This window comes from Talpa europaea (genome assembly GCF_964194135.1).
Source record: "Talpa europaea genome assembly, chromosome: 8".
Classification (NCBI taxonomy): domain Eukaryota; kingdom Metazoa; phylum Chordata; class Mammalia; order Eulipotyphla; family Talpidae; genus Talpa; species Talpa europaea.
In genome coordinates this window covers 86766469-86838557 of record NC_140075.1, presented here as the reverse complement: position 1 = coordinate 86838557, position 72089 = coordinate 86766469, and positions in this window count along the sequence as shown.

The following is a 72089-nucleotide window of genomic DNA, read 5'->3' as shown; positions in this document are numbered from 1 at the left end:
CTACAAAGGCATTTTGGCTCGCACAGTTATAGTTTCAAACTGATTGGACGGTTAGTGATTCTGTCCCATTTATGGATAGGACTGCCCTCATTGGCGGCTGGGGTGGTCTGCTTTTTCGTCACCAAGTGGAGTGAGGGTTGTGACTGTTGAAACTATCTCCAGAATGAAGCTGCACAAGGACTAACGTATCAAGGTGGAGGATATACAAAATGGCAAAACCTTGGCTAAGCTTGGTCCCACACTTGACATATTCTCCTGAGGGTAAAGCTTAGGGACTGTCCCCCACCCCAATTTAGAACTTATGCGTGCTTTTTAAAGAACCTAGTAACTACTGGAACAGAACTAGTGAATATTAAGATCGAATTATTTATTGATGACAACTAATATGGTAGTTTTATTAGTGACTGCTGAAATAGAATTTTTTTTCATGCATGTCAAAAGCCATAAATTGGGACTTAGGTCATATTTAAACTGCAGTGTGGCATAAAGGAGGGGCAGGGAGAGAGATGGAAAATGGCCTTAGAAAACCTGAGTTTTAATTATTAGGACTGCCTCTTACACATCACTTCATTGCTCAATTTTCCCATCTGTAAAGTAGGGAAACAATATTATTTACTCAAGATCATTGAAAGTTATATAAGAAGGTGTACATATGAAAATAGTTCACTTGTTTTAGAAGCATTTAGCAAATGCTAGTTGTTGGTCTTTCATAATGTTTTATGGACTAAGATTTAACACTGAGGCTAAGGCAGTGGTGACCTGAATTTGAGTCACACCTCCCTGTATTACTAAATATGGAAGCCCTTTAACTTCTCTGAACCTCAGTTTCCTCCACTGCAAGAAGGATAACATCAATTAGATGAGATTTTGTGAGGTTTAAATGAAATAAAATTTAAATGACACTTCAAAATAGCAATAAAAATCACCAAGTGCTGAATAAATTATTTGAATAAGTTAGTTCAAAAGGTAAGTTGACATTTGAAAAATGAAGGAAAGAGTATTTCACGTGGACAGAATAGTTTAAACAAAGAAAAGTAAAGTAAAACTGTCTATAAGGGCCTCCCCGGTGGCGCAGCGGTTGAGCGCTGGGTTGCAAAGCTGCCAGCAGCTTCTGCAGCGCCGGTTCGATCCCCGGCTGCTCCCCGGCCACCGGAGAAGGGTCCCACATGGTGCGCAGACCTCTCCTGCCGCCCACTGCTCCCCTCAGCAGTGTACTTCGGTCCTTCTGGCTGCTCTGCTCCCCGATCTGGCTCTGGTGAATTCTCTCACCCTCCCGTGCTTCTGACTGTACCCAGTGCTTGTATAAATAAATAATCTTTAAAAAAAAAACTGTCTATAAAATAATTGAAAATGGGTTAAAAATGTAGCTATAAGACAAATATATCTACATCTAAAAAAAAAGAACAATATGTAGCAAAAATCTATATGTAAAAAATGTCTGTACCTTGGGATTGTTTACTTTGCCAGTCTATAATAGAAACAAAAACAGAATGTAAAATGGAAGATAGTAAAGAAGAGGGATAGGAAAGGGAAAATATATTAGGAAATTATTGTACATGGTAAGGCAAAAGATTATCACGTTGCCATGAAATGATCATTAAGCAGACTTTGCAGAAACCTTGGGAAATGTGATGCCATGTTAAATGAACAAATCAAGAACTGCTCTGGCTCTCTACTACCATTTAAAAATAGGTCTGTATGCATATTAATGAAGACACCATTTACAAAGGCTATGATCAAAGGACTATGGGAAACCAACAAGGGAAGGTCAGAGCAACTGCTATGGTGTAGCGTCAAAGGCAACCTAGGGCCTCCCTCATGGCGCAAGGGGTTAAGCACAGCATGAGTTCTATCCCTGACTGGCTAGGGAGCTACCCACACGGCGCAGCAGACCTCTCTCTCCTGTCTCGCCCACTGCTCCCCTCAGCAGTGTTCTTCAGTCAGTCTGCCTATTCTGTTCCCCACTCTGTCTCTGGTGAATCCTCTCACACACACACTCCTCGTCCCCACCTCTGGCCTGTACCCCAGCTCTTGTACGCATAAATAAATCTTTTTAAAAAAAGGCAACCTGGGGAGCAAGAGAGGGAGCCATCTGGGAGCCTGGGAAGAGCTGTAGGTGGCAGAGCTCACCAGAAGCAGTGGCCTTGCATGGAGCCTGCAGCTGCTGCCTACCCATGGGTGGCAGGGAGGGCACTGGAGAGTGAATACACTGACAGCTCCCTCTTCAGACCCTGTGACCTCCTGCTGATGCCTCCTATAGACTTTGCCAGAAGAGAAGCTACTCAGCAAGCAAGCCTGAATAAGGTGGTCCACAAAGGCCAGCCTTTGCGTCCCTCCCAGGCACAAAACAGAAAAAGTAAGGAATGAACATGGAGGAATAACTATGTATGAGTATGTGTGTGGGTGTGTGTATTGTTTTATGGAAGGATGGGTACTATGAAGATAAGAAAATCAATTAGCAAGTCTGCAGCAAGGTCATATTTTAATAATTCAGGATACTGGGCATGTTTGCCTTTGTAGGATTCGATCCATTTTTTTTAATCGAAATTTTATTATACAAATGTATCAATATTATGAGGAAGAATACAATTCAAGTTGGATAATATCAATTTTCCCTCCTGACTATAAATGAAATTGAAATCCTTTCATGAGTCCCGGGAAACATCATGACACTAGGCACCATGCCCCCACTGTGCCTGCTGGACAAGAGAGTCCTGTACTGGAGAATAGCAGAATTCAATGGTGTCCCATTTCAAGGTCTGATAGAAAGGACACTTGAGATAATTTGTGAAGAGTTTATTTACAAAAATACAATTTATACTGGGGTGGAGGGTGTGGGAAATAAGATCACAGGTCCTGGGCAGTAACCTGAGGTTAGGAACACCAGCAAGTCCTTGCCTTGCCTAGGTCTGAAGGGAGGAGGAGAGGGGGCCGTAATGGCTGGAAAAAGCATTGTGAGCAGACCATGCCTCCGTCAGAAGGACAATGGCTTTGACTTGAAGGTCATAGTCATCCTGGGGTAACCATCTGGGGAGGAATACAGAATTAGAGCTATCTTGTCCTTACTCTCTTCCCTTCCTCCCCCTTGATTGAGCCCTTCCAGAAGTCAAGGCCAAGAGCATGCAGATGCCATCCTCCTGTGTTCATCGCCCATGGCATAGTGCTGTTGGGAGGGTGGAGCTGCAGGAGCAGTGGGAAGCTGTGTGAGAGATGACCAACCTCTCTGCTTGTGTTTGGACTTGACTCACCTGGAGGGCTTGTTAGCCACACCCTACCCCATCCCCAGTTTCTGATTTAGTAGGTCAGGAGTGGGATCCAAAAATTTGCCTGCCTAACAAGTCTCCAGGGGTGATGCTGATGCTGTTGATCTAAGGAGCACACTTTGAGAACCACTGTCCTAGAGTGTTCTTCATGGACTCTTCTGCCCTCAATGTTATGATTTGATCACTCTACCTACAAGCATTTAGAACAGGAGTCAGTAACATAGTAGGTGCTGAATAAATATGTGATGAATTAATAAATGAACAATGAACCTAAACAAAGCCTTAAGCAAACTCTCCCTGACTCACCTGAATCATCTATAAAGCTCCCAGCAATCTATGACACACAACAGAGCTGAGATTCTGACAGGCATCATCTTCTATGATTCTTTCCTGGGCCACCTCAAATCTTCTCACATGCCGCAGATGCCTATTTGCTATGTTAACATGATGCTTCAAATGTTTTATTCAGTGCGAACAGCATAGTGAACGACTCCATCATCAGTGTTTCCATAGTATATTATATATAATCATTCATCCATCAAAGATTAAGTTACAGAACTAAGGACCATTCGCAACACGAGTCCCTGGGGAAACAAAGATAAATGATTTCTGCCCCGAGAGCTCACAGTCTAATGGGGAAGACAGACATGTACACAGAAAAACTGTGGTAAATATTATCTTAGAAGAACGCCATGGTAAATACAGAAACTTAAAGGGTAGACGAGAGAGCTCAGTTAACAATACAAATGGTAAGCTAGGAGCAGGAAGGGGGTAGGAGGCGAGCCTGTCTAGGAGTTTCAGGGAAAGCTTCAAGGAAGTGAGCTTGGAGATGGATATTAATGGTGGTTTTCCAGGCTAGTAAGTGGGGGAAGAGTATCCAGACTGGAAGTTTAGCTTATGTAAATATGCAGGGCTTGAAAATTAATGAGGCTTGAATGTGAATAAGAAATGCAGGAGGGCTAGGTGGACACTGACAAGGGGTAAAGCAAGAGAGGTAGATTACACAGAGAGCCAGGTTACATGCAGACTCTGAGAAACATATATATATTTTTTTAATAGAGGCATGTTTTTATTTATTTATTTTTTTGTTTGTTTGTTTATACATGCACTGGGTACAGTCAGAAGCGCGGGAGGGTGAGGGAATTCACCAGAGCGGGGCGCAGAGCAGGCAGAAGGACCGAAGTACACTGCTGAGGGGAGCAGCGGGCGGCAGGAGAGGTCTGCGCACCATGTGGGACCCTCCTCCGGTGGCCAGGAAGCAGCCGGGGCTTGAACCGGCGCCGCAGAGGTTGCAGGCAGCTTCGCAACCCAGCACTCAACCGCTGCGCCACCTGGGAGGCCCTACATGCAGACTCTGAATGACACTGCAGAACCTACTCATGAGTCTCTTCCTCCAGGAAGCCTTCCAGAACCCCACAGGTAGGATGACCCACCACTGCTCTGGGCTCCCATAGGTTACTCTACATATCTTTATCATAGAAGTTGCTTCATTTGATTGAAATTATCTGTTCATGCTTCCAACTTTCCTACTCAACCATAAATTCATAAAGACAGAAATGCGCTTTTTTTTGTGCAGTAGCACCTGATCTGGTGCATGGTAAGCAATGAATACATGTGCTGATCTGAGGGAGCCTGGGAGGTCTTTCTATTATAAAATATTTAGTGAGGGTTTGCAGATGGCCTATTCAGCCTCACCTAAGGGCAGGTAGGTTCTTGACTTTTCTTTCTCCCTGTCTCTTTGTTCTCCTCCATCATTCCACCAGCTATCTGGGGCCTCATCTGCCATCCTGAGTGCTCTGAGTACCCCCAAGATTTTGAAAAGGGTATTGGTACATAGCAGATAAAAGGAATAGCTGTTGTTCTTCCATTTCTTTGGGAGTTTTGATATAGCAAAATGAAGCAGGAAAGCTAAATGCTTCTGTGGAATAGTGGAGGAGTTGAGTGCTAGGAGAATACCGAAGGCCTGAGTGGTGCACAGTTTGAATGCTAGTTAAGAATTAAGAAACTAAAGAAAAGGGAGGAAGGCATTCCCAGTTACAGATAAATACAATTCTCTACTCTCTCTGCTGTTCCTCCTGGGTTATTAGAGAATGCTAAAAATATATGTGCTCATTGTAGTGCCACATATAGTATGAGCATGGCACCTTTAAAACACAAATTCTAAATGTGTATTGAATTGGCAAGTTATAACTCAGCCCAGCTCGTCTCTTTTTTAGCTACCTGTTAAAGAAAAGACCCATTTATGCTCTTTCCTAAAAAAGATAAGCTATCAAATAATCAGGGACTGCAAACAATGAATTTGAAATTTATTTTTTCTTTAGAACTAGATATAACTACATCAACATGCACAATTAGAAGTGCTTTAAAAAACCGAGCTTGCTGAATTTACTCTTTTATAAGCTATCTAACACTGCTACTTTGCTTGATTATATTTGTGCTTGTATGGGTTGTTCTTATTCAAGGGCATCCTGGGGGCAACAAAAGGGGACTCAAATCCAGTTCAGTTCTTAAAATAAACCATGTGCCCATGCATCGCACACACCCAGGAGAGTCAGCCTGTTCTTGATCACCTTGCATGTGGGGGCAACAGTGATCCTCACTATGCTCTCCTTCTGTGCCCTATTCTCTTTTGAAAGGATGAACTGAAATCTTAGTGAGAATGCTACCATTATCACCCCCATCATATTCCTGATACCCTACTCTCTAGAAAACAGTCTAAAGGTAAATGCTATGATCTAAGACGTTATTGGGAAGTGTAGTCCCAGGGTATTAAAAGTGGAGGGCAAGAAGTGAGGCAGAGAAGGAAAAAAAGCAGATGAAACATGGTGCATAATTTGACCACAGTATCATATACTGTGAAGGGGGGCGGAGCAACATGGCGGCGAGGAGACGCTGCGAGTAAGATCTCCCATTAAAAAAAAGTTAATAGGGAGGAAAAGCGGCAGGTCCCAGTGAGAACTGGGACACGGAAGATAAACGGACGACTCCAGCAAACTGCCCAAAGAAGAAAGTTGCCATAAAAGAGGACCAGAAGGGAGGGAAGCGCAGAACCCTGCTCCCCTCCCCCGCCCACAGAGGCGGCACTCTCGGACCGGCAGAGAGGAGGGAAACAACAAACCAAAACGGCCAACAAGAACAAAGGACGCAGCAAGTGGGACTGTGAGTGGAAAGGAACTATTGCAGCCACCACACCCCGTGAACGGGAGCTGTGGAGAACCCTGCAGGATCCGCCGCGGAGGTGAGCTCCAGGCGCCATTAAAGAGAGCCCCGCCCCCCAGGAGGAGACCAGCACCAGCACACAGCCCCGGCCGCCCGGTAAGCTTGCGCGACCTAGGCTTGCGGGGAGACGACCCCCCTCCCTGAGTGAGCAGGAACAAGGCGCCCAGGCAGGGGAGCGGGATTCAAAAGGCGCCATTCCCGCGCCACTGATCTGGGCTACAGCCCGCGTCCTGGAACTGAGGGCTTTGGAACTGACACCCGGGGCATGAAATTAGGGGCGTGCGTTCCCCATGACGGTGGGGCACAAGGCAGACACAGCACCCCAAAGCCGTTGAGGTGTACCCTACCATCCCCGCTCTGCTCCCTGTCCCACGGGGTGGAAAATCAGCTCCCCAAGGGCTCTAGGAGAGATCTCTGGCGCCACCTAGCGACTTGAAGACAGAAGAGGCTCCTGAAGGAGCTAGTGGCCAGCTGGGGAGTTAGCCCACACCGGGCCCCTTCCGAACAAGTAGTCTGAGCCCACAGGGAGAGCGAGCACCCACAGCCGGGGCAGACCAGGCGCGCAGAAGAGTGTGCCTGAGACCAGACGCACAGGGAGTGTGTCCCACATCACCATTTTAGAACAGGGACATTTCTTCAGTAAAGACTGCCTGCAGAAGGCTTCCTCAGGAGCCAGACGTGAGCGGGGGAAGTTCGCCCACGCCAGACCCCCTCTGGCCTGCAGTCCAAGCCCAGAGGGGAGCAGGAACCCACCGCCAGGGCAGACCAGGCGCACAGGGGAGTGTGTCCCCACATCGGCATTTTAGAACAGGGACCTTTCTCCAGTAAAGACTGCTTAAAACTGACAGATGACTCCTGGAGGAACCAGAGGGGAACAGAGAAGCCCACCCAAGATGCCGGCCAGTCCCAACAACACAGTGTCCCAACGCATACGGCAAATTAGAAAACAGACAGTAGGGAGGAGAAGAACCACATGCAACCTAGCAACTCTCCAGAGAAAATTTGACCACAGTATCAAAATAAAACCCGGCCTGTCAATAAATGATGGGACATATTTCAGGCAGACTACATGGACCTCCCTGCTATTCCTTATCTCTCATTGGCTGAAGTTGGTCTTATGGGACTAACGCAGTTCTTGAATGTGTAACCCAGTGCTTATGGCCATCTTTCAGAAAATCCCATACTCCCAAATAACTCAATCAAAAATGGGCAGAAGAACTAAGCAGACACTTCTCCAAAGAAGACTTACAGAAGGCCAACAGACACATGAGAATAGGTTAATCATCAATTATCATCAGGGAAATGCAGTTTCATAGTGAGATACCACCTCACTCCAGTGAGAATGACTATATCAAAAAACCTAGATATAGGGCCTCTCTGGTGGCGTAGGTGTTAAATATCAGCGCTGTCATGTTATCACCTCAGCTGCCTGAGTTGGGGCCCAGCCAGGGAGCTAGCCCACATGGTGCAGCAGACCTCCCCATTTCATCCACCTACACCCCAGTTCTTCTATGCATAAATAAGTAAATATTAAAAAATACAACAACTAGAAATAACTAGTGTTGGTGAGGGTGTTTGTGAAACAAAAAGGCATCTTCATATACTCTTGGTGGGAATGTAGACAGTTCAGCCTTATCTAAAACAGAAAGGAAGTTTCTCAAAATATTAGTAACAGATCTACCATATGATCCAATCACCCCTCTTCTAAGTATCTACCCAAAGAATACAAAAACACTAATTTGAAGAGATATGTGCTCACCTATATCCATTGACCTACTGTTTATAATAGCCAAGCTGTGGAAATAAAAAAAGTACCCAATGACAGATGAGAAGATTTAGAAGATGTGTTGTATAAATACACAGTGGAATACTACTCAGCTATAAAGAAGGTGAAAGCTTGCCATTTGCAACAACATGAACGATACTGTAAGGGTAACACATGGTGAAGGAGATTGTGGGTGCTTTGGCAGAGGAAGGGCTGTGGTGACTACACCTGTGCAGGGGTCCTCTATACTTTCAAACACTAGCACTGATGTAAAATAGTGATACTTTAATAACAATAAAATAAATAAATACAATTTTTAAAGCAGTAAGTCAGGAGAAATGCAAATACCAGTTCATTTCACTCATACATAGAATATAGAAAACTAAGAAATAATTCAAAGCAAACTCTAGAAATCTGACTGCAGAACAAAGGGGAGAAGGATGGGTGCAAATGTGGGGCAGGGACGTCTATTCTATGGTGGAGGATTATTGGGCTTTGGTGGTGGGCCTGGTATGATAACATTTGTCTGCAGAGATATGACTATATACCCCTAAAATATATACAACATTGTAAATCAATATGACTTCAAAAAATAAACAAATAGGGCCTTCCCTGGTGGCGCAGCAGTTGAGCGCTGGGCTGTGAAGCTGCCTGCTGCCTCTGCAGCACCGGTTTGATCCCCAGCCACCGGCGAGGGTCCCACATGCACAACAGACCTGACTCACCCGCTGCTCCCCTCAGCAGTGTGTTTCGTCAGTCTGCCTGTTCCATTCCCCACTCTGGCTCTGGTGAATTCTCTCACCCCCCCACGCTTCTGACTGTACCCAGTGCTTGTATAAATAAATAAATAAATAAATAAATCTTTAAAAAAAAAAAAAAGAGGCAGGAGTTTCCTCCTCATTAAAAAAATAAAATAAAATAAAATAAACAAATAAAATACAATGCCAAGGATATTTGTCTCACAATCTAACATCCAAAAAATAATCATTGTTTTAGCACACATGTGTGTACATGCACACAATGGAACTATATAGAGGTGATGGATACATTAATTGTTGAATAAGTTGTGGTGACCTTTTCACAATATACACATTTATTAAACCATCATGTTGTAGGGCCTCCCCTGGTGGCGCTGTGGTTGAGCGCTGGGCTGCAAAGCTGCCCGAAGCCTCTGCAGCGCCGGTTCGATCCCCGGGCGCCGGCGAGGGTCCCACATAGCATGCAGACCTCTCCTGCCGTGCCCACTGCTCCCCTCAGCAGTGTACTTCATCACGCTGCCTGTTCTGTTCCCTGCTCTGGCTCTGGTGAATTCTCTCACCCTCCCGCACTTCTGACTGTACCCAGTGCTTGTAGAAAAATAAATAAATAAATCTTAAAAAAAAAAAAACCACCATCATGTTGTATACCTTAAATATATACATTTATATGTCAGTGATATCTCACTAAAACTGTTTAAATACAGCCTAAATGCCCCCCAAAACACATGATTGGATGATGAAGATGCGATATATATACACAATGGAATACTATTTGGCAATCAAAAATGATAAACAACAGCAACATTTGCACAACATGGATGGAGCTGGAAGGGATGATGCTAAACGAAATAAGTCAGAAGGAAAAAAAGATAAATATTGGATGGTTTCACTTACATGTGGAATATAGAAAAGCCAAGCAAAGGGTAAGACAAAGATGAACCTTGAAAGCTGACCACAGACACGAGGCATCCATGAGAACATGGGGATAGGGAGGGCTTGGGGAGGGGTGACAACAGTGGGGGAAGAGCAAAAGGGAATATGGTGATAGACAGTGGATGCTTTGATGATGGGAGAACTACGACAAATATACCTGAAGGGAGAAATCATATATTATCCAAATATTAAATTAAAAAAATATATATATAGTCATTTTGACACAACAAAAAAACCTGCTTAGATAATATAAATACATTTTTTAATTAAAAAAAAAACAATGGCTGTTGAATAGACATTTGCTATATATATTTTGATATTTGAACATAGGTGAGGCTAGGCCTGAGTAAGATAGTATAGTTAGGCTAACAATTTGTTATGATCACGCTTTACAAGATAAAAAATTTCTTTTTCCTATAAAGTCAAGGTACAAGCAATTTAGGTCTGGTGTGGCAGTTCCCTAACAACCTACACTATTCTTGCTTTCCTCTATGCCAGCTCCCATCTCAAGAGTGACTTTTTTTTTTTAAAGATTTATTTATTTTTTGCATACAACAGCTGGGGTACAGGCCAGAGATGCGGGGGGTGAGAAGATTCACCAGAGACAGAGTGGGGAACAGAACAGGCAGACTGACTGAAATACACTGCTGAGGGGAGCAGCGGGCGAGTCAGGAGAGGTCTACTGGGCCATGTGGGTTGCTCGCTAGCTGGCCAGGGATCACACTCATGCTGCAGAGGCTGTGGATTGCTTCATAGTGCTGTGCCCTTGCGCCACCAGGGAGGCCCTCAAGAGTGACTTTTGTCTGTACAGTCCAAGACGAGAACTGAGTCGTCACACCTACCTCTTAAGCAAATGGTTGGAGGAAAGCCCTGGAGGAGACAAGGGTCAAAGGGATACCCTTTCCTTTATATCAAGTCTTAGAAGCTGCACACAAGATTCCCTTCATGCCCCACTGTCCAAAACCTAGTCACATAACCACAAGCAGCTGTAAGGGACAATGGGAAATTTTGCGTTTTTCCTGGATAGTCTTTTGTCCAGATAAAAATCTGGGGCTATACTTACAGAACAGAATCTCAAAGGACAACTGGTTTTTGAGTCATATCATGGATTTCTTAATTGAAGATCACTCAAAGATCCCAAAAGCTAACAAACAAAAAGTGATAATTAGCAAACTTGTATCTTATAAAACTCATTTTGCTCACTGAGTAAGGAGGGTGAAAACAGTTTTTAAGTGTCTGGTCTATGACCAGCATTATCCAAAAATGAATAGCTAAACAAATGTGCATAATTGAGGGCAAACTCAAGATAACATACATCCACTTGACATGGCTGTGACAATGGTAAGACATGATGAAGTAGGAACCAATCAGTTAGTGGACTCGTGTTCTTCAACCTCAAAGAACCCTCCATTCACCTAACCCCTGGGATAATTCTCCAACAAGATCCTTGATGACTGGGTCTTTCCTATCCTTCAAATTAAGACTCAGATGTCATCTAGTAAGGGTGAAGTTACTACATTTAAAATAGAATTATTTTCAGGAACTCTCTAGTTTCTTACGGGCAGGACCCTTGTTGGTTTTATTTATCACTATTTCCTGGAAGCCTAGAATAGTGCCTGACACGTGGTAAGCATTCATTAATATTTGTTGAATGAGTGAACAAATATATGAATGAAGGAGTTCCCCTAGAGAAAATCCGACTGCATGCAGAGGACTGTGACCATAAAGATTGTTTTCAATTCCAGCTAGCTTCTCAATTTTAATCCTTTTTATTCATCTTCAGGAGCATCCCCCTTCCAGTTCTCTCAGAAGCAATTCCAAACCATTTTTCTCCTTGAATCCCCCAGACCAAATACAGAGAAAAAGAGAGAGAGAGAGAGAGAGAGAGAGAGAGAGAGAGAGAGAGAGAGAGAGAGAGAGAGGAGGGAGGGAGGGAGAGGCAGAGAAAGAAGGGAGACCAGCATCTGGAACCCCCTCCTCTTTCCCTTCTGGGTTGTTCCACTATATTTCTCTCCATGGTCATTTCCAAACTCAAAACTTAGACAAAAAACAAACAAGACTATCCTCACATCCTCCAGGCCTGAGACTTCATTCTGATTCACACCGTCCACATGCCAGTCAAAAACCCCCAGGGAGGCTCCGGTGTCGGGCTTGCCCTCTACTTACAGGACCTCTTGAGTAGCCGGTCGTTCCCTCTCCCCTGACTTACAGCAGCACTGGCTCCTCGTTCTCCTTCCTTTCCTTCTCCTCAGTCTCCTTTTCCTTTGTTTCTCCTCAGTGTCCTTTGTTGATTCTCCCTTCTTTGTGGTGTTACCCAGTTTTGTTCTCAACCATCTTCTAGTCTTATTCTACAGAGAATAAGTGAAAGCAGAATCTCATCCGCTTACATGTTATTAGCAGTCATTTTGACATCCTCAATGTATCTTTAGATCCTAAATGTATCTCTAAGTTTCAGATATCTAATACAGACATAGATATAAATAGATCGAGGGTGATCGATCAGTAGGTGGAGAGAGAGACAGGTAGATGATAACTGCCTATTGACATCCGTCCCTGGATATCATACAATACTTGAACCTCAACATATCTTAAATTAAACTCATTATCTATTATATTATCCCTAGTCCACCTTCAACTGAGCTTTTTCTTCTTTCTTTCTGTTTTGATTAATTATCGCACCACCTAATCATCAATACTTCTTCGTGTACCTCTCCTGTACTAGATGCATCCTTTAACCTTTTGCTTCCTAAATGCCATTCTTTCACTCTGCTGCCTGATCTTCAGTCCCTCAAAGTGAGATTAATCCCATTCACTTTTTTTTTTAATTTTTTTTTATTTTTTACATCAAATGTTCATTTCTCTTTTTCTTTTTTTTTAAGTTTATTTATTTATTTTTAAGATTTATTTTTATTTATTCATACAAGCACTGGGTACAGTCAGAAGCGCGGGAGGGTGAGAGAATTCACCAGAGCCAGAGCAGGGAGCAGAGCAGGCAGAAGGACCGAAGTACACTGCTGAGGGGAGCAGCAGGCGGCAGGAGAGGTCTGTGCGCCATGCGGGACCCTCCTCCGGTGGCCGGGGAGCAGCCGGGGATCGAACCGGCGCCGCAGAGGCCGCGGGCAGATTCGCAAACCAGCACTCAACCGCTGCGCCACCAGGGAGGCCCCTAATCCCATTCACTTTTATGTGTCCAGTAAAGTTACCAAAATGGGTGGGGGGAGAGACAATTTTAATATATATTTTTTAAAGATTGATTTATTTATGCATACAAGAGCTGGGGTGTAGGCCACAGGTATGGAGAGGTAAGAGGATTCACCAGAGACAGAGTGGTGGTGCAGAACAGGCAGTTCTATTGAAATACACTGCTGAGGGTGTTAGGGGAAAAGGATGTCCTAAAGCTAATTCCATTCAGGCTTTGTGGACTCCACCCCCACCCCAGGTCAAAGCCAAAGACACTGGGAACTCCAAATCCCATCACCACCAAAGGGAAGGTGGCTGGGACCTGAGGGTGGGGTTAAGCAGCCAGGTGGATAGAAAAGGCAGACACGTGGGCTTGGGGGGGTTCCCCCATTTTGGCTCTCCACCAGCTAGCAGCAGTTAGGACGCATTAAAGACTTTATTTCCCTATTTTCTCCCTGAGTTGTACATTTTCCCTATTTCCTTTTCCCTTGTGAATGAACCTTTTATTAACCTTTTGTGTGTGCCTGTAGTGGAGTATTAATAAGTCCCTTGTAAGCGCGTGGGTGAGGACCCACAGCCAGGAACCCGTTCAATATCGGGGCTGCCCTATAACAGCGGGAACAGCAGGTGAGACAGGAGAGGTCTACTGTGCCATGTAGGTAGCTCCCTGGCTTGGGGATTGAACTCATGCTGCAGTGACTGGCGATAACTGTCTCTAACCCCCCAATAGTGCTGTCTTTAACCCCCAAGCCACAAAGGAGGCCCCAATTTTAATTATCTCTTAAAGATATTCATTCATTCAGAAAATATGCATTTAGCTTTCACGGTACATCAGAAATATTTATGATTTATTTAAATTATCACCTCTTTTGTAAACGAATATTCTATTTAATGACCGCCTACAAACAGTCGTGTGTGATCCTCTGCAAAAATCAAAACCTAGGGTCCATCCAATCTAAAATGTTTAGTCATCAACACTTGTTTTCATTTTATAGTGAAGTTAGAGATACAGTCAACAATCAGAAACATTTGAGAAATATTAAGGAAAGAGTCTTACTTTAAGACCTGCACATTGTTTTGTCTAATTAGAAAGGAAATCTTGAAATATACCTGATCCTGCAAAGTAATTCTGTCCACAAAATGGGCAAAGGGAGAGATTTTCCATTTTGTTCACCAACCAGTAATTTGGTAGGAGGGGTTTCGGCTATTTTAATTAATTATTGTAAATTAAATATTTCAACAACTTGAAATGAGCCCTTAAGAGAATGAAAAAATACACATAGCTCCCCTCTGCTGAAACTGCAGTTGATGATAGAATTCCTACTGTCTAATCTATAAAAATAAAACCCGAGTTTTCAGCTAATTCCGTTTTCTCAAACACAAAAAAACAGTGCCACCCCAGTTAGATGCTTTAACATGCACGTTAATTTCCACTCACAGCTGTGGCAATTAGAAAGTGTACTTAATGGAGTGTCATGTTAATTGTTTTCTGAGTTAACCAATTTCTCCATTTAATTGTCAATTGATTAACCTATTGAAATGTTAAGTGACTCAGTTTCCTTCCAGAGTAAACAGCAGCAGCATATGGTAGCTTCATCAGCCCAAGGCGCCACTCATTTGCTAGGATTCAATGTGCTGGTATTTTTTGACACCTCCCTGAGCTTTTAATTAGATGAGGCAATGTTACATGTATTTGTCTGCTGGAAAGGTTATCAGTGCCTTGGCTGACCTGCAGAGGCAAGGTTGAGTCTAGCAGCTTTAATAGAAATGGTTTTCAGCTATGACTGTTGTACTTGATTGCATTGTGATGGTAATTACTCAGGACCGCTGTCCTCTGCGTCTGTGTGTGCGCGCGTGCTTATGTTCGTCTTTCCTGTGGCACTAAGGATGCAGTGAGATGCTTCCTGTTATATATATGCACTTATTAAACACTCATTGGGTTCTAATAAGCATACAAATAGTCAAAGAGTTTCTTTAGGCTACTCAGATTGCGGTACCATTAAATAGGTACGTACAACGTTCACTGCCTGCAGCACATTTTGCGGAGAAAAAGCCCGTTGCTAGAATTTTGCTCTTTTATTTGCTGGGTGTCCGCACCCCATGGGTGGTGAGTCTGGCGAATCTTTACAGCTATAAAGTTAAAATGATTTTATTTTTTCAATGAGGCCAATCACAGTGGAAAAAGAGTCAGAGGCACAGGCTTGGAGCTGGAGGGATTTTTTTTTAAACATCCCTATTAGACATGACTATGTTTTAGTGACCAAATTAATACAAGGTCCTGGTGGTGAGCTATTAACTCAGTCTTCTCATCTCTCCATGCTGTTTTCTGACTCTGGGTATGTGTCGCTTGCGTGTGTGTTTTTACTGTACGGCACTATTGTTTAATTGCGAGCCAATCCACAACTGAGCCGGCATTATCATCCTTGATAATGTTGGTAGCAGGCAACTGAGACAAAATGATTACAAACCTATGTTGTGTTCAATAGTTCTTTAGAGGATTTCTCTCTTAATAGTTCTGGCTCATTCATGTTTGATTCAGCACATTTGTTCTTTAAAAAAGGCATAGCTTAGAAGAGTTTCAGGGTGGGTTAATAACTCAACTGAAAATGGCTGCTCGCTTTGTAAAAGCTTGTTCCTGCAGTTGCTTGGGGCTTTCTTCAGTTTTGCCGCTCTGCAGCTTCGGCCCAGTTGGTAAACAGCTTAAGTCCAGACATCTTTTCATTCTCTGAGCAGCGGATTGAAATAAAAATGCATATAAGTGGCGACTGACTGGCGCTGGCCTAACAATAGCCTGTAACATTATGCAAGGGTATTTACATAGGAATAAGGCCTTACTAAAGGAGATGGGGCAATTAATGGTGTGGGCCACACATATAAGGAAAGTTTGTCCAATCCTTTCCTCAATAAAGATCTTTTGTAAAGTGCTATGGAAACTCATGGAGGCTCCAAAGAGATTAAGGGGAAGACTTTAAAACATATATACTTTATGTACATGTATGTAATTGAAATCCTCAAAAACCCAAATTATATGAAATCGGTGCACAAGGAGGAAGAATATGAATTCTTTGTTTGGATATTTGGGTGCTTTCTCCAACCCAGTGAAAGAAAGAAGTTAGGTGTATTTTTCAGTCTTCTTTCCTTTTTGTGTGTGTGTGTGTGTTCATGTTTATTGAGTAGAGTATCAGGCCACGACAAAACCTCCCTAGTTATCTGGCTTCCCGGCGTATTTGAAATGACAGCATCATCTTTTAAATATTTGAAAAGTTTTGCAATACTTCCTTATTTCAAGTAACATTTAAGCCATGGGAGGAAAAACCGTCGGGTGACCAGACCTAAGGGGAAAATCCTGGAGCTTTTCAGGCGACTGGCTGACACAATGAAAATCACCAGCCACAAAACAGGGAGGGACCCAAGAAAATACAGGGTGTGTCATAAGAGGATGCAGAAAAACATTCATGCAAACTCGTCCTTTTTTTCAGGATATGTCTTAAGAGAGTAATTGTCCTATTAGGACATATGAAATCTGAAAATCTAAAGCTTAACTTATTTTAATCCCAATACATAGTCATTGACTTTTGATGGGGGTAAGTGGGAAGTCCCCCTTCTCTGCACCCCCACCTCCTACCCACCATCCCTGGCCCACCAACCCAGCAGGAAAAGACAAATCTGGGGTAGCACTGGCTCAAGTTTTCAGTCTTATCAGAAGCTCCCCATCTGCTTCTGCCCTTGCCCAGATAGGACTTTGGATCAAAATACTTTTAATAAAGTGTCATCAGCCTTTTAAAATTAAGAAGGAGAAGAATGACCCATGTTTCCTGCGAATTGCATGTTTTATGACCAGTGAAAGAATTCACTATCCATTTGAAGCGAAGCACTTCAGTGTCTTTTTTCTTTTTTAATGTTCCACTTCACTCAGAGAACATTTTTTAAAGAAAGCAGAAGTTTGGCAGGGAGTGCTGGAGAGCTCTGTGCACACTTGCTAGTGAAATGGTTCTTACTTCCAAAGTTGCTTTTTATCCCATTTTCTCATGCCTATGTAGGATGAGTGAAATAAAATCTTAATGTGATATGCAGAAGCTTTGGGTGCCTCTGTGTGTGTGTGTGTGTGTGTGTGTCATAGAGAGAAAGTGATTTCAGCTGCAGCCCAGTCAAGCAGGCAGAAATCAATGCCTCATTCAGGACTATTGATCAGTACTAAATTAATTAGACTCCAAGGCTTATGGCAGTTGATAAGACAACTTGTTAATTTAGTCAATGATAGTGTTTTCCCTACAGCAGCAAATACCCTCTTCTTTAGAAAAGGCATTTCTTTTTTTTTTTTTTTTTTTTTTTTTTTTTTTTATTTTTTTTTTATTTTTTTTTAAATAGAGGCATGCTTTATTTATTTGTTTGCTGGTTTGTTTGTTTTGTTTATACATGCACTGGGCACAGTCAGAAGCGCGGGAGGGTGAGAGAATTCACCAGAGCCAGAGCAGGGAGCAGAGCAGGCAGAAGGACCGAAGTACACTGCTGAGGGGAGCAGCGGGCGGCAGGAGAGGTCTGCGCGCCATGTGGGACCCTCCTCCGGTGGCCGGGGAGCAGCCGGGGATCGAACCGGCGCCGCAGAGGCCGCGCGCAGCTTCGCAACCCAGCGCTCAACCGCTGCGCCACCGGGGAGGCCCCTAGAAAAGGCATTTCTAACACTTGCTGCCAGTTCTTTTTTGTTTTTGTTTTCATCTCTCTTGTTTTCTTTTCTTTTCTTTTCTTTTCTGGGAAGGGGTGGTTAGAGGTAGGTGGGTGGCCGGTGGAGATCAATAGGTAAGGGAAAGTTGTAAAAATGTATATGCTGAGGAGTCAGTCTGGAATATTCATTAGCCCACTCCCATTTCCGTTCCCTTGCCTAACCTTGTCCTTTCGGGCTGAAAAGAATGCGACCAGATTATAAACTGAGACCTGGATTTCCTAAGGGGGGGTTGGCCATGTAAGGCCACTGCAGTCAGCCGAGGATGTTCATTTCAGGGACCACTTCCTAAACCTGCATTTAGCATTGATACAAATCACTTTTGCTTTTTCATTTAAACCTGCAACAGTGATGGTCATAGTCAATAACAAAGACTTGGGCCCTGTTGGTTATGCAGACTGTGAATGGAATGAAGGTATCCCAGAATGCCCTGAACATGGGGCAGTACTTCCTGCTGGCTTGGAAGGACAAAAGGACAAAGCCTGGGAGTGTCGGGGTCCCACCAACAGCTCTTGGAGGCAACAGCCTGCTATCAGCAGCTCTCCAACCCTCTGAGAATGCTAATAAGCTAGTGAAGAGCTCAGCTTTCTTGCCATAATTCTATAGTGTGGTTGAGGACCCCATAGTGCTCACTAAATAAAGACAACTAATTGAGAATTTTTTGCACATTTTGCCCAGGGGACTTGTTGTTCATTCGCTTCTTTGGGGAGAATGTCCCCCTACTGACAAGAGGAACTGATTGTTTTGGCAGCCTCATGTCTCTCTTCCCTGGGTCTAAGACTGACTTTCGAAGTATGACAAAAATGTTTAATTCTGGTTTTTTTTTTTTTAATTATGTTGCTGGGAATTATTTTAGATCTCAAAGAATAGGCGTTCCGGTGTTCATCTTAAAAAAAAAAAAAAATCCTGGCAGAGTTTTTTGAATTAAAGCCCTGTTTTTTCCTTTTTCTTTTTTTTCTCTTAAATTGTATTTTCTGTGGTGAGGCCTACATTTTTGTGTCTGCAGGTGACACGTTGATTGAAACTAAAATTAATAAATCAACTGAAAAGCTCACACCTACAGCTCACAGCAGGGCCTGGAAAACACGTTTATAAAGGGAGCTTTATGCCCTCATATAAAGAAGGAATAAATTACAGAAGCACTTGTTGCCCTGGGACTTGATTTTGCTTTGCAATCTGGTATCTTATTTTTGGAGGCTTATTGTTAATCAACAGGTTCCTGGTTGCAGTAGCAGGTGACTTTGCTATTAATCTCTTACTTGACCACTACAGCATATTAATGAGGAGCCTCCTAGATGGGACTCTATCTCCCGACCAAGGAATTAGTTTAAAAGGGACACTTTTTACTCAATGGCTTGCAGCTAGCCACGTTGAGGACCAAATGCAAAGCAGCATTTTCTACAGCTTGTGTAGTATTAAGGAGTGTTTTACTAACATATGTGTCTTACTGTGCTTTTCTTCTCTCCTATATTTATTTCTCCACCGTGGAGGGCAATTATGGAACTTACCAGTCTCAGTTCATTTTTTTAACAAAATAAAATTATATATAAATAACAAAATGATATCCTTTCTTATTAATGTGCACCCTCCTTTTAATTAAACCATGTAATGTTCTTGGGAGGTGTGTTCAGAATTAAAATGTATGATTTGGGAAGGAAAGAGGTTCAACATCTCTCACCAGAACTAGATTAATAAATGTCATTACAAGTGCAGGAATTTAACCATCACATTCCCCTTTTAGAGTCAGGGGTAATTGGGAATGTTTAAGCTTGACAAAAGAAGGAAGTAAATATACCTATGGGGGTAGCTTAGAAGTATAAAGAAGAACGGAGGATTTGTCTTAAATTTATAATTACAGGAATCTCCAAGGCACACGGTGCAAAACCATCCAGACAACCTCCTGCAAGGGAGGGAAGGCTTTGCTGCAATCTGCAGATATTTAAAGGCCACCCTCTGGCACAACATTGTTGTTATTGTTATTATTATTCATTTCCTTTCAGATCTTCAGCACAATCTGGTCACATGTCACGCATGTATGGTGTCTTTTTCTAATCCCAGGGACTATCAAGCTTGTGCCCTTTTGATTTTTACGTCTTTAAAATGAGGGCTTGTGTCAAAGGAGGTACATTTGATGTCACGGTCTACCTCATCTTTTCAAAAGTGTCTTCATTCTATAGTTAAGGTCAACGCCGACATCTTCCAGTAAGGAATTTTCTAGTTCGGTTTCAGGTGAGGAGGAGGTGAATTAGAGGTTTTAGGAGAAAAGTTGAAAGCTAATCACAGCAATGCATGAGAGTGAACATTAGCGGAAGCATCAGATTTGACATTATTTATGGACTGTTTGTCTATGATAATGCACACTAACAAAGAAAGCAGAATTATACTGGGATTGTTAGATCAGGCTGTTTCCATGCATGGGAGATAACTGGAAAGGATTCTGACCTCTAAAGGTAACTCAAGTTGCCAGTTTAACTGTCCATTGGAATCACACTACCAAACTGGCCAGTTAGAGGGAATGTGGGACCTTCATCTGCTCCAAAATCATTGTTACTGTTACAGGGAAGCCCCGATATAAAAGGACATCCTTTTCCCCCTAACATTACTACCTGGAATCTCTATCCTCACTCTGGACTTTTTGTTCAGGCCAGTAAGCGGTGACCTCTGGCAAGGACTGTGACTGCTCCACCTCAAACAACGGTTAGAATAAAAAGAGTGGATGCCAGGCCTGTTTATCTTTTAAAAGTGAGGAAGTAAAAGAAAAAAACTCTGTTCTCCACTGCACAGAAACCGAGTTTATGCCTGAGCGACACAATCAGCGGTTTGGGTGCTCCTGCACAACGGACTGCCCTACGCGCTGGGGGAGAGGGCTTGTCAGTGTGGAGAAGGAACAGCAGGTGACAAAACTCACATTAGAGAAATAAAGGAAGTGACCAAGGTGTTCTAGGAAGCTCAGGTAAATTTTTTAATAACCATTGTACAAATTTTCTAGAAAAAAGAAATTCCGAATGTCTACGAAAGTGTGGCGGAAGGCGGCTGCCCTGCAAGTGTTTGTAAAGGACAGTTACTATTCGAGAACTTTCCCCTCCCCCGGTCCTCCCTCAAGTACTTCCAGCTAGGGGGGTTTGCAGCCTTTTTTGTCTTTTTACAACTTAGCAAGATCAGACACATTTCTGCAATGCATATGCAGATTTCACCTCTTGTTACTTTCGCTAATGAGCGTTCACTTCATCAACTTGACAGTAGCCTTTATCTTCCAACCCCCTTTTCCCTTCACATCCACTAAGAAAGTTTTCAGGAAAAAAAGTGTTAACAGATTCAAGGGGGCATTAGCAACGTTAAAATAGGAGCTGGCCAAATGGGGTGCATCGCAGGGCTTTACAATGACCCTACTCTTCTGCCGTCCCCTCTGTCCAGCTCCTGAAAACAGGAAATAGGTCTGTCAGTCTCTGGAGAAAGCATGTGTTTGAACAGCCAACGGGAAATAATTTTTCCTTTTCAAGAACTGAAAACAATTAGTTGCTATTTAACAAGATACTTAAGCATAGCACTTTCTCATAGCCCCGAACTCCAACCTGCCAAAAGCGCTTCTAAAAACTTTTATGCAAGAGACAACCTTGCAAGGAAGACAAGAAGAATGGGTCCACGTTGGCACTTTCCCATCCAATTTCCCACCAGGGCCCCCTATAGCACATGACCAGTCTCGACTGCCAGGTGTCGCAGACCTGGGAGTCGGATGTGGAGGGCTGGAGGCAAGTGGATTCCAACCTAAAGTCATTCAAGCTTCCCTCGAAATGGGTCATAAAACCCACATCTTAGGCATTCTCAATCACAGTCTCAACTCAAACCTCTCAACTTGAATCTGCTGCGGGGTGATCCATCTCACATGTGATAGCTTATAACTCAGTTGCTGGGACCCAGAAGGAGTATTGGGGTGGGGGGAAGCCTAGCCTGCAGGCAAAGGCTTCAGTCCTGTGCAGTATCCAGGAGCCTCCTTGACCTCTCTTGTGGCCTCCTTCTTCCAGTTCCTTAATCTTAGCCAGTTTGATAATTCACACACTTGATTCCCTTTCTCTTAACCAGGGCCAAAAAAATTGACACTGAAAGGAAGAGAGGGGAGGGGAGAAGGACCACCAACTCCTCTCCCAGCTGGTCTGTGCTTGGTAGATCTAGTTTGCTTTCCTCATAACTCACAGTATCTTTTTTTTTTAAGATTTTATTTATTTTTACATGGAAGAACTGGGGTACAGGCCAGAGATGTGGGGGGTTGAGAGGATTCACCAGAGACAGAGTGGGGGGCAGAACAGGCAGACTGACTGAAATACACTGCTGAGGGGAGCAGCGGGCAAGTCAGGAGAGGTCTGCTGTGCCCTGTAGGCAGCTCCCTGGCCAGGGATCAAAATCGTGCTGCAGTGGCTGGCATAGATAGCTTCATAGTGCTGTGTCTTTAACCCCTCTTCCACCAAGGAGGCCCCAACTCAAAGTTGCTTTCTCCCAGTCTACTAGCCCTACCAACAGTCTATAAAGTTCACCTTTTAAATTCAAATCAAGGGCTTCCCCGGTGGCGCAGCGGTTGAGCGCTGGGTTGCAATGCTGCCCGCAGCCTCTGCGGCGCTGGTTCGATCCCCAGCTGCTCCCCGGCCACCCAAAGAGGATCCCACATGGCGCGCAGACCTCTCCTGCTGCCCGCTGCTCCCCTCAGCAGTGTACTTCAGTCCTTCTGCCTGCTCTGCTCCCCGCTCTGGCTCTGGTGAATTCTCTCACCCTCCCGCGCTTCTGACTGTACCCAGTGCATGTATAAACAAAACAAACAAACAAACAAATAAATAAATAAATAAAACATGCCTCTATATATATAAAAAAAAAATAAAAAAATAAATTCAAATCAAAATAGAATATTAGGTTTTAAGGCCATTAGGTTCTGGTCTCTATCTAGAAGTTACGGAGTCAGGTTTGTTAGGTCACTGACAATTCTCTTCCCGATCTTTTTTGATAGAAGGTGGAAATCTATACAACTGGTTGCCTACCTTCTCTAACACGGTGCCCGTTCTACCTGGCAGGCAGAGGAGAGACCATTCCAACCATAGAAGAGCTTCCATCCAGGGTTCCTCTGGGTCTGGGAATGAGCAAAGCTTGAGGGTTTGCAGCTTGAGTTCAAACAGGATATCCTGAATTCCAAGGGATGCACTGATGCATTCAAGAAGTGGAACTGAGTCATCCACAGCTGAGAAGTCTGCATTGTTATGGAACTCTTAGCTTCTGGCTAGAAAAGCAGGGCAGGAGGACTCCCTGGTGGCGCAGAGGTTAAACACAGTACTATCAAGCTATCATCAGCCTCTGCAGCAAGAGTTCGATCCCCGGCCAGGGAGCTAAACCACATGGTGCAGCAGACCTCTCCAGTCTCGCCTGCTGCTCCCCTCAGCAGTGTATTTCAGTCAATCTGCCTGTTCTGCTCCCTCACTCTGTTTCTGATGAATCCTTTCACCGCACCTTCTCCTTCCCCCCTCCCCCCACCCCACCCCCATCTCTGGCTTACACCCCAGTTCTTGTATGCATAAATGAATACATCTTTAAAAAAAAAAAAAGCAGGACAGGCCCCATCCTGTGACCTATTAAACTAGAATCTGCATTTGAACAAGATCCTCAGGTGATTCACATGCACATTTCTTTAATCACCTGGGGAAGGTAAGGATATAGGGTAGCCTTGTGGGGTCCTTCAATTCATTTTCTGTCTTCCAATCACAATGCCCAGGTGAGTCAGAGAAGACATGGAGTTTGGGTTGGAAGGGAAAGAAGAACAGTATGAATTAGCAGGTCAGAAACATTTCCATTATTACCAATCTGTTTTTTTTATACACTGGTTTTATTTTTTTTAAGATTTATTTATGCATACAAGAGCCGGGGTATGGCCAGAGATGTGGGGGTGGTGGTGAGAGGATTCACCAGAGACAGAGTGGGGAGCAGAACAGGCAGACTGACCGAAATACACTGCTGAGAGGAGCAGGGGGCGAGACTGGAGAGGTCTGCTGCGCCATGTGGGTTGCTCCCTGGCAGGCCCAGGATCGAACTTGTGCTGCAGAGGCTGCGGATTGCTTCATAGTGCAGTGCTTAACCCCTTGCACCTCCAGGGAGGCCCCTCTAATACACTGGTTTTAAAAATCATTTTATTTTATTTTAAGATTATTTATTTATTTGTTTATACAAGCACTGGGTACAGTCAGAAGCGCGGGAGGGTGAGAGAATTCACCAGAGCCAGAGCGGGAAGCAGAACAGGCAGAAGGACCGAAGTACACTGCTGAGGGGAGCAGCGGGCGGCAGGAGAGGTCTGCGCGCCATGTGGGACCCTCCTCCTGTGGCCGGGGAGCAGCCAGGGATCGAACTGGCGCTGCAGAGGCCACGGGCAGCTTCACAACCAGCGCTCAACCGCTGCACCGCTGGGGAGGCCCTAAAAATCATTTTAACCCACACACAAAACCACACGCAGTTGGGTCTGTATTCTTCCTGAAAAAAACTTGGAATTTTCTCTAACTCTTTGTTTTATGAAAACACCCTGAAATGCTTTCTCCTATGTGAGTCTTCACCGTTGAGTGATCCAACTGTTTAACCCTGACTTTTATGTTTACTTAATATTGGTTGATATGGGCCTCCCTGGTGGCCCAAGGGGTTAAGTCTCAGCACTATGAAGCAATCCACAGCCACTGCAGCACAAGTTCTATCCCCAGCCAGGGAGCTGACCCACGTGGCGCAGCAGACCTCTCCTGTCTCGCCCACTGCTCCCCTCAGCAGTGTATTTCAGTCAATTTACCTGTTCTGTTCCCCACTCTGTCTCTGGTGAATCCTCTCAAGCCCCTGCATCTCTGGCCTGTACCCCAGCTCTTGTATGCAAAAATAAATCTTTTTTAAAAATTGGTTGTTATCTTGTCTTCATTCTGCAAAATATGATGGTTTCCCTGAGCTTCTAGATAAACTTTAGGAGAGGTGTTTTGGGCAGCTGCCTCAGAGGATACCCTTGCAAACGTTTTAGTCACTCTTTCTCCAACCACTCTGCCCGCCTCCCCCACTCCCACCCCCACCCTGTCCCTGAGCAGAGGGCAGTGGGAAAGGGCAGTAAATGGAAAGAACAAGCAAGTTGCCAGAGAGACCTCGATACACCTAGTTCCACCATAGAGAGTGCCTGTAACCTTCAGCGAGCAATTAAGTATTTCTCCAGCTCCTGATCCTGCTCCGTGAAAATGGGATAGCTAGAAGTGTTGAGCTGATTGAAAGGGTAAAATTTCTGTAAAGTGAAGAATGGTAAGCAAGGGGGCAGGTGGGAGGCAGTCTGTCCTCTGGTGCTTTCCTCACAAGGCCCCTGAAGAGTGAGTCAAACAGGAAACTTGGCTGACACAGAGAGACAAGAAAGAGCAAGAGGGGCCTCCCTAGTGGCTAAAGAGGTTAATTCACAGCACTGTGAAGCTATTTGCAGCCTCTGCAGCACAAGTTCCATCCCCAGCCAGGGAGCTACCCACATGGCGCAGCAGACCTCTCCTGACTCGCCCGCTGCTCCCCTCAGCAGTGTATTTCATCAGTCTGCCTGTTCTGCTCCCCACTCTGTCTCTGGTGAATCCTCTCACCCTCCTCCCATACCCTTGGCCTACACCCCAGTTCTTGTATGCATAAATAAATAAATCTTAGGGAAAAAAGGGATGAGGTTTCATGTTCCCTACCCCACCTATTAAAGAGTGGAACTGAGTGTTGAAGAAAAGCTAGAAAAGAGTAGGGGAAGAGGTTTGGAGGGCCTTGGTCAAGGCACCAGCAACAGAGACATGTGAAGAAGAAAGCCAGTAGCTTCTCAGCCTTGGACTTACACCTGGAACTTGGGGGAAATGAAGGAGACACATGCAAGAGGTGGGTGAGAGGCCCGTGGGGAGGCTGACAATGGCAGCCATTACTTGTTTCGTACTCTGACTTTGCTCCTCTCATCCCAGACTTGCCTGGCCCTTTCTTGCCTCTTTTCTATCATTTCCTGTCAGATGGTACCTTAGGTGTGTGGTAAGTTTTCAAGCCTCAGTGACCCTGCTTTGGGCCAACCCTCTATGTTTTTGTTTTTGTTTTTTTTTACCCAGCCCACGTAGGGATGGGTAACTTTGGGTGTTTTGTTGGGAAACTATATCCTTCCCTCCCCGCACCCCCTTCTGTCTCTATGCATACTAATCCTATTAAAGTACTTTCGCACTTAAAAAAAAAAAAAAGTATATAGTTTCCTAATGAAACACCCAAAGTTACCCATCCCTTTATGGGTAAATGCCCAGCCAAACAGGGTTGGCCCACAGTGGGGCTCCTGAGGCCTGAAAGGTTGAGTCTAAGGCACCTTCTGGCAGAGAACCATAAGAAAGGGGCAGAAGGGACCAGGCAAGTCTGGGATGAAAGGAGCAAAATCAAGTTAAAGGCTGCCATTGTCAGCCCTCCCCATGGGTCTCTCACCCACCTCTCTTGCAAGTGTTTCTACACGTCTCCACTCCATACGTCTCCTTCCATTTCTCCAGAGTCCCTGGTGTAAGTCCAAGGCTGAAAAGCAAGTGGAGAAATCACATGTCTCTCTGCTCCATGCACCAAGGCCCTCTCAGCTTCTTCCCCTACTTTTCTCTAGCTTCTCCTCAACATTCAGCTCTATCCTTCATGAGGTGGGGCAGGGAGCACGGAACCTCCCCTTTTTATGGAGATCACACTCTGTAACCTGAACTACTCATCCCTGCTCTGTGAGATAGAGATTATAATATCTAATAGGGTTGTTGAGGTTAAAGAGGTTGCTTTACATTCAATTTATTCCCAGCAACCCAGTGAAGTCGGCATTATTTACCCCCATTTTACAGCTAAGGACATTGAGTTGAGAGGTATCAAGTAATTCATTCAAGATCATGCAGCTGGTGAGTGAGGACCAGGTTTTAAGTCTGGGTTTATAATCCAAATTGTATGTTCTCTGTATCTACTTCCTATGCCTTAAGGACACTGATAAGACAAAGGGAGGGGCCTCCCTGGTGACTGAGGGGTTAAAGTCTCAGCACTATCAAGCTATCACCAGCCTTTGAGGCAAGAATAGCCTCCCGGGCCAGGGAGCAGCCCACTTGGGGCAGCACCTCTCCAGTCTCAGCCCGCTGCTCTCCTCAGCTGTGCATTTCAGTCATCCTGCCGGTTCTGTTCCCCACTCTGTCTCTGGTGAATCCTCTCACACCCCTCCCCACGCCATACCTCTGGCTTACACCCCAGTTCTTTCATAAATAAATAAATAAATAAATAAATCTTTATTAAAAAAATAAAGAAAAAGGGTACCCAAGTGGTGGGAAATACATGAGTATTCCCAAATCTTAATAACATTTTGGCTCAAATTTTAGGCAAGGGTCATGAGGCGGAGTAAATGGGTCTGGACAGGGAGCAACAACCATTGCGCAAAGAGATACAAGGGCTTGGTGCCCTTTAAAGCAGGGTAGACCCTCAAAAGTGGCTGCGCTGTTGAACCAGCCTCGTGGGTCTGCTGGGGCCATCGGCACCCGTGTTTCATCTAAACAGGTGGGAAATAGATTTCCTGTGCAGTCTGTTAAGGGTAATGTGAAGAGTCATGTGAGAATGTTTGTGTCTACATATAATGTGCTCAGACATAGAAATATTCCTGAAAATCTAACATGGAATTAGACTTGATAATGAATGCATTGCAGGTAAAAATGTGTCTTCCCTTTTGCATCGAGGGCAGCCTAGGGGATAAAATAACCTTCAGAACCCCAGCCTTCCTCAACTTCCCTCTTCTTTACTATTCTATTTCCTAGAACTCTGGGTGTGCCTGTAGAATAATGCCAAATTAACCACAGTCTTTGGAATAGATAAAGATCATTGTTCACTTTGAATTGGTGCAGGTGGATGTGTCCTGTAAGAGTCCAAGATAAGTATTTTAACTTGATTTCCCTATAATGTAACACTGTTACAACTGATAGCAAGATGAACTGCATTTTAGTGACCTTTTGAAAAAATTTTTTTGAATGTAGGAAATTTGCTAAGATAAGCAACTTCCCTCTCTCTTATATAGGACTTTCTTCTTTTAGCGACATATTTCTTGCTCAGCAAAAGTGTCAGACACTCCAGATTTCTGCTTTATAAATAAAGATAGATGTAATTTGGGCAATTGATGAAATCAATATTACTTTCCATTCATATAGTTTGAAATTCTAAAATGTCTGATAGTTGATAAACTGTCAGGTGAAAGAAATTCAAACACCCTTTCCTAATAAAATTCTAAGCACTGCAATCTCTCCGCTCCAGGTGAATCACCACAGCATTTCTGTGTGGAGGTTGTTCAACTTCTAACTCAAGGAGCAATTTGCAGAAAAGCTCAATCTCTTGGAAGCTGATCCCTGACAATGAGAACATCCAAAACATTTCTTTTTGGTATTGTATGTTGTGGGGTTTACCCCTCTTCCCAGATCGTCTCTATGAGCATGTGCCCTTGTCCCAAGAAGCCCCCTAGACTGGAGCTCCCTGAGCTGCCTGCTCCTGGTTTATTGAACAGAGAGCCCCAGTGATAATGTGCAACCTTTAAAAAGAAGAAGAAGAAGGAAAAAAAAAAAAAAAACACAGACAGGTTTGTTTTTATAACTGTCAGCAATGTTTTGGCTATTTTGAGAATGTAGGACAGGGTTGGGGATTAGTACCAGCATTCTCTTTGCTGTGTATCAGAGCTGCTTAGCAGTAATTAATCAGGACATTAGGTTTTGTACTCTTGGTTCAGGTCATTTGCCTATGAGCTGCTCCAGCCTTTGACAAAGGCATACTGCATATGTTTCTGGGTACCTTTTTGAGAGAAGATTTAAATTGGCCAGATGAATAATACTTTGTTACAAGTGTTTTGCCTTAGGCAAAAAGGTTTTCTTCATATTATCATAGCCCGAAGCTGCAATTCTCAAGCTTGATGTGACTGGTGTTACACTGTCACATGGCAATGATGTAAGAACCGGCCTCTCTGTGTCAGACAAATCTGGATTTAGGGGAATTATAGCAGATGTTGCAAAATGGCAACAGTTTAGCAAGTTCCTTTTATCCCACTGTTGGGAGGCAGGACTACTAAGTGTACCAGACAGAAAAGACTGTTTTCTTTGATCCTTTACACTCTAGGGTAGGGACTTCCCCAGTTAGAGAACAGGGTTAATGATACAGTTATACAGTTGCTGATGGATCAGAATACAGAATTAAGGGTTGGCTTCTTAGCTTTTTTTTTTTTTTTTTTTTTTTTGGTATTTATTTTGGTTGAACTTCGTATTTGTGGTCATTTACATTATAAACTTTGGAAACCCTCTAAGGTTTTATTCCTCGGAAAGAAAAACCAACGGAAGAAACGGAATACCAATAATAAAAATTAAACTGCCCACAAAATAGCCTAGCCTTGGCAATTCTGCCCACTCAAAACTATAATGTTCAACTAAATTGCATGAATTCTATGAGAAAAATAAAAAAGGTAGTATTTTAATTTTAATAAGCATTAATGAGAGTATTCAACCACACTGAATAACAAGGTACACTGCTTGTCCATGTTCACACAGGTCTTAGTTTCTTAAAAGAAAAAAAAGATTTCAAACACTTTGGGTGCCTCTGATCTAAATTTTTTTCCATTCCATTTTATAAAATTAATTCATATACTTGATCAAGGTAAGTAGGCAGAGAAGAGTGGCGTGGGAACAAAAACAAACACAAAAGCCATTCTTTGGGAGAAGCGGTGCCAGGTTCGGTGTCTGGGAACTTGGTTTAACTGTGGTTTATGTACATTTCCAGGACTGTCTCTGAATCTCTAGAAGCTTCTTTTGGAAATGCAGTATTAAATGTCATCACAGTATGTTGTCTATAGGACTTCTTAACATACCTGCAAAAGACAGCATGTGCAAGCAGGACAACAAGAAAAAAATTCCCACTAGGTGAAGGTTTCTAATGATTATTAAAACACACACATAATGAGTTTACTCTTTTTTATGCAAATGTTTATTGATCATTTCCATGGAAGGGTTAGACAGTGAAATGTGTGCAAACATTGAGACAATTTCTATAAAGACCTTCTATCTTTCCAAAGACTATTTTCAAATTTTTAAAGATATTTTTGTTTGCAAATTGTGGTCACTGCTGGGAGCCCCTGCATTATTAGCATAGCCTAATTTTTCAGATAGTTTCCAATAAAATCAAAGAAGGCACATAAGGTGTATTTAAAGAACAAAGGTAGGTAGCTATATTTTGTATTTTCTTCTGAAGATATCAAAGGTGAGGAAACACAAAAAAGTGAGGACTCTCAATAATGCCACACGATTCCTTATAAAATGCATCTGTAGTTAGATGATCATCTTTGCCACCTATTTTGCCACTGTTTGACCTGGAGAAAGGATTTGCTTAGGCACAAAGAGATAATTTAGAAGAAGATATTGGGTTTGGGCATGAGAATAACGGATACATTGAAATGAACTATAATTACATATATTGCTATCCCTTTAATAAGTTTATGTTCTGAAAATAAATGTGCTAGGAATCTATATATCTCACATTCAAAAAATTCGAAAATCATATCTTATTCAAATATGAAACTCGTCACCTCTGTCCTACTAAGAGCTTTGGAAATAGAGCTTCTTTAAGAGCAGTTAAGCCCTAACTCCGAATTTAGTACATGATAAAACATACACATTTTTTGGACATTATTTCTCTAAACCCCTGACTGTATCCTTTCCTGTGATTTAAATTAGCCTCTTAATCACCCAAATTCAGATCAGTAATATTTTATATTTGGTTACAAAGAACCAAAATAATCAGGTGAAGTATTCACTACCTATATTAGTGTTTCTGTAGCCATTTGAAGGGGAAAAATGAAAGTCGCTTTTGGGAAACCTGCTGTGTTGAAGAGTCCAGGGGACTGCTAAAAATGTTTCCAATTAAAGGGTTTTGGTTTTCTTTGCTTGTTACCCTGAAATATCTATCCCAGAGACCTCAAAAAACCGAAAACACACCTCTTTTTTCAGAAATCCCAAATACAACTCTCAAAGACCCTGGCATCAGACAATAATTCCCACACATACGTAGCTCATCTAAGAGCAATTTGGAAGAGTTTGCAGCACGGTCGAAGCATCTGTTATTTCACTGTTCAATAATTCACAGTTAGCCAGAGTAGGAAATACAAACAATCCTTTTCCATATTTGCATATTTGGAATTTGGCTTTTTGATTCATGATTGTTCCCATTAGCTTTGAAAATTCACGTTTCTGTCTAGCTGCATGTTTTGCTTGAGTGAGCTCAAATTATGCTCTTGACTCAAATATTATTACAAGTGTAAATACTTTGGAGATGTAAGTGTCTGCCACCGATTTGGGGGTGTTTGTTTTATTGATTTTCATCTGGCGAGTTTAAAATATGAGCAAACTTTTCATGGAGGGTTTGGGGCATTTGTTTGAACACTCCTGGAGTAATTGGAAATGCAACAATTGTTTAAAAGTGGCATTGTCCATGAAAAGATTTAGTGAGGGATGAAGAAATTTCTTGAACCTAAAGACCTAATCTGGTGATCCAATTCTCCCCACTGTGTCCATTCCCGTGAAACTCCATTTACTTGGCCCTATCCATCACTAGCTCCCCGCATCCTACCTAGCCAATCCTCTAGGTTTCCCACATTGTCTTCTCTTTTGTCTTTTCAGTCTAAACAGAAGAACAACAGATAGGGTTCTGAAGGGCAGGGAGCATCAGGAGCTGCAGGAGAATGGCTGAGATGAGGGTCAGAGTCTTGCCCCTACTGCCAACAGTTACTAGGGTTTGTGCTGCCCGGCTGAACAGTGTTCAAAGGCTTTGCTGGGCTTTGTTCCACTGTGTAGGGATTAGGCCTGGCGGTCTGAGAATTTGCCTTCTAATTAAAAAGGATAAAAGATAGAAGTAGCATTAGACTAAAACAGAGCAGTGATACTTCACAGGCTGATTTTTTTTTAAGTCACAAGACAACGCTAGAAGTTGTCAGAATATTTTATTTCTTTAGAATTCCCTCAAATTAGAAAGAGGAAACTTTGGAAACTCTTCCCAGCTGTTGTGCGTGGCACACGGAAGTCTAATTGCATCTAAAATATCTGCTGTTTACAGTGAGACTGTTTTGGCGGGGGATTTGCAGTCAGCATCGGAGAATGCAGGCTGCCTCCAGAGCCACCTTCCTTTTTCTTCAACTTCTAGCAAGAAATTAATTCTCCCAAAAGTGAATCCTGCTTTTCACTCCACCCCAGTGTGCCTTGCTCTCAGCCTTCCCATGCCTACTCTACCTATTCTCTATTCAAGGATCAATCATTCCTTTCATGTCCTTGCAGCTGTAGACACTATCTTAACCAGGTGTGAAATGCAATTAAGAAATAATTCTGACCTTCCAGTCCTTTTCTCCTTAATAGCAAACTGATGGAGGGCAATTTTTAATCTTCCACATCAGTACCGTTTCTGTTTTGGGACAGTAAGTGTGATTCTGCGCTCACATTTGGTTAAGAAAGGAGCCATCCGCTGCTCCCGGGGCAGGCTGGCAGCACCAGAACAGAGGATGATGCACCATCTTAAACCCTGCTTGCCTGCCAGCCTGGCGCCCTGGCTTTGCCATCTACAGAAAGCTCTGTGCTGACAGCAGAAGGGCAACTGACACTTGTTGAATTTAACCAGTGGCTGGGAGTGATTTGCCAAGTACTCCTGAGGCTGGTTCTACCTGCACTATCACAGAAAAGAATTGGAGGTGAGACTTTCTCTTAGAAATGCTGTTGTGATTATATAAATTAGTTGAGGTGGGGCTTTTTTTAGGGGAAAAAAGGGAAGAAAAAGTTTTGTGGAGGACTTCAGAGCTTTCAAAACCACTGAGCTCATGTTGCAAGCAAGTATAAAGGAATGCTCCCTTGTTCCCACAGAGCTCATGTTACGTCATGAAGCCCAAGGACAGAATTTCTGCTTTTCTGCTGTTCTTTCCTATTTTTGTTTTCAATTTGTTCAGCATAAACTAGTAACGCTCCCTCGGTAAAGGCAATTTTTTTCAGGAGGATATAATGAGGAGGCCAACCTGGATGTTTCAGAGACACACAGAAATATGCCTACGTGCACTTCTGGGAAAAAAATCTATATTGTCTTTATTCCCTTTTTGTCAAATTGAGCAAGTGGCCAGTGGCCTGCAAGTGCAGGAATGGAAACACGGAAAGCGTGGGGAAGGATAGGACCATCTTACCATATTTTGGGGGCTAAGTCTGCAGATAATGTGAAAATTATTTTTGCCAATAGGCAGAGATCAGTATTTCTAATTTTCTGAACTTTGGTTCTCTTTCTTTTAATGCCTACATGGAATTACTGTGTCAGTGGCTATATATTTTTTTAATCTATGCATCACATTATGCAACTATACAAAACATCTGAGTAACAAGACTGGTGCAATAATCCATACTGATTTCAGCCATCAGCTTTGGTAAAAGAATATAAGTTTTCTCCAATTCTGAGTTCAGGGACAGCCATGGTAATTTATGTTAAATTTCAGTCCCTCCTTTTATTTTTGTCTTTTTGAGATGACCATTCCCCCTGCTGATTTTCCAAATGTAGCAAAGCTGGGTGTGCTAGTTCCACTCTAAAGAAAACAAAGATAATAATCTGATTTAGACATTGAAGAACATCAGTATGAATGACAACAGTAGTGGGGAACTGTGAGTCAACATTTCTCTTTTCCAGTCCCAGCTTCTCTTTAGCATTTAAAACATGTCAGTCAGTAGTACAAAGCCAAATCATTTTAAGAATGTAATTCACAATATTTTGGCTTCTATTTTTCACCAGCTTCTGAGTAATATATTGTACAAGAAAGAGGTCTTTGTTGTGTTTATAATACATGTATAACCTGGTGGGAAGCCGAATAAAAAATGTATATTATTTGCATAACTTGAACTAAAGAACCTACTGCATTATTGGGCCTTGAATGTCTTAAATTTAAGTGAGCTGGCTTAAGAGTAATATTACTCTATTACTGTTCTGTAATTCATATAATGAAATCATAGGGCTAAAAAAAATTTCAGGTTTTAACACTGACAAGTGGAACCTGATTTTTGAACTCCTTTTTAATGAAAACAGTAATTTATAAACTGGCACATGTGTGCCCCTTTTTGTTTGCTGACAATAAAAGGCTGTTGCATTTGTATCCTTTCATCTGCTCTCCCCTCTGTGCCTGTGAGAGAAACTATTGAGCCGAATGGTGTCGGCACCCAGGATGAACAACCTCCTGGAAAATCCAGGGATCAGCTTCCCAGGCACAACCCCTGGAATGTCTGGGTCCCGCAGCTCCCTGCGCCCTGACAGTCACCCCACCCCAGCTTGCTCTTCCTCCAAGTTCGCCGGTGGAGCCCCGGGAGCTAGCTGTCCAGGGGCGAGCCCCCGTGCGCTCACGTTTGCACCATCTGGAGGACAGGAGAACAGACCACCTCGCATGAGTGGTGCTAGTCATCTTTCAATCTTATGGGTCAGGGAGATTTTCCTTCAGTAGAAGCATAAACCCTTAATAATGTGTCCTCCCCCGCTCCCCAGGAAATGTGCCTTTGCTTTAAAAATTAACTAAAGTTAGTTAACATTTATATATGTGGAGTAGGATCTTAGATGTGTCTAGAGGCACTGGCTCAGAATTTGAAGTTGTTTGCCTGGCTGACTGTTTTAACTTACACCTAAAGACAGAGTATTCTTATCTCTCTAGATTTGGAGATAAAGGATATACTGTAAAACCGGATGTTGAAATTGTCCCTTCTTGCTTTAGCACTAAATGTGATTATAATACATATATTGCCTATTTTATTCCATAATTACTAAATAATTGCTTGAAGAGACCTAGAAATGTCTGCCTTAGTAAATGAATAGAATGAAAGTGAAGGAAGTGATCAAAGGCACAGAAGAAAGAGAAATTGTCTACAATGAGCTATTATGCGTTCAGGATATATACTCCTGTCTATTTCCAAATGAATTCAAATGTCAGCTACAACTCTATCATCTCTTATGAATTAAGTGAAAATATTTTTTGCCGTTGTTCTCAAACCACCCGTGGGCCCAGGGAAGTTTTCTACTTGGTGTACATTTTTCCTACAGTGGAGAGAGTGTGTTATCTGAGATTACAACACTAGAGGTTGTTTGTGAAACTGTTATATCAGTTCTCTAAATAACAATATTGAGAATGTAATACTATTTTTTTAAATCTTAATTTTTCAAAGCATGCTCTGAACTATATTGGCTTGATTGGAATCATCCTTTCCAAAGACTACAGCCCTCACGCTGTAATTTTGCAAATGGCAAAGTTGCCGTTGACTTTCTGCTTTTTGTTTCTGGAAGGAGAGATGGGGGAGGGGAGTGTTTGGATAGGAGGCATTGGCTTGAAAAATAGACTTGGACGAGTTGCAAGCTCTGAAAACAGATTTCTTTATCTGCAAGCCAGGTTGGAGCGCATCCCCAGACTGCCATTCCGAGCCACCCATCCCGTTGAGAAGACTGCCATCTCTAGGCTAGCATTTAAGCTGGATGCTTTTCACTTCCTTGTCTCAGGACGTTTTTCAGCCTTGGGTCCCTCCTAAGCAGGACAATTCCAGTTTTGCCAATCTGTGTTTTGGTGATATGGACCACTGTCTACCTGTGCATGGCTGAGATCATAAAACGCCTTTCACTGGCAATATGATTTGCATTGGAACCAAGGTCATAGGTATAGCCAGTGCTTAATCCTCTCAGCCAAGCCCTTGATAAGGGGCAAGCTTTGATGCTGAGGAGGATATGTTGGCTTTTTCAGAACTTATATCCAAAACAGTAATACATAATGCATCTGCTTCCACCCTACAGCTGCTGGCGCGTGGTTGAAGGTTAATTTAAACATTACTTAGTGACAAGAGCTGCTTTAAATCAATCAAATGCTTCAGAAAGCATTTGAAAAAAATATCCCCTACTAACAAAAAATTAAAGTTACAAACAAATACAGCCAGTTTTCAACGTACTTCTTCCAAACAGTTCATTGCATTTCTACTTAAGATAAGCCAGTACCCGGCTGGCTGACACCTTCTCTTACTTTCTCCATAGCTCTATCATGGTTAATTACTTACAGTATACAGTGGCCTTTCTACAAGGTGTCTAGACAGAGAAAGGTCACATCTACCATCCTGGTAACAAAAGGTTTCCACCCTTCTGCCTAAGTGCAGCAAAAAAGCTGTTCGTGGGGCCTCCCCGGTGGCGCAGAGGTTGAGCGCTGGGTTGCGAAGCTGCCCGCGGCCTCTGCGGTGCCGGTTCGATCCCCGGCTGCTCCCCGGCCACAGGAGGAGGGTCCCGCATGGCGCGCAGACCTCTCCTGCTGCCCGCTGCTCCCCTCAGCAGTGTGCTTCGGTCCTTCTGCCTGCTCTGCTCCCCGCTCTGGCTCTGGGGAATTCTCTCACCCTCCCACACTTCTGACTGTACCCAGTACTTGTATAAATAAATAAATAAATCTTTAAAAAAAAACCAAAAAACAAAAAAAGCTGTTCATTCTTTCATATCCTTTGCTTCTGAAGATCATATGTCTCTGGCTTACCTGAGCAACATAACCGTGGCGCACATAACACATTTGCCTTTCCCGGGCTTGTGTCAGACACATGACACAACAGGACAAAGGCTCTGCATATTACCCACGACTTCTATAGATTTTTCTTAATAAAATCATTGCTTACTTGGGCTGCTCATAAGCCCACTTTTGTTTGTTTCTCCTGTGACATCCTAACTGGATTCCAGAAGATGTTGGAAAGAGAACTGATATAAAAATGGGAGTGAAGGAACAAAGAGAGCTCTGAAGGCTAACATGAGTGGTAGTTATATCAAAATGGATGCCAGATTTATACCAAAATCAGAGACTGAAAAAACCTACATTCCATTTTAAAAAGAAGGCAGCCATATTATGTAACTTTCTTTTGTTTTTAAAGATTTATGCATTGAAGAACTGGGGTGCAGGCCAGAGGTAGGGGGAAGACAGGGATGAGAGGATTCACCAAAGACAGACTGGGGAGCAGAACAGGATGATCTACTGAAATATACTACTAAGGAAAGCAAGGGGCAAGACTGCAAAGATCTGCTGCGCTATTTTAGGTTAGCAACCTGGCCAGGGATCAAACTCAGGTGTAGTGGTTTATACTATTGAGACTTAACCTCTATGCCACCACGGAGGCCCTTATTTAACTTTCTTCCAATGTTTCTATTATTTAAATAAAAAAAAAAAAACACTGTGATCGTCAGTTTATTTATTTATTTATTTTAAGGTTTATTTATTTATTTATGCCTACAAGAGCTGGCGTACAGGCCAGAGATGTAGGGGGTGAGAGGATTCACCAGAGACAGAGTGGGGAACAAAACAGGCAGATCTACTGAAATACACTGCTGAGGGGAGCAGCGGGCGAGACAGGCCATGTCTGCTGCACCATGTGGGTAGCTCCCTGGGGATCGAACTCGTACTGCAGAGGCTGTGGATTGCTTCACAGTGTGGTGCTTAACCCCTTGCGCCACCAGAGAGGCCCATGAGTTAGGTTTTTTTGGCCTTTGCAAATCCAATGTACTCCTGATCCTAAGTTGATAGTAACTGTACCAAGAACAATAACTGCCCATTATAATTTTATACTGTATACCAGCTCATTCAATATTCACACCACCCCCAATTTACTAAGCAGAAAACTGAGGCACACAGAGGTTAAGTAATTTGCTCAAGGCCACAGAACTGAAGTTAAAACAATGATGACTTGAACCTGGCAGTTGGCTTGAACCCTCTTCCACTGATTGATTGATTGATTCATTGCCTACGTCTAGTAGGTATTTTATTTTTGTTGAGGTCATGTTGGTTTACATCATTGTATTTTGGGAGTACAGATCCTCTTGCCCTTTCAGGTGTTATTATCCTGGTGCACCCAGCACCAAAACACCATAGTTCACCACTGTAGTCGATTGTGTTCCCTCCCCAATACTTGCTCTTTAAACCTCCATCTTACAAGAGACCAAACACCATTTTATGGAAAGGAAGGTCATAGAGTAGCACATCTCTGTTGTTGTTGTTTTTTAAGATTTGTTTATTTATACATACAAGAACTAGGGTGCTGGCCAGAGGTGCAGAGGGTGAGAGGATTCACCAGAGACAGAGGGGAACAGAACAAGCAGAGGTAATGAAATACACTGCTGAGGGGAGCAGCAGGTGAGACAGGAGAGGTCTGCTGTGCAATGTGGGCAGCTCCCTGGCCGGGGATCTAACTCATGCTGCAGAGGTTGCAGATAGCTTCACAGTGCTGTGCTTAACCCTTTGCCCCACCAGGGAGGCCCACATCTCTGTTGTTAAATGTGAGTGTTTAAAAACACAGGCTGGGCCCTCCCCTGGTGGCGCAGCGGTTGAGCCTGGGCTGCGAAGCTGCCCGCAGCCTCTGCAGTGCAGTTTCGATCCCCGGCTGCTGGTGAGGGTCCCACATGATGCGACAGACCTCTCCTGTCTCGCCCGCTGCTCCCCTCAGCAGTGTGCTTCGTCAGTCTGCCTGTTCTGTTCCCCGCTCTGGCTCTGGTGAATTCTCTCACCCTCCCGTGCTTCTGACTGTACTCAGTGCTTGTATAAATAAATAAATAAATAAATAAATCTTAAAAAAAAAAAAAAGTGCAACTCAATTCTTTAAAAAAACAAAATAAAAAAAAAAATAAAAACATAGGCTGTAGAGTCCAATTGCCTGGGTTGAATCTTTTACTTGTTATATGATATGAGGCAAATTACTTAACTTGCTTTCCTGTGACAGTTTCTCATCTGAAAAATGGGAACATTAGTAGTTTTTCCCTCAAAGTGGTGTTGGCAGGATGGGATGAGCTAGTACGTAAGAACTCTTAAAACAGTGCCTTGTTTGACACGGCCAACACTTAAGAAGTGGCTTGTTTTCTCTGGCTGGTGTTAAGTGACATAGTGTTGTCTTCAGCTTAGCCATGTAGCTTTCTGTGGCAATGATGTGTGCACCAACCCACTCACTCTGCCAGGATATGTCAGATGTGTCTGCTGTCACTAAATAGCCCTGTGATCAAATTGCCGTTCCACCAGCAACCTCAAAGAAAATGCCAGAGTCTCTTTTCCTTTATCAGAACTTTTCATCAAAATTACATATACATATATGAGGGCCTCCCCGGTGGCGCAGCGGTTGAGCACTGGGTTGCGAAGCTGCCCGCGGCCTCTGCGGCGCCGGTTCGATCCCCGGCTGCTTCCCGGCCACCGGAGGAGGGTCCCGCATGGCGCGCAGACCTCTCCTGCCGCCCGCTGCTCCCCTCAGCAGTGTACTTCGGTCCTTCTGCCTGCTCTGCTCCCCGCTCTGGCTCTGGTGAATCCTCTCACCCTCCCGCGCTTCTGACTGTACCCAGTGCATGTACAAACAAACAAACAAACAAAGAAAACATGCCTCTATAAAAAAAAAAAAAAAATTACATATACATATATGAGTAAATGTATATTTGTGTACAAACAAACCAAAATGTTTAGGTTTTTTAAAGTATTGATTATAACAGTGCATTTTTTAAATCAAAGTACAAAACTCAATGCATTTTAAAATTAGCTCAGAAATGTTTTAAAAGATGGAAGTATGTTATCAACACCAGCAAATACAAAATCAAACTTATAAATTGAAGCATTCAATAACTTGAAGACGTGCTTGGCACTGGTGGACACAGCCAATTGCGATACCTTCATACATTCTCTGGACTGCACTATGCGTTTCTGACTGTGATGTTAATGGCTCCTTTGAAGAGGTTAAAAGCATATTGAGAGCAGAAATCGATGCAACTGTATTTATATGTCATAATTTTCTCAAATATTAGGATACACCTTAATCAGAAATACATTCACCAGATTATAAGATAAAGGACACTGTCACATGAATAAACAGTGTTTATTGTCTTAGATTTTAACCTATCGACAGCGATTTTGTTATTTTTTTTTTCCCACATAGTACACATAGAAGAGATTATCTCAGAATTCAATGTTAAATTCTGGTCAACAGAAATATATTCATAAAATTTATAGAAATTTAATAACATGTTCAGAAATTCTTAGCATGAACGACTGCTTATTTAAATTGGCCACATTTTTATTTCAGTGACTTTTGGCTGCATTGAAGTCATGACCGGTTTCCCTGGGAAGTCAACAGAAGTTTGGCAGGTGCACAAGCTCCGCAGGACAGACAGCAAGAAGAGAGGGGAGCTCGGAAGGCAATTGTAAAATTTGGACACCTTTCCGCCACTCTCACAACCCAAACCCAGCACCATAGTCAGAGGAAGACAGAATTTGAAAACATTTTGAATCGGGAGTTGATCATTTGGGGAGGTTTAGGTCTCTGCTGTTGAAGTGAACAGGAGTCCCTACAGCAGACAGACCCCCACCTGAGGGTGAGAATGGGGTTCCACCCCGATGAAGACTGGGGCCCCTTGGGGCCCCACGACCCCCAGAGCCACCAGCCAGGCCGGAGGGACAGTCTGACTTGTGAGCTGATGAAAAACTGAAGCCCCATGTGGATTTTCTTTTCTTTGCAGTTCTTTGTTTTGATTGGACTGTTCATGTTCTTTATCAAAATGCCTTTCTCCAATTTCCTCAGCCCAGTGGTTTGAACGTTTGTATGAAGTAGACGCGTATCACTACATATGAACCGTGAAATATATTTAAAAATAAATGTTTTAATTAAAATTGACATTTCTGAACCTACTGCTGAGGACAGCTGCTTTTTCTCTAAAATTACTTTGTCCATCTCCATAGGAGCCCAATGTAAGAGAAGTTTCCATCTCACTTTAATACTAATTTAATATCAAAAGAACAGCATTAGTGTGTATGCACACATTTTCTTCTTTGGGTTGTTAAACCAGTTTTAAAAGACTAAAAAGATGTTTTGCACTCTTATAACGCAGGTCCTTGTTTTATGTGTTCCCCCAAATGGATGCACTTAGCAAAATGACCATCCAGGATGGGTGGAACATAAATGTTCTTACTCGGGGTTTATGAGAGGAAGGCATCAAGGAGTAGAGCTCAGGGCTTACCCCTACCCTTTTTGCATCAACCTTTTACCTGTGCTGGCATTACCTGGGTCGGGGGGTTGTAGGGGTTGTGGAGTCAGAGGCAGCATAGCACCCACTGTTTTGGGAACAACCATAGCTAACTTATATGGTAGGTAGTGTTCATCAACAAATACAGTGTTGTTCCAGTTCCTATGGAGCTTATTCTGGTGGGAGGAGGCAGAAAAGAAACCTTATAGAACATTAACATATGAGAGCTGTTAAGTGGAAATATGAAACATAAAAGGGGGAAGTGAGGTTCGGGCATCAGGATGTTTGGTATTCAGAAAGGAATGGTGATGTTTGAATGAACACTCAAAAGAAGTGAGGGAGCAAGACAGGCTGATGTTCTGGAGATAAGTGTTCCAGGCAGAAGGAAAGCAAGTGCAAATATCCTGAGGCAGGAGTGTGTTCCTGGTGAGTTTGAGGAGGCAGCAAGGAGGCTTGGGCATCTGAAGGACAGAGGGTGGACTAAGAAGACAAGGAGAGGGAGATATGTCTTTGGGGGAGCCACAGAAGGTACTATGGCTTCTCTCTGAGCCACTGAGGGGAGGGCGGGTTATGAGTGGGCTGGTATTTTTTAAATAAGGTCCTCTTAAAAAGACATTATTATCATCTTACTAAATACAAAAGCAAATGTCTTACTGTCTCATAATAACCTCCGAAATAGGGCCTCTCCGGTGGCGCAGTGGTTGAGCACTGGGTTGCGAAGCTGCCCGCAGCCTCTGCAGTGCCGGTTCAATCCCCGGCTGCTCCCCGGCCATCGGAGGAAGATCCCACATGGCGCGCAGACCTCTCCTGCCGCCCGCTGCTCCCCTCAGCAGTGTACTTCGGTCCTTCTGCCTGCTCTGCTCCCTGCTCTGGCTCTGGTGAATTCTCTCACCCTCCCGCGCTTCTGACTGTACCCAGTACTTGTATGTATGTATCAATCAAACAATCAATAAATAAATCTTTAAAAAAAATAAAAAAATAACCTCCGAAATAGGTTTTATTAGAATCTCCATTTCGTAGGTGAGTAGCTAATGCATAGAGAGTTGAGTGGCTTGCCCAAGGTTACACTTGAAAGTAAAAGGGAGAGGTTTTCAAACCCAAGTTGCCTGGCCCCCAGCTCAGGCTCCTAACTGCCATGCTCCCCTGTTTGTCCCCATGCAGAACCAAAAGGAAACACTTGCTGCCTCAGAAGAGGCTTTTTAATGGGAAGCCAGACAAATGCAGATGCAGTTGTAACTGAAGAGTAGGCTGATGAGAGTATGTTAAATACGCCACCAACACACACATTCAGTAGCCATCCAAAAGCCCACGGCAAGTCCTTCTCTACTCTAGATCTGCACTGAGTCTCAGAAATTCAACCATCTAATTCAGTCGTGTGAGTGCAACACTCTTGAATAACAGCCTGTCAAGAGCCAGCATCTATACTGGTCATCTTGGCCCTAAGGGATGTGCATCTCAGACCACAGAAGCAACCCATCAGCACCACATGTTTCTGGAACATCTCCACCTGGATGTCTTGTGGGCACTTCATGGCAGCAGACAGGATTCTTTGATTCAGCCTCAACATCACCTCTCCTCTCATGCTCCACATCCTCCTGGGCAGCGTTCCTGTCAGTTCTCCCTCCAGATTTTAAGGTTGACCATCCTCTTCCTAATCCCCTCTCCCACCTTTCCCTCTGCAGCCCACCACCAGCTTGCTGCAGGGCGGAGGGGACCAAATGTTTTCTGTAAAGAGCCAGATGGTAAATATCATAGGCTTTGTGGGCCACATATAGTCTCTGTGAAATATTCTGCTCTGCTTTGTTTTATTACCATTTAAAAATCTAAAAACCACTCTCGGCTCTCAGGCTGGGCTTGACCTCTAGATGACAGCAACAGCCACCCATAGGTCTACCTGCACCAGGCGTTCTCCTAGCTGGCCCTACCACACTGACCTTTCTCCCTCTATCTTTTGTTATACACATCTTTTTTAAAAAGATTTATTTATTTATGCATACAAGAACTGGGGTACAGGCCAGAAGTGTGGGGGGTGAGAGAATTCACCAGAGAGAGTGGGGAGCAGAATAGGTGGATCTACCGAAATACACTGCTGAGGGGAGCAGTGGGCGAGACAGGAGAGGTCTGCTGCACCATGTGAGTTAGCTCCCTGGCTCTAGATCGAACTCATGCCACAGTGGCTGGCGATAGCTTGGTAAAGCTGAGACTCTAACTGCTGCACCACCAGGGAGGCCCCTTTTTAAAATTCTTTACCTTCACGCTACCTAAATGTAGATTTACCCTTCAAGGGCCAATGAAAAGCTCCTCTCCCCTACAAGGAATTCCACACCCCTCCTTTGCCAGAGTGTCCAGTCCAGCCCCAGGCATAGGCGGCATGAAGATATTAGGAATGTCAATGTTTTCCTGCCATGGGTGAAAAAGGGATGCACTGGCTATTTTAGGCTTTCAGGAATAGAAGCATCTAATTAAACTGGCCTCAACAGTGAGAAATTACTATCACACATCAGAAATTCAGAAGTAGGTGGAACCACAGCTGGTAAATCATCAGCTCAAACAGTATTACCAGGGCCCAGATTCTTTTCGTCTTCCTGCTCTGCCATCTTCAGCATGTCTGCTCCATCTTTTAGACCAGGACTTTTATGGATACATGATGGCTGCGGTAACCACAGCTGGGAATTCCATTGAAATACAACAACATTTACTGGAAAAAGAGGAATGCACCTTTTTGAGTGTTGTTTCAAGGAGGAAACACCTTATGCAGAGACTTCAAGCAGACTTCCTGTCACATCTTATTGGTCAGATTTGAGCTCCAAGCTCACCCCTAAACTAAGGACTGAATAGAATCTCCATGATTAACTTTCACTAGTCATGACTCACCCTAAAATTAGGAATATTGCTCCATTCTGGAATAAGAGTTCTAGAAGCAAGGAAGAAAGCGGGAGCAGCTATTGGATAGGGAACCAGCAGTGTCTGCAAAAGATAATTCTTGGTATTTTTATATTTTAATGCCACTTATCAGTGGTTTCTTTTAGAAGAAATAGAGCAGAAAGTGGTCTCATTCAGACTAAAATATTTCAGTTGGTTGTATACTCTATTTTACACATTTTTTGTTTTTTTAAATATTAATACACCCGAGATTCTGGTTTCAAAAACTGGTCAGTACAGGCAATGAAACTTAACTCTCAGGTGTAACTGGTGTGGAACTGACAAAAGGCTTTGTCTTGGAACCTGAGGGAGCCTCTAGTTAAAAGGGCTATTTTTGCATCTGTGACAACTGAAGTCAGCCTTATTAACAGGATTCATACCTGAGGGCCTCCCGGGTGGTACAGCGGGTTGAGCGCAGCACTGTGAAGCTGTCCGCAGCTTCTGCAGTGCTGGTTCGATCCCCGCTGGCCGGTGAGGGTCCCACATGGCGAGCAGACCTCTCCTGACTCCCACGCTGCTCGCCTCAGCAGTGTATTTCAGTCAGTCTGACTGTTCTGTTCCCCGCTTTGTCTCTGGTGAATCTTCTCACCCTCCCACACATCTGGCCTGTACCCCGGTTCTTGTATAAATAAAGTTTTTTTTAAAAAAAAGGGATCCCTACCTGAGAGACCTTCATCTGACCTTGAAACAAACAAAATGAAGACTCCTAAAAAGTAATGTGCTCTGACCATTGACCAGGCTCAAACATTCACCAGAATCACATCTGTCACTGCCCTGCTTCACCTCAAACTAGATGAGACTCTTGCCTGCTTATCAGATTTCGGAAAGGCCACCAGCCACCTGGAATTTGCAAATGGAATCACCACCTCAATGACAGTTTGATAGTTGTATTTCTGAAATACATATTCTGCTCAACATTGCCATTTTGTGAACTTCTAAGCTAGCTCCAAGAAATATAGATTTATGATTCATAAATCACAATGAAAGCTTATATTGGTATGTTTTACCCAATATCTATTAAGCCCAGAAAAAAATATTGAGACATTAAAACTATAAAACTATAGGCACATCCTCTCTAGATAAAATGTAAAATGGAACTTTTGTTAGAAAGTGTTGTCTATACTTTGAGGGCAGAGAATGCATACATTTTTAAAGTGAAAGCATCTTTCAAATCTTTCATTTAATTTTTGGCATTTTACAGAGAAGGTAACAGTTTGCCTGTTCTTCTCCCCACTCTGGCTCTGGTGAATTCTCTCACCCTCCCGTGCTTCTGACTGTACCCAGTGCTTGTATAAATAAATAAATAAATCTTTAAAAACAAACAAACAAAAAATCAAGGATCCCTTCCCACTAAAGAGTAAAGATACTGACTCAATCAGAGCTTCCTTCCAGACAATGGGAAGTGGTCTACAAATATAGGAAAGATTTCCAAGCCTATGGAGGGAAGCCAACATTGTTTCCTGTGGATCACACTATTGTTATTACTTACCTTATATCTTCTAAGAAACTTGAAGACATTATGCTAAGTGAAAAAGTCAGACACAAAAGAACAAATACTGGGGCCTTCGTGGTGGCCTAGGGATTAAGTCTCAGGCTGTCGCTGCTTGGCCTGAGTTCGATTCCTGGCCAGGGAGCTAATTCACATAGCACAGCAGACTTCTACTGTCTCACCCGCTGCTCCCCTCAGCAGTGTGTTTCAGTGGATCTGCCTGTTCTGCTCCCCATTCTGCCTCTGTGTATCCTCTCACCCTGTACCTCTTGCCTGCACCCCAGTTCTTGTATACATAAATAAATAATTTAAAAAAAAAAACAAGCACTGTATGATTGCACTTATATGAGGGACCTAAAATAGTCAAATTCAGAGAGAGAGAAAGTAGAAGAGTGTTTACAAAGAGCTAGGGGATGGGGAACAGGAAGCTATTAGTTTTGTTTTTTTTTTTTTTAATAGAGGCATGTTTATTTATTTGTTTGTTTGTTTGTTTATACATGCACTGGGTACAGTCAGAAGTGCAGCGCGGGAGGGTGAGAGAATTCACCAGAGCCAGTGCGGGGAGCAGAGCAGGCAGAAGGACCGAAGTACACTGCTTAGGGGAGCAGCGGGCGGCAGGAGAGGTCTGCACGGCATGTGGGACCCTCCTCTGGTGGCCGGGGAGCAGCCAGGGATCGAACCAGCGCCGCAGAGGCTGCGGGCAGCTTCGCAACCCAGCGCTCAACCGCTGCGCCACCGGGGAGGCCCAGGAAGCTATTGGTTTTTATGGACAGACTTTTTTTTAAGATTTGTTTTTATTTATTTATACATAGAAGAACTGGAGTGTAGGCCAGAGGTGCGGGGGGTGAGAGGATTCACCAGAGACAGAGTGAGGAACAAAACAGATGGATCTACTGAAATACCCTGTTGAGGGGAGCAGTGGGCGAGCCAGGAGAGGTCTGCTATGCCATGTGGGTAGCAACCTGGCCGGCTGGGGATGAAACTCAGAGGCTGTGGATTGCTTCACAGTGCTGTGCTTAACCCCTTCTGCCACCAGGGAGGCCCCCTAATGGATAGACTTTTAATTTGTATGCTAATGAAGTTCTGGAGTAGACAGTGGTGCTGGTTGTACAACACGAAATGTACTGAATGCTATTAAAAGTGATTAAAATGAAGGCCTCCCTGGTGGCACAAGGGGTTAAGATGCAACCTATGAAGCTGTCCACGGCTTCTGCAGCACGAGTTTGATCCCCGGCCAGCTAGGGAGCAACACACATGGTGCAGCAGACCTCTCCTGACTTGCCCGCTGCTCCCCTCAGCAGTGTACTTCAGTCAATCTGCCTGTTCTGTTCCCCACTCTGTCTCTTATGAATCCTCTTACTCCCCACACCTCTGGCCTGTACCCCAGCTCTTGTATGCATAAACAAATAAATCTTTTAATAAATAAATAAATAAATAAATAAATAAATAAATAAATGTGATTAAAATGGTAAATGTTGGGTTACCACAATTTTAGAAGTATCTTTTACTTTAAGAAAAAGCAATTCAAAAGAAAAAATAAGAATAGGGGTGTTTTATCAGTTTCCATGCAGGAAACAGATGGCATACTCAAATTAGGACAATTTGAGGAGAGTCTAATAAAAGGACTCTTTACAAAGGTTTGGGCAGAGCATAAGGAAATAGCAAGGGAGAGAGGAGAACCCCACTGCTAGGATGGGAGGAGCAGATAACCCAAAGCCAAAGGGAAAACTGTGTAGATAGTTCTAGAGGAGGGAAGACTTTCAGTGTGTGTGACAGGCGGAGGGGAGAGGGGCGGGGGGCAGGGTGGGGGGAAGGCAGTAAGTAACCAGGTGTCCAGGAGGACCTGGGACTATAAATGCCCCAGTCTCTCTGTCCTCCCTTCCTCCAGCCTCCTACCAACATTCCCCATGCACCAAACCCACAAGCCAAAAGGCAAGAATGCCTCCATGCAGTCGGTGGAGGTGAGCCTCACGGAGAGAGCAGGGTGGAATGTGTGGGGAGTGCATGGAATGATAAGAGTAAGTTGGCCCCAGCAGCACTGTGTCTCACAAGATGTCCTCAGAGCAGGTGCAGCTAACCATTAGCCACGGCAGATACACAGCTATGAGGTCTGCCCTATCTTAAGGCCCCATCACGTAATAACAACAAAGCCACTACATTTACTTTGTGAAAACACAGGGAAAGACAAAGGACATACAAAGGCACTTGGATCTGTTTTCTCACAAGACAAGGCTTATTCTCACAAGAAGAGGCAATCCCATTGCAGTTCCTGGGAGCTTGTATCATCTGCACATCCCTTCCTAGAGCTGACACTCTGGGAGGGGGCGGCAATGGGGAAGTCACCATTCCTCTAGTTTTTCTAAAGCCAACCCTGCAAGTACAAGCTTCCCATTTAAGGGCCCACCTCTTTCTTGTCCATTTGCTTGAAGGGAGTGGACAGGAAAAGACCTCCTACAGACTCAAAAAATTGAAAATCTCAGGATGCATAGCGATGGTATATTCTAGGTTCTCAGTTCTAGCTTTTGTTTTGCAGAGGAGTTTTCAACGAGAATTATTTTGATGTAGTAAAGGGATTTTTCTAGAGCAGTTCTACAAAATGCTCTTTATTCTTTGCAGTTCAGGTATGAAAAGGGTTAAAGCAACTGCTACATCTGTGGACTCACCTGTTATGATCTGAGGCTGATTTTTGCCTGACTCTCACCCTTTCCTGCCTGCCTCAACTCAGTTGTCCCTCCTACTTGACTTAAAAAGCCTCATCCCATTAACATCAATCCTCCCGGCTAGATCACTACAGCCGGGTCACGGTCTCTGGAAGATCACTGCTGCTTTGCACATATGTTACCTGGCAGGAGGAGAAGGGCCCCTGATTAGGAGGTAGGGGAAGGACAGCCATCTTCAGTAGCCTCTTTCATTAGCACATTAGCATGAATGAGCTTATCAGATTAGCTAATTGTCACCTGGACACTTTGGACGGTGCAGAGATACTGGTAAGGCACATTTCCACAAAAAGCAGGGGGAAAAAACAGTGATGATAAGTCCTCAAAGGAGCTTGGAGCATCCCGGGAGGGTATGACACAGTGAGGAGGCAGAGAGGACGCACTGTTGAGGGGGGACAGATGAAAGAGAAGATTCTGAATGAGAAGGTGCTACGGATGAAGTTTACCCCTTTCAAGGTTTCCCTGGGAGCCCCCCTACTCCCGGCTTGTGGATGACATATACAAAGCAGCCCAGGTGCAAGCGGATAACTTGACTTCTGTTTCTTGAAATAGCAACATGAGCAAAGACATGTTCTGGCAATTTGGAAAAACTAGATAACCTCCAATCCCTTCCCTTACAAGCATCTAGAAAGCTAGATAAAATACACAAATATTAAATACATAGATCAGCATCTAAGAAAGAAGAGTATAGACATTTGTAACACAGAGACTTGATTTTTAACACCCAAAAAAGAACAAAAGACTTAGGGTTAGTATGAAGCAGGGAATTGAAACTAAGACCCTGGCATAAAACCAACCCTCTGACCTTCAGTGAAAGAAAGGACTAGAGAATACCCACCCACAGACACTGAAAGATGACAGGAAATTTATCTGAATCTTCTTTAGTTCTAGGTAGGAAAATAACCTCACTCGAATCCACATCACAATGTCAAGAAACCCAAAAACTTAGAAACCAATATAAAAAGTGATTCTATGCAAGTGGTAGCCAGCTTTTTTTTTTTTAAAAGATTTATTTATTTATGCATACAAGAACTGGGGTGTAAGCCAGAGGTGCGGGGGTAGAGGGGTGAGAGAATTCACCAGACAGAGTGGGGAGCACAACAGGTAGATCTACTGAAACACACTGCTGAGGGGAGCAGAGGGCAAAGCAGGAGCGGTCTGCTCCACCATATGGGTAGCTCCCTGGCTGGCCAGAAATCGAACTCATGCTATAGTAGCTGGCGATAGCTTGATAGCGCGGTCTTTACCCCCTGCATTACCAGGGAGACCCAGTAACCACCTTTTAAAAGGCTTTCAGGGCCTCCCTGATGGCGCAGCAGTTTTCGCGCTGGGTTGCGAAGCTGCCCACGGCCTCTGCAGCGCCGGTTCAATCCCCGGCTGCTCCCCGGCCACCGGAGGAGGGGCCCGCATGGTGCGCAGACCTCTCCTGCCGCCTGCTGCTCCCCTCAGCAGTGTACTTCGGTCCTTCTGCCTGCTCTGCTCCCGGCTCTGGCTCTGGTTAATTCTCTCACCCTCCCGCGCTTCTGACTGTACCCAGTGCTTGTATAAACAAAGAAAGAAATAAATGTTTTTTAAAAATAATTAAATAAATAAAATATAAGGCGTTCAGTGATCCAGAGATGCCACTTAGGTGCTAAGCAAAAACACTTGCTCTAAGGTTGTAGCGGGCATACCCCCAGCCAGGCCCCACAGGTTTCCCACAGATAAATTCTCACTGGAGATGAACTCACCTACTGTGAGTTCAATCAATCCTAAATTGTGAGTTCAACAATCCTAAATCATCAAGGCTAGCAGATACAAAAACAAACAAACAAAAACAAGCATTTGACCAAGAAATTCAGATAATAGAACTGGCAGTGATATAAAGTTATAGATTTTAATCTCATCAGAAGGAACTGAGGTCATAAAAGCAGAACACTATGAGAAAAGTAGAGGTAGAATTGAAAAACAAAAACTTCTAGAAATGAAATTACTTATTAAAACAACTCAATCACAGGGCTGGAAAACAAATCTGAGGGGACTCTCAAAATGAAGAACAGGTAAATGCTTCCTCTCAACATTTCTTTATTTTCATGTTTCCCCATTTTTTATCAGAAAGTAATTCCAGAAAGATAGATAAAAATAAGGAAGCTGCAATATTTGAATAGAAAATGACTGAGGATTTTCAAAATTATTAAAAGACACAAATCCTCAAATTTAAGAACTACAATGAGTCCCACACAGGACAAGTGACATAGGGTAATGCAAATGCAAAACACCAAGAAAGAGAAACAGAGCAAGAAATAGAGAAAGAAATAGAAGAGAGAGGATAAAAGCCTTTACATAGAAAAGACGGGCTATAGGGCTGGCACAGGGGGTAAAGACACAGCACTATCAAGCTATTACCAGCCATAGCAATATGAGTTCAATCCTCTCCTGTCTCGCCCGCCGCTCCCCTCAGCAGTGTATTTCAGTAGATCTGCCTGTTCTGCTCCCCACTGTCTCTGGTGAATCCTCTCACCCCACCCCCCACACTTCTGGCCTACACCCCAGTTCTTGTATGCATAAATAAATCTATTTTTTTTTAAAGGCAGACTATCTAAAAAAAAAGGCCAATTAGACTTAGTATAGAATATTCAATAGCAACAATGGAGACCAGTCTATAATGGAATATATCTTTGCTGTATTGAGGTAAAAAATTCACCTAGAATTCTACATATAAAGAGAATATAGAGAGCGTGATTTCTTTTCAAGCCTGCATGGAACAATTACACAAATTGACAATGTATTATTGCAACAAAACAAATACCAAAAAATCAGTATTTCATAGACAATGTTCTCTGACCATAGTGTAATAACATTAAAAAACAAAAATAGGGCGCCCTGTGGTGCAGCGGTTGGGCGCTGGGTTGTGAAGCTGCCCGCAGCCTCTGCAGAAGCCGGTTTGATGCTCGGCCACCGGGCGAGGGTCCCACATGGCGCGCAGACCTCTCCTGCCGCCTGCTGCTCCCCTCAGCAGTGTACTTCGTCAGTCTGTCTGTTCTGTTCCCCACTCTGGCTCTGGTGAATTCTCTCACCCTCCTGTGCCTCTGACTGTACCCAGTGCTTGCATAAATAAATAAATAAATCTTTAAAAAAAATATATATATATATAAATGATCTGGGATTTTTAAATTTAAAAGCACATTTTGCAGTAATACAAATTAAAAAAGAAACCACAATGGAGTTAGCATGTGTTTTAAAGTGAATCACAGTAAATAAAAACTTGAGTGATGCTACTAAAGCATCCTTAATAAATGTAAGAGCAGAGATAAAGAAATGTGCAATGACTCAAGACAAACAAATGTTGTGTTTTAAAAAGATTTATAATATAAAAGACAAACATCTCAGTTTATGAAAAAGAGGTCATAGATAATAATCTCATAAGAAAAAGAACATAAATACAGATAAATGAGATTTTATAAATCATAAGATGATACTATGAATAATCTCATGCCAACAAATTTGGGAACATAGCAAAGTGGAAATTTTATTTGATGGCAAATCTATCAAATTTGATGCAAGAAGAAATAGAAAACTAAAAACCGTAACATTTAAAAAGTCAGTTGTAAAAAATCTACAAAACAAGCAAACAAAAATATTACATTCATACATTTTAACAAAATTTTACCAAGTCTTAAAAAATGTAAGTAGGGCCTCATTGCTGACGCAAGGGGTTAAGTCTCAGCACTATCAAGCTCTAGAAGCCACTGCACACGTGTTCCATGCCTGGGTAGGGAGCTGGCCCACATGGTGCAGCAAAACAAATACCAGTACCTCTCCTGACTCGCCCATGCTCCCCTCAGCAGTATGTTTCTGCTCCCCACTCTGTCTCTGCTGAATCCACACACACACACACACACACACACACACACACACACACACACACACACACCCTCCCCCGCACCTCTGACCTACACCCCAGCTCTTGTATGCATAAACTAAATAAAAATAAATCTTTAAAAAACACAAAAATATAAGTAAACTCATTTTAAAAAAAAATAATTTTTTAAAGATTTATTTATTTATTTATACAAGCACTGGGTACAGTCAGAAGCGCGGGAGGGTGAGAGAATTCACCAGAGCCAGAGCGGGGAGCAGAGCAGGCAGAGGACCAAAGTACACTGCTGAGGGGAGCAGCGGGCGGCAGGAGAGGTCTGCGGGCCATGTGGGACCCTTGCAAGGCGGCCAGGGATCGAACCAGCGCAGCAGAGGCTGCGGGCAGCTTCACCGCCCAGAGCTCAACCACTGCGCCACCGGGGAGGCCCTAAGTAAACTCTCTTATACAAACTGATGCAAAAAAAAAAAAAAGAGAAATTTCCCACAAGGCAAGAGGAGGAAAATGAGCAATATAAGAATTGGAAAGAAGAAATGCCAGTATCATTTCCAAAGACAGTTATAGTTCCCCCCCCAAAATATAGCTAAGGTAAATACTAAAGCAGAGAGCTGAGAAGTTGGACAATCCTTTAGAAAGGGTGAGGAGGCAGGAGTGAGAAGAGGGGGTTCACTTCCCACAGAGTGACACGTGAGCACCAATAGACAGGCATGAAACATCCTTGGGAGCCCGGAAACAGACCCCCTCTCTACAGGTGCCTGCTACGTCACAGATGACGTCACAAACTCATGGAGGAAAAAATACCTTTCAACCAATGGCACTGTGCCAACTGGAAATTCATCTGGGAAAAGAGATTAGAATCCTTACCCTATATGATAAGCAAAAAATAATTCAAGAAAGACTTAAAACCGAAATGTAAAGAAATAAAACTGTGAACTTTTAGAAGAAAACAGAAGGGGATATGTAAAGAAGGATTCTTCAACATATGAAAAGCACAAATCATGAAGGAAAATATGAAGAGATTTTACTACTTTAAATTTAAAGATTTGATATCCTGCAAAAACAAAATAAATACCCGTTAGATTAGAAGAAAATATTTTCAAGTGATATAGTACTGGACTCCAAGCCATGTTTTAAAATCCCTTTAAAGAGTGAGAAAAAAAAAATTAAGCAAAAAATATGAGTACGTTACTGACAAAGCAAGACATTTGAATGGATAATAAACACAAGAAAATTATGCTCAACTTCACCAACAAATAGTGATATACAAGTTAGATGAATGAGCTACTATTTCACACTTTTTAGACTGGTAACCAGTATGGTCTGATAATAACAAGTATTGCTAAAAATATGGAGCAATTAGCTCTTATATTCTGGTGGAAGTATAAATCACAATGAAAACCAATTTCAAAACCTAGAAAACAGAAGGATTTTTATTTTCCAACTAGTAATTACACTTCTAAGCATCCTCTCTAAAAAGTTCTTGAATATGTGTACTTGGAAACACCCATTGCTGGGCCTTCCTGGTAGCACAAGGGGTTAAGTCACAGCACTAAGAAGCTGTCCGCAGCCACTGCAGCATGGCACCAGTTTGATCCCCATCGGGCCAGGGAGCTACCCAAATGGCACAGCAGACCCCTCCTGTATTACCACTGCTCCCCTCAGCAGTGCATTTCAGTGGATCTGCCTGTTCTGTTCCCCGCTCTGCCTCTGGTGAATCTTCTCACACATACACCCACCCCAGGCCCTGCACGTCTGGCTTATACCCCAGCTCTTATATGCATACATAAATAAATCTTAAAAAAAAAAAAAAGAAACACCCATTGCTGCACTGTTTGCCTTAAAGAAAAATGTGCAAGCCTCACTGCCCTAGTATAGAAACACTCAATGAAATGCTGCACAGCTGTGAAAGTGAATGAATGGAGCCACTTATATTGATAACAAATAAATCTCAAAAGCGCGATGGTAAGTGAAAACAGCAAATTCCAAAGGATGTGCATAATATTTACATTCCTGTTTTAATTGAACACACAAAACAATAGTTTATGTATCTGGACACATATTGTTAAGTAGCTTATGTATCTATACACGTTTATAAAACATCCACTCACAAGTGGCTGTTGCCCTGGGAAAGGAAGAGGCAAAGAAAGGATGGAGATGGATCTCCAGTGATATGTTACATTCTATTCCTTTAAGAATAAAAAATTCTTTTAAAAATAGGAATCTAAGGGGCCTCCCTGGTGGCGCAGGGGTTAAAGTCTCAGCATCTCAGCGCAATCAAGCTATCACCAGCCACTGTGGCTTTGAATCCTGGCCAGGGAGCTGACCCATATGGTGCAGCAGACCTCTCCTGCTCCCCTCAGCAGTGTATTTCAGTAGATCCACCTGTTCTGCTCCCTACTTTGTCTCTGGTGAATCCTCTCACAGACCCCACACCTCTGACCTAGACCCCAGTTCTTGTATACATAAATAAATAAAATAAATCTTAAAAAAAATAGGAATCTAAATCAAATGATGATGAGGATGATTATATATTGGTGATGGATGGATAGAAACTTGGCAGGTTGTGTACTGATGTTTTGGAGATATGATGAAAGGTGTCACTATTCAGAGATGTGAGATTATACTTGCTTTTAATTTCATCTGTTTTCTTAAACTCTCCACAATGATTATGCATTATTTTATAAAAAGAGCATGGAAATTTGTAAAGACAATCCTTGACAATCTCTCAGGCCACCTCAACCCTCCATATAGACATTCTGAATCAATCATGTAAAATCAGTTTCTAAAGTTTGACAAGGTAGTTGCCAAGGGAGCATCCACCACTGAGACTAGGTTGTGGCACAGTGGCTGGTCCTATCAGTCACTGTCATCAGAGCAGCATCCACTTCACAGATCTGAACATAGTTTCAGGCCTGCTCATTTCTTTTTCTTTTTTTTTTTCAAGATTTATTTATATAAGAATTGGGGTGCAGGCCAGAGGTGTGGGGGGTGAGAGGATTCACCAGAGACAGAGTGGGGAGCAGAACAGGCAGATTTACTGAAATACACTGCTGAGGGAACAGTGGGTGAGCCAGGAGGTCTGCTGCTCCATGAGGGTCTTCTCCCTGGCTGGGGATTGAATTCATGCTGCAGTGTATGCGGACAGCCTCATAGGTTGCGTCTTAACCCCTTGCGCCACCAGGGAGGCCCCCAGATCTGTTCATTTCTGATGGCAAAATGTCTAGGTCTGTTATTCATAAATACGTGAGCGTTTTCTTATTGCATCAACAGGTACATTTTCCCTTGTTCATTTATATGTGTACAGTAGTGGATATATGTGTATTCCTTTATATATGTGTAACATATACATTATGTGTGCGTGTGTACATATACTATGGAAAATATGTACATATATGTATACTATATCTAACATTATTTTTTAACTTCACAAAATGTATTCCCTAGATGAAGCATCGGGGTGATTATCAAGTGGGGGAGATTCTGGGAGTGAAATGAAGCAGAGATTCTTTCACCTCTGAGTCATTGTTTTGCCTCCAAACAGATGTCAACAGTTGCCCAGTGACCTCTGTGAAATGTTTGTGGTCTTGTGTCAGTTCCTAACAACAGTTGTCCACATAATAGAAGTACTTTATTTATTGTATATACTCCTTTGATGTCTGTCAAGTTTTTTATGTTTCTTTTTCTTTTTATCTGGTTTCTCACTGTTGATATTGTCCTTTATTGTCTTCCTAGTTGGAAAGAGCCAGGCCCACTTAGCTGACTTGGCATGGCAACCGACACAACTCTGATGAGCATGTGTGGGCTTCATGAACTGTTTTTTTTCTAAAGATTTATTTATTTAGGCATACATGAGCCGGGGTACAGGCCAGGTGTGGGGGGTGACAGGACTCACCAGAGACAGAGTGGGGAGCAGAACAGGCAGATTAACCAAAGTACACTGCTGAGGGGAGAGCAGGAGAGACAGGAGAGGTCTGTTGCGCCATGTGGGTAGCACCCTGGCCGGCCAGGGGATGGAACTCGTGCTGCAGAGGCTGTGGATAGCTTCATAGTGCTGTGCTTAACCCCTTGCGCCATCAGGGAGGCCCTTCATGAACTGTTTTTATGTTGCTATTATTGACAGCACCTTACAATGATTACCCTACCTATCTTATCTGTTCATATCAGAATATGACGACTTGATGGTTATTACCTAGACACAGAGTTGCCAGTTAGTGAGTAAAAATACAAGATGGCACAAATAACTCTTTTTTTAGTATAAGCATATCCCAATCTTTGCATGATAACTATTTCTACTAAAAAATTACTGGTGTTTGTATGAAATTCAAATTTAATGGCACTTCTAGTATTTTATCTGGTGACCCTACCCAGATACTGTTCTTTAAGGTCTACAAAACACTTGTTGAAATGAGAAAGTTGAGCATTTTCTTAAAAGAAACTATCATGTTTACTTGGACAGGAAACAAATTACATAAACACAAATTGGTCTTATGGAAAGAGCACTTCAGATGCAAACTGATCAGGTCTGTTACACATAAATATGTGAGAACAGAAAGCATAGAGTCCTCTACCGTAATGTTGTGGGTATTTTTCTCAGTGCACAGACCTCATGAATTATCATTGAATTACAGTGTGAAAAGAGATTTGGACAAAATAAGAAAAGCTGAATGCCAGATGGCTATTTTCTGAGTCACCAAAACTCTCCATTCTCCTCTCAGTGGCAGCCAGCATCTACAGTGAGCCTTCACTATGTGCAGAAGTAGAACAGATCCAAGGAAATATAGAGCAATGAATCAAAAATGCATCCAGGAAGAGAAGCTATTTTTCCAAAAGAATTTTCAACCCCTTCCACCCTCTGTCTCCCCCTTTTCACCAGCCATTTTTGCCCAAAGCAGTCAGGTTTTAGGGTGATCTCAGAGGAGGTTATACTCTAAGGAACAGACAAAACTGCCAAACATTAGGACAGAAGAAACCACAAATTTCTCCTAGCTGAAATCAATCCATGGGAAAGAGAAAATGAGTGTGACGTTAGTTATTACTTCAGTGGTGGAGTACAGAGAATTGTGAATGTCATTCATTGTGGGACACATAATAAGGTGACTTGGGGGAAATCCCTTTAATACAGAGCATCATAACTAGTGACATAGAGAATGTTTATGCTGTCATTTACTGCTTAAAATCATTATCAGGAATACCCAAGAATGGTTGTTCTGAAATCTTCTATGGCTTTCTGGATTGCCTTCTATCCCAGGTCTGCAACTTCAAACTCCTTCCTTATATAAACCAGGTTGATCTGTTTACCTCCAGATCCTAGCCCTGTGCCTGATACACAGCAGATACTCAGAGTAGTATACAGCATTTCCATTTAAAATTTTAAAATATTTTTCTTAATATTAATTGCACAACGTTTCTTTAAAAAAAAAAAGAGTTTATTTTTATGCATACAAGAGCTGGGGTACAGGCCAGAGGTGCGGGGTCAGGGGGAGTGAGAGGATTCACCAGGGACAGAGTGGGGAGCAGAACAGAAGACTGACTGCAATACACTGCTGAGGGGAGCAGTGGGCAAGACAGGAGAGGTCTGCTGTGCCATGTGGGTTGCTCCCTGGCTGGCCGGGGATTGAACTCTTGCTGCAGTGGCTGTGGATAGCTTTATAGTGCTGTGCTTAACCCCTAGCACCACCAGGGAGGCCCACAACAATTCTATTTTTAAATTAGATAAAATAAAGAACAATAAAAAATAGTGTGAAGTAATGCATGCATGTTTTGGCTTCTGAGTGTTTTTTTTTTTTTTTTTAATCACAAAGATTCAAATCTAAAGAGCAAAATAAGAAAACCAACATTTTAAAAATATTTTTTTTTCCCTGTGTGTTTTAACAAATGAACGGTTAGGTACTTAAGCTTATGATTGCTATGTGAATAAATTCTAAATCCTACATGATATCACATGTAGTGATATCATGATATCACATGATATCACATCTAGTCTTTATTTTGTAACACAAATTCTCTGTGTTATTATAAAACATTAAAATAGCTCTAAGGTGATTTTTCCAGAAGTATTTCAAAGATAAATCACATTAAACCGGTTCAAGGATAAATCATTTGAACCACTTCTGTTACCTTTTTCATTAGAAAACACTCTTGAGGGCCTCCTTGGCGCAAGCGGTTGAGCGCAGCACTCGGAAGCTGTCAGCAGCCTCTGCAGCAGGAGTGTGATTCCCCAGCCAGCCAGGGAGCTACCCACAAGGCACAGCAGATCTCTCCTGGCTCGCCCACTGCTCCCCTCAGCAGTGTATTTCAGTCATTCCTCCTGTTCTGTTCCCCACTCTGTCTCTGGTGAATCCTCTCACCCCCCACACCTCTAGCCTGTACCACAGTTCTTGTATGCATAAATAAATAAATTTTTAAAAAACTAAAACTAGGCTTTATAGCTTAAAAAATATAGTCCTGGGCCTCCCTGGTGGCGCAAGGGGTTAAGCACAGCACTATGAAGCTATCCGCAGCCTCTGCAGCTTGAGTTTGATCCCACGCCCAGAGCTACCCACATGGCACAGCAGACCTCTCCTGTCTTGCCCATTGTTCCCCTCAGCAGTGTGTTTCAGTAGATCTGCCTGTCCTGTTCCCCACTCTCTCTGGTGAATCCTCTTACCTCCTGCACCTCTGGTTTATACCCCAGTTCTTGTATGCATAAATAATAAATAATTTAAAAAAAAAATTTAGTCTCTAGACTCACCTCTTACCAACCCTCAACTGCCTGGTGTCTATGCCCAGAAACAGAGACCATTACAGAGGTGGACTGTGCTCCCTATTGCTGCACTCTGCAGTGCTCTTTCTCACACTCCCAGCCAACTCTGCTCCTTATCATCCTTTAAGTGTCAGTTTACATACCACCTCCTCAGAGAGGCTTTCCCTGGCCATTCCATCTGAAGTAGTTTTCCTAAGGATCCCCAAGCCTCCTGCTGTTCTCTTTATCACATCATCCTGTTTATCTTCTTTGTAGCACTTATCACAATCAATAATTATCACCAAACTATAAGCTTGGAGATATCATCCTATCTCTAGTGCCTAGTGCACCTAGCATATAGAGAGTTCTTGATATTTGTCAAATGAGTTACTGAATATATGAATGAATGAATAAATGAATGAATGAATGAATGAATGAATTGGGCTAAAATATGCATTTTTTTCTCTTTTTAATTTTTAAAAAAGATTTATTTATGCACACACAGAAGAGCTGGGGTGTAGGCCAGAGGTGCAGGAGGGTATGTGTGAGAGTATTCACCTGGGACAGAGTGAGGAGCAGAACAGGTGGATCCACTGGACTACACTGCTGAGGGGAGCAGCAGGTGAGACAGGAGAGGTCTGCTGCACCATGTGGGTAGCTCCCTGGTTGGGGATTGAACTCATGCTGCAGTGGCTAGCGATAGCACGATAGTGCTGAGACTTAACTCCTGCGTCACCAGGGACGCCCCTCATTTTTATTCCTATTTATGGTGTGTAGCACCATGTAACATATTAGCAAGGGAGAATATATTAGCAAGTGCAATAATATTATTTTTGAGAAATATTAATAATGTAGAAGACTATTAAGAGCAGGTGTTTACAGGGGCCTCCCTGGTGGCACAGCGGGTTGAGCGCAGTGCTGTGGAGCTGTCCGCAGCCTCTGCAGAGCAAGTTCAATTCCCGGCCAGCCAGGGAGATATCCACATGGCGCGGCAGACCTCTCCTGTCTCGCCTGTTGCTCCCCTCAGCAGTGTATTTTGGTCCTTCTGCCTGTTCTGCTCCCTGTTCTGTCTCTGGTGAATCCTCTCACCCCCCACACCTCTGGCCTGTGCCCCAGCTCTTGTATGCATAAATAAATCAATCTTTTAAAAAAAATGAAATGGCATTGGTATAACCATTGGACACATTCCCCGGGTCCCTCTTTCTACTTTCCTTTCTCCCTCCCTCCCTTCATACCTTTCTCCTTCTTTCTTCCTTTGTCTCCACCACACCCCCTTTTTTCTTTTTTCACTTTCTCTGGCTTTTTGAGTAATACATGGCACTTGTGACCAACATCTCAATCCCCAATTCTTCCACCATAAAGCCTTGCCCCGAACTGTACTTAACCTTTGAGCTGTTGTACAGTGTAAACCAGGAAGGAGTTGGCCTACAGTCACCTGGTCCCCTAAAAGACAGACTTTCAGGGACAACGTGGCAAAAAACTGAGAATATGAGTATCACATCTGGAAGCATTGTGTTAGAGAAAAAAGACATTACAACCAGGAGACTGAAATTCTGATCTCTTTGCCTTTATGGCTTTGAAGGAGTTAGTTCAAAACAGCTTTCCAATTTTCTTATCTATAAAATTGCAATCATGACTCCTAGCTTGTTCTCACAGATAGGAAAGCTCCATCGAGATGAATATGTGAAAGTCATCTGCAAAATATTATGTAAAAATAAAAGGTGTTATAATATTATAAGGGAAAGGAAAGGACAGACAGGGGTCCTATGTGGGGAGCAATGGGCATAGTGACCATATTTTCAAAACTCAAATCAGGACATATCTTTTGGCATATGATCTGACACATGGTCTGACCACATGACAGAATATTTGAAATCAAAATGTCCTGAAAAATCCAGGACATGTGGTTGCCATGGCAATGAGGAGCCATAGGGAGGCTGTGGGCAATGAAAAGACAGGGTTGAATTGGCAAGCAAGGAAAAGTACTTTGCCAGTGATGTGCCGGACAGTTTGGAGTCAATCGATGTGGAAGGCTGAAAAGGCAAGAAGAAAGAAATTTTACTCATCTGAGTGTGAGGTGTGAGTAGGAATCCTGATTTATTCTCATTCTGGGAATGTCTCACTTGTTCCAGGAACAACAAGGTCGTCTCTGCTTCACATGAACGTGCAGCAGGTAAAAGTGTGTGGGATAAAGAATTTTGTTGGAGTCAACTGAGCTTCCAGGGTGGTCTAGGTATCTACTCTCAACATCCCAAGGGCATTTCTAGATAAGAATTATCTCACGATAGCCCTGTTTTTCAATCCAAGGAAGGCTCTTGAAGTAAGTACCCTGGTGTAGACCCAAATCTGTCTCCATCTGGATGGAAAGCTGATGAAATTCTTCAACTGTAGAAATTCTGCTCTTCCTGGATTACATTCTGCCTCCGCCTTTCTCCACACCACAAACCTCCTCTCTCCAGCGCTCAGGCAATATTGTTGTGATTTACCACTCCACCAGAGTTCCTGACAACACAACCCTGGTGTCCTCAATTCTGCTGATGGTGCTTAGGATCGAAAGTCAGATTTTTTCATGGCCAATCAAAAGTAAGATACAGATAAATCTCAAGAAGCCATGATGACTGGACTCAGTAGGGGAAGACTTATACAAAGTCTACCTGTTAGCATTTTGCTCAGATTATCAAAATTATAAATCTCATATATCTAAGGGGAAGCTTGTTCCATGGGGCAGATTTCCCTCCCTTTAGCTCTCTTCTTCCTTTCCAGTCTTTTAAGATCCAAGACTTCTAAATTCCATCCAGTGCCTATCACATGCTATTGAGTTGGCATGTTTGCAAATTGCATGCAGTGAGATCCTTCCATACCAACAGCCCTGTCTCAGATTCCCCAGCATCGCAGCCAAACTAGTATTGCCTGCACATTTTCCTCATCTTTTCATTGAGTTCAGTGTGGCGGCAGCACATTCCTCAGCACAGGCTCCAGTCGGCATGGTAACTAGTTAGGGACTGCAAGCTGCCTCCTTGCAGACTTCTATTTCTTTCTGCCTTTTTTTTTTTTTTTTTTTTTTGAGGGGGGTAGAGAGGGATGGAGGTGGAGGAAGTAGTGAAAAGGGGGTGGAGAGAATTGATTGGGTTGGGCTGGGGAGGGGGATGGGCAGAAGAATGACTTCAACGTGCTTTTTAAAAGAGTTATCTGGTCCACCCATGGTGTTGGTGCTAAATTGCCTGGGCAGAAAAAAAGTCCTAATTGGGGTGGGGAGGCAGTGACAAAGCAAAGCTTGTTCAAGCCTCGGAATCTGCGCTGTTGATAGTGCAGGTACCTCAGGGCTGTTGGGAGTGATTGCTGTGTTGACTTTGTCTAATTGCAGGGGAGGAGTTATGTGAGCTGTGACGGGCAGTGTTACGCCCAGTGGGGTGGTGGAGGAAACTGGCATAACCACGCAAGGTTAAATCAACTGACTGACAAAGCTCTTGGCATATTATTAAAAATCTGGCAAAATGTTCATCTCTTGACAAAAATGGAGAGACTAGTAATGCATAACTTTATCCCATGTTGGATTTTAAAATGGCTAATGCCAAGTTGTCTGTCAAAATTAATAGGGCATTGCTTCTTCTTTTAGAACAAAAAAAAAATTCTCATACATTTTATTCATTTATTCATTGCTAAAAAATCATGTATCTGCTAAAATTTTCATTAGGAAATGGTTTGGAGGTGGTTAACCTTGATTTTAAAGTGCTGTGAATTAAAAGCTACTTTTCCCTAATGTTTGTAATAATAAAAACCATATCTTCGTTAAAATGTAAATCATTTTATTTTTTTTGAGAATACACTTTGCATCCAAGCTTATAGTAAGAGGGACATTAAAACTCCAATTATTGATTATTGCTTTATATGAGTTTGGATTTGGAGCTTTTTTAAATTTCCTTTTTATCAAGAAAAATGTTAAATGGTTAATTGACTATTGAGCAGATTCTCTGCATCCAGAGGAATTAATCAATATATTGGCTTTTTGATTCTTCTACTTTACTATTTCATGTGTTAATATAATGTTTCCTCTTCCTTTTTTTTTGCTTCCCATGAAGCTTTTATGCATGTTATCTATTCCATACAAACTGCTTTATGCACCTGAGTTTTATACACACAGGGCAACTTTCTGTTCTAGAATCTGAGTAGGTTTTGTGAGTATTCAGACCTCAAAAAAGAACTGTCAATTACAGCCCACCTGGCCACAGGCATGTGGTGCTTGTGGATAACTATGGCATTTCTTACTTTCCACATTCTAAAGCTTTATAATTAAAGGGAGATAGTGGGGAAAACCTCTCTGATAATTTAAAGCATATTCACAACATACTTTCATTCCTTGATGGAACAAACTTTTTGTTTATAGGTTTGAATTATTGTCAACTTTTTTCCACACAAAAGAATCCAAAATGGTATTTCCTTCAAAATCCTATGTTTTTACAAATTTTTAAGACCTTCAATAAAATAGGAAAGTCAGGGGGCCTGGGGCAGGAGGAGGGGATGGGAGAGTTTGTTCTCAAGCCCTGATAAAAATTTGGTTTGTTGATTTTTTTCCCTCTTCTTTTAATTCTTAAAGTTGGGTCTATAAGCTCTGTTTGAAAATGAACACACTTGAAGCATAAACCCGGCAGGTTCCCAGGTAAAAGGGAAATGTACAAATGTTCCTGAACTGCCGAAGGAACAAATGTGTAAATAAGAGATGGGCTGATTCCCTACCGTTCATGTTTGCTCACTGCGAACATTTGGTTCACTTGGCTTGGCTCATTATTTCAGCTGGGAAAGTCACTATATGAATTAATAGCAGATTTCCCAGCTGAAAATAAATGTTTACCAGTTTAGGGGGCTGGGGTTTTTTGGCAAAGACATGGCTTTTTGTCTGACTGGCTCCTTTTTTGGCATGCACATCCCTGAGGTGTGTAATTAAAGTAAGGGAATTTGCACATAGTGCTTTGGGGCTTTAATGAATAGAAAACACAGGATATTCCAGCAATTTGGTGCCTAATGTCAGAGTGTGCATTTCCTGTGCAAGGTATCACAATAATAGAGCTCTGCGATAATAAAGGCTCCTGCAATTCCATGCAAAGAAAAAGAAAAGTGATGGCATTTGTTCCTAAATTCCAATACAAAATAGATTTAAAAAAAGAGCAATTTACATTTTAAAGCAGACGGACTTTGAACTTGAACATACCCTCAGAATTAACGGCTATTAAATCAGTACCACTTTGCTGAATATTGAAATTCCCTTCAGGACAAAGATCTTGGCTGTTGATATCAGGTTACATTTATAAAATCGAACACACAGTATAAAATGGTTTTAATCATAACCATTTTAGCTTTGCTGCTGAAATTTTTGAACAGCTCAAAATCTGGAAAAGTATTTTTAACTAAGACTTATGAACCTCGAGGGGAAGAGTAGGAAGAACAAATCCATATTCCTGATGTTGGGGAGAAAGGATGCCTTGGGCGAACGAGGACCCAGTCAGTCAACCCATTTCATATTGGGGTTGCCCTGTAACACTGAGACTTTAATATATCAAATTTAATATCTTATTAAAAAAAATCATTCCATAAAAGTATTAGTATTCTCATAATTTTGTTGAAAAAACAATGAAATTCAAAGAAATTAAATAACTTGCCCAAGATCCCACTGCTGGTAATCAGTGGCACCAAGATGTGAGAGATTCCACCCAGCACAGAGCTCAGTACTCAGTTCTCTGTACTCAGACTCCAAAACCTAAGATCTGTGCTTGCTTTGGGAACACATATACTAAAATTGGAACATACAGTGAAGATGAGCAATTTGCACACCCCTGTGCAAATTTGTGTGTTCAAAAAAACCCACAAAAAACAACTAAGATTTTCCAACATAGTTCACTATTGTAATTATTCTAGTATGTAACCCTACTCTAAGGAGGGATAAAAACCTTTTCCCCACCCCACTGCAATCCCCAGTTGTTCTCAGGAATAAAGTTTATATCCAATTTGGAAAAAAAAAAAAAAAAGGCTGAAAACCCAATACAGGGCCTCCCTTGGTGGCGCAGGTGGTTGAGCCCAGCGCCGTGAAGCTGTCCGCAGCCTCTGCAGTGCCGGTTCAATCCCAGCCGGCCAGGGAGCAACACACATGACGCAGCAGACCTCTCCTGTCTCGCCCGCTGCTCCCCTCAGCAGTGTATTTCGTCAGCCTGCCTGTTCTGTTCCCCACTCTGTCTCTGGTGAATCCTCTCACCCTCCCGCACATCTGGCCTGTACCCTCGTTCTTGTATGCATGAATAAATAAATCTTTTAAAAAAAACAAAACCCAAAACACTTTGTTCCAACTGTAACAGTATAATATTCATAGAAAGGGGAGGTTCAGGTTCCCTGCCCTACCCAAGGAAGGGTGGGACTGAGCAGGGAAGAATAACTACAGAAGGAGGAAGAAGCAGAGAGAGATGGAGAAAGAGACCTGGAGGAGGCACATGGGACAGAGAGACATGTGAAGAATCAGCACATGCTTCTCAGTCTTGGACTTGTACCGGGGACTTGAGGGACATGAAAGGAGACAGACATGGGTGAAAGACCTTTGGGGAGGCCGACAACAGCAGCTGTTATCTTGACTTGGGTTTTGATTTTACTCTTTTCCTTCCAGATTTGCCTGAACCCTTCTGCCTCCTTCCTGTGGTTCCCCACCAGAGGGTTCCTTAGACTTGTGGCAGTAAACTTTCAGGCCTCAGTGGCCCCACTTTGGAGTATATTTTGTCTTTATGCAGTAGATGGCAGAACTTATTTAGAGCAGGCAGTTTTGGGGGTCCTGAGGTGTCCCTCATTCTGTCCTATAGCACAATAGTGCAGGAAGGAGCAAACTTGTTCTTCTGGGTCATGGGGAAGGCCTCTCAATCTGAGGATAAATAATACTTCTACTATAGGCAAGGGCAGCCCTGGCAAGGAACAAGTCTCCAACAGAAGTATGGAAGAAGGGGTTCTTCCATCATCGCCAGAGGCCAGAATATGGCACCCAAGGCACTTCAGAATAAGGGCATGATTTCACCTTGCTGGACCTCAGTCCTGATGTCTGTAAAATGAAAGGATTGGTTATGATGATCTAAAAGGTCCATTTCTGACTTAAAAGTCTAAGTAAACTGCCAAGGAACCTTTGACTTGAGGCCAGAGACAGGAAGCTAATATAATCCATTAACATGAGAATTCTCAAAGGTTAGGTGTAGGTGATCACCTGCCTTGTGGTCACCATCCAAAATATCATCCACATTGTATGGCCATATTTCATAAGGAAATGGGTATCCTATTTCTACCATAATTTTCCCTCAATGAGTTTTTTTAACCATCCATAAACTCAATTCTAAGGTAAAACATTGTCTTTAAGAGATTTTTCCTCTCCTGACTTTTCACCTTATCTTGCCTCTCTGTGGCCTTCTCTTATTTTCAAAAAAAAAAACGTTTAAAAATAATTTCAGACTCCACACCTGACATGGGACACGAATTCCTAAACAAAAAGTAACTCATTGTGTGTCTGTGACTTTGTGAGAAAGAGAGAGAGAGAGAGAGGTAGAGCCTGGACCCTCCGCCTACAGTCCCAGGACTATAATACTCAAGAGCTGAAGACTGAAACCTCCTGCCTCACACCATTCATTCTCCTCCATGAAGAGGCCACACAACACTCCCTTGTCAAAAGCCACTTCCAAGTCATAACTGCTACAATAGAGTAGCCCCATCCAACTGCCACGCAAAAACACACAAAAACTAAAGATATTGGGCTTCCCTGGTGGCACAAGGGGTTAAGTCTCAGCACTATGAAGCTATTGGCAGCCATTACAGCACGAGTTCAAGCCCCGACCACAGAGATAACCCACATGGTGCAGCAGACCTCTCCTGACTTGCCCGCTGCTCCCCTCAGCAGTGTATTTCAGTAGATTCAGCTGTTCTGCTCCCCACGCTGTCTCTGGTGAATCTTCTCACCTCTCTTCCCCCATCCCCGTAACACTGGCCTATACCCCTGCTCTTGTATTTATTTATTTATACAAGCACTGGGTACAGTCAAAAACGCGGGAGGATGAGAGAATTCACCAGAGCCAGAGCGGGGACCTGAACAGGCAGACAGACAGAGGACAGCAGTGGGGAGGGGAGCAGTGGGCATGACAGGAGAGGTCTGTGCACCATGTGGGACCCTCCCCAGTGGCCGGGGATCGAACCGGCGCTGCAGAGGCTGCGGGCAGCTTTGTAGCCCAGCGCTCAACCGCTGCGCCACTGGGGAGGCCCTAGGACTTATATTCTAATTGATCCTACTGCCCTGACACTGTCTTCATCCCTCTTGTATCCTCATTTTCCTTCTCCTGATCATGCCTCAATTTCATGAGCTATCATTATTTTTATTCTGTTGCAAACACCTGCATCTCCTTTGTTCCCCTCTCACTGCACTGTACTGATAAACTCTCACCCCTGATTATATCCAACTTTCTGCCTATTCCTTGTCAGCATCCCTATAACCTAACATGCTGGAAAAGCCCCCAGCTCCATGTTGACTGATCTCATTCTAAGTTTCTGCTCATTGTAACCTTCTATGGGCCAATATCCTACGCAGCTATCATTCATTGTCCTAGTTCATTCCTTCTCCCATTCTCTCCTCCTCATCACAAATTTTGAAACGACTTATCACACTCAAAACCTAGTATATTTATTTAATGTAAGAAGCGCTGTCTTAGTGAGCAAAATTTTTGCAGTTCATCTGATCTGAGCATTCCTTCTTCCTGCACAGACTTACATAGGAAGAAAAATCATAATTAGATTTTAGAAAAGTGGCAGCTAATCACATTGCAGCCAGAGTGATTTTTTTTTCCACAGCACATATCTGATAGCTTAGCCACACCTCTAAAACTGGACATTGTTCTTAGGACAAGAAAAAGCCCTCAACCTACTGGTCCTATATGGTCTGGCTGCTTCAGCCTCTGCTTTTAGTGAAAGAACTGGAAGAATGTGGGTTGAGAGTGATTTCTGCAGCCACACTTCACTGGTGCAAATGCTCCACTTCCCTGGGGCAATTTATTTACTTATATTGTTCTAGAGTTTCCTCTTTAATTAAGTAGTGTTTATCTCATAGGACTGTGATGAAAATTGGGAGTAAACCGCTTTCAATGGTGTGTGACACCTACTCCATATTCAAAAAATACTATCACCTAAAACCACTCCAGCTCCAGCCACACTACCTTCCTTCTGCTCTCAAATGTGCAAGCCAGATCTTTCCGGCCGATGCTGTGAGCAAAGTGCTGCCCATCTCCTTAGTAAAATGCTGGGTTCTCCTTAGCACTCTCTCCACTGTTCAACTTCTCTACCCCTTCGTCATTTTCCACTCTCTGCCCTACAGTTACCTGCTGGGCTAGTCTTGCAGGTCGTGAGCCCTCAGTATACCACCTCCTTCCTTATGGTAGCGCGCTCTCCTTCCAGACTGTACCTGGCCCGGTTGGGCTTCTGCCTCGAGAGATATCTCCACGCTCGGAGCTTTCTCCCAAAGTCTGATACTTGCCTGGCACAGGCACGCCTTTACCAATTTGTTTGAGCAAACGTTTGATTCGTGCTTACCCCAGTCTGAAAAGAATTTGGCCAAAGCAAGGCTAGGACCAACTTTCACGCCAGGGACTCTCTTTTTATGACCTCCCAGGGTTAACCAACCCCGTCTGATTAACACATTCTTTCTTTGCATGTGTTAATTCATTTGCTCAGGTTTCTTAGGGTCCTTCTGGGGCATAAGAAAACTTTGCATATCTATACTCTACTTTAGGCCCACCTTGTTTTTAAAGTTTTGCTCTCAGTGGGCATCATTTCCAGCGGGGGGGTGGGGGGGTGGGGAGGGGGCACACGTGCATGAGGGTTGCCTCTTTCTATCACTGACAACACACTTGGACGGGAATGCTATCTGGTGGAGACATCTACCCTGCTATCTACGGCAGAGACGCCCTGGTGTTTGTTATCAGGTGAACGAATATGTGCTCACCTTCCCGGGCACAGAGCTCCCCTTTCCACACTGAAAGTCTGAGCTGGGTCTGCTTGACCCCCGCCCCCCACCCCCATCCCAGTCGGCTCACCTCCAGCCTCCAGGCAGTATCCCAAGACGAGCCAGTAAGTACTGAATATGGGGGATACGCTAGGTAGCTACACAACTCCACTTAGTCTATACAATGCCACGTAGTGAACAGAACTAGATGTCTCTGTGTGCTTTTCAATAAATGGAGAATACAGCACTATGGTGGGGATTCATTCGTTTTCTTAAACAGAAACTTTAAAACTGACCCAAGGACGACAGGAATGAACAGAAAGTTATCATTATCTCTGCATAGTTGCACAATGCAAAAAGACCAAAGCAAACCTTCAAGTCGGTACCAGGCAAAGGTGACTAGAGCCGGTAACATTCTATCCAGCTCTTACAAAGCTGCTGTCAAAAAAACTCAATTCCATGTTAGAAAAAATAATTGGTCCACAACACACAGCCTAAAATCCTGGAAATCTGAAAAGCATGACTCTGGTTTTTGTACTATTTCCATGATGTTGGGATCTGGGTTAGGCCAGAGCTGTGTGTGGAAACACCCCAAGAAAAGAGCAGGTCTTATCCAATGCGGAATTTAGCTGAAGGTAAGAAAGAACACAAAAGTCAGTTGCAGAAAGCCTCTCCCTGGGGTATTTCTCGTCCTTTATTTTTACCCCAGATCCAAGACTTGTGGTTAATTCAGATAAGCACTTGACCTTTGTGGGTGCTTATCCAAAGTCAACCTTCCCCTGTCTGAGGGTCACCTGTAACTCATTAATCTCCATCCATTATTGTTTTGCAGGAATGTCTGTTCCATTTAAGATATAAAACTCCTACACAGATAACATGGTAGGTTAATGCACTCACCTTTCATTCCCTGATTGCTGGGTTCACACCAAACTCAATTCTGTTATGAGTCAGGATTACGTTTTGATATGTTCCCTGTCCCCAGGAGCCATTTGTCTACAGGTCTTCAAATCCTAAAAGGATGTTGCAGGCATCAGCATACTCTTTGGGGCCCTATACTGGAGATTCCAGGAGTAGAATGGCTTGGAGGTTACTGGGTCAGGACTGGAGAGGAACGAACTATTTAGGGAATCTTGCTGAGTGCGTGCTTCTGAGTGTGCCAGCAGCTTTACCCTCTAATACTTCAGATGAAAACAAGGCCATTATCACTTTTCAAAAAATAATAAATTGCTAGTCCTGTTATGCTGCATTTCCTTCCCTACGGTAAGAAATGAGCCAGCAGGCATTCAGGAAAAAGGCACAAACTCTTAGGCAGTTTTTACAACATCATACTTTTTAAGCATCCTCTTGCTTATGATTTAATTTCATTCTCTCTTCCACTAGGACATGCATGTCCCCTGGAACAGAAACTAAGATGCAAACCTAGAGAAAAATGATAAGCAGGGGCTCAACTGTATGTAAGACAGCAGAGCAGAGATGGCCTGTTAACTCTGGGAGCAACTCTGCCAAAGATAGCATCCTGAGCCCCCACGCTTAACAGTTTAACCTCCCCTGGCCTCAGTTTCTTAGCTGTAAAATGGAAATTATTAGAGCACCTACCACAAAGCAGGAATGTGAAAATTAGCTAGGTAACAGTATAGAAGCACTTAATGCTCTGTCTGCTACGTGTGAGGTTCAATAGGTGTTCACTGTTACTGTTATTTAATGGCTCTGATTCATGCTACAAAAACCAAACTGATTTTTTTTCATTCTTTTTGAAATCTGTGCCTTCCTCTCCAACCACCTGCTTCTCCTTTCTACCTTGCAAACCCCCTTCCCTTCCCCCACTCCACATGCCTTGAATTCTGACCAGTTAAAGTACAAGGGAGTGGCCGAGGAGTGAGGCTGGTGCAGCCCAAACCGCCTCACTTAATTAATTTCCGCCAACTCCTGCTGCTGGCCACGCCGCCACTGCCTCAATTACCCTCGGCGCTGAGGACGGCGGGCACACAAAGGCTCGCGCTGTACAGCAAGGAAGGAAAAATGCACTGTCGATACATATTACTTGTCAATGTAAATGCTTTCAGGAGCCCTTCGCTGCTTCTTTTCATGTTCTTGGAGTCTGAGAACCATTTAGAGATGCCCTGCTGTTGTAGCACCCTAAGGACATGTAAGAGAGGCTTGCAGGCGGCTGAGAAACAGTTTCTATTTATGTGGAGCAAGGCAGGCCTAGATCTTTGAGTAACAATAAGCAGAATATCTTAATCACAAGCATTCTGAAGTCATGCCAGGTGGAGTGCTTATGTTTGCCACTTGCTTTTCTTTCTTTTTAAAAAATTTAACTTGGGAAAGGCACTGACATACGCGGGTAGCTTTTATTTCAGGATCCGCTGTCATCTTACCATTGGGAAGGCTGGGGGGAAGTTGGTATCTAGATATCCTAAATCTCAGCACCAGAATTGGCTAGAATTTCTAGAAAGGTGGGGGTAGAAGGGGCTATCTTTTGGGAAAGGGAGGCCTTCCCTGGACACTACGATTCTAGTAACCAGGCTGCTGTTAGGTGTCCATGTTCCTGGGAGTGAATTTGAAGGGCAAATGGAGATCTTGAGGGACCAGAGCTGTCCAGCTGCCCTCACTTGGTGTTCTAACACCATGACTCCCAACTTTGATTCCCTACAGGATCCCTACTACATGTTCCAGGGTAATGCCTTCAACAGAGATATGTTGTTAGCATGCAGAAAATGAGGTTTATCTGCCTCGACAAACACAACAAAAGTAATTCTTAGACTCTGTGAAAAATATTCTGGTCACCTTGAAAACTGACCATAGAGGGCCTACCTGGTGGCTTAGGGGTTAAAGTCGCAGCGCTATCAAACTACTGCCACCCACGGAGACATGAGTTTGATCCTGGGCCATGGAGCTAACCCACATGGCACAGCAGACTTCTCCTGTATCACCCACTGTTCACCTCAGCAGTGTATTTCAGTAGATTTGCCTGTTCTGTTCTCCACTCTCTCTGGAAAATCCTCTCACACCCCCCCCCCCAATAGCCCTTCTGGCCTGCGCCCAAGTTCTTGTATGCATAAAGAAATGAATCTTAAAAAAAAAAAAAAAGAAAACTGGCCATAGATCTGAGGGATCCAACAGGGGCAGGGGAGGGATCAGAAGTCAGGGAGAGCACGCTGACTATGTGGAAGGTTATGGGTACTTTGGTGGGGGGAGAGCGATGGCGACCATAACCTCAGTGATGAAATCCTATATTGTCAGAGTATTTACAAAGATGTAAAACAATGATGCCTCATTAATAAAAAAGTAAATCTATGACGATATATACACATAGGTACACTGGGTAACAGAGGGGATGGGGCATGGAGGAAGGTGGGGTGGGGACAGAGGGTGACAGGGTTGGGGCTCTGGAACCATAGTCCAGTGAGAGTGAAGCATGTGCATATATGGGGGTGTGAAGTCATAATCCCATAATTAAATGGTTATGAGAACAATTGGCAAATTAATAA